The sequence below is a fragment of the Amblyomma maculatum genome, unplaced genomic scaffold (assembly GCF_055883805.1).
Source record: "Amblyomma maculatum isolate TAMU_Amacu unplaced genomic scaffold, ASM5588380v1 scaffold_15, whole genome shotgun sequence".
Lineage (NCBI taxonomy): Eukaryota > Metazoa > Arthropoda > Arachnida > Ixodida > Ixodidae > Amblyomma > Amblyomma maculatum.
The window spans coordinates 10,689,581-10,750,528 of record NW_028146740.1 but is presented as its reverse complement, the minus strand read 5'-3'; the positions used below and the strand labels follow the sequence as shown (position 1 = coordinate 10,750,528).

General features: G+C 49.2%; 1 protein-coding gene, 1 long non-coding RNA gene and 1 pseudogene across 2 annotated transcripts; 1 reads left to right on the top strand and 2 right to left on the bottom strand.

The window, feature by feature from the left end:
• Positions 1 to 274: 274 nt before the first annotated feature.
• LOC146172030 (uncharacterized) lies at positions 275 to 3,310 on the top strand. Its single transcript, XR_014702706.1, has 6 exons — positions 275 to 354; positions 1,842 to 1,989; positions 2,061 to 2,265; positions 2,784 to 2,917; positions 3,111 to 3,175; positions 3,243 to 3,310. It is a non-coding gene; the product is annotated as an uncharacterized LOC146172030 (long non-coding RNA).
• Positions 3,311 to 3,734: 424 nt separating this feature from the next.
• Positions 3,735 to 6,710, bottom strand: LOC146172029 (uncharacterized). The gene is made up of 4 exons (XM_084586216.1): positions 6,426 to 6,710; positions 6,154 to 6,333; positions 5,735 to 5,879; positions 3,735 to 4,964 (listed from the first exon to the last, which is right to left on the bottom strand). Exons 1-4 carry the CDS (start codon positions 6,617 to 6,619, stop codon positions 3,897 to 3,899), a joined length of 1,587 nt encoding a protein of 528 aa, XP_084442342.1. The 5' UTR covers positions 6,620 to 6,710; the 3' UTR covers positions 3,735 to 3,896.
• Positions 6,711 to 52,731: 46,021 nt separating this feature from the next.
• LOC146172028 (uncharacterized) lies at positions 52,732 to 54,276 on the bottom strand (annotated as a pseudogene).
• Positions 54,277 to 60,948: the final 6,672 nt, after the last annotated feature.

The window sequence follows — 60,948 nt, the reverse complement described above, 5'->3', positions numbered from 1 at the left end:
TATCTCCTTACCGCTGCGGGCAAGGAGATATCGTTCTCAATTGGAATTTTAGCATGTTCTTTAGCGCAGAACTATGGTTGCTGTGCGGCCATTATATATATATATATATATATATACATATATATATCGCGCCAGCCACCTTTAAAGGGAGCCCTTTTCCCGCGGCTACCGATGCGCCGCCGCTTAACCCCTTCCCTCTCCCTGCTCATTCCGGAAAAACCGGTCCCGCGCGGGGGCTATAAAGAGGCAGACGCTGTCGCCTCGCTCTCTCTTCACTCCCGAGACGACCCGTGGATCGCTGCCTGCCCGCCCAGACGACGACCCCGATGACCTTCCGCACCGCCATGGACGGATGTGAGATTAAAGATGTTTATTACACGGCCCACTGTGCGTTTGTCTTGCGCATCCCTCGGGCAGAGGAATCGCCCACAACTGGCACCCAGCTGGGGCTGAATTAGCACCCATGTGGAAGATTTCTTTGCCGACGTGGGAGCGCACGGCAAGGCTCACGACGGGTCGGTTCTTTGTGTGATAGGCGTGGCGCCATTTTGAATTTAGGGTTAGCGTGTGTGTATATGAGGCGGAGTGTAGTATAGCGGTGTTTGTGCAGTGTTTTAATTTTGTTTTGGGTTATGTGTATGTTTTTTAGTGTCGGGCGGTCTCTGTTTTAATTTTTTTTTACATATGTTGCACATAGCCGTGAGAGTTGTCGCCGCGATTAGCCTTTGTGACTAGCCTTCTGATGCGGGCTAGGCGGCAGTCGTGCGCGTGCAGTTGTTCTGCGGCTCCCGGCCGGCCTTAGTTGTTGAGTGCAATGCCTTCGAGAAAAGACGTGCCAGATAGGGCCGCCGCTTCAGACGCCAGTGCGTCCGGAAGTGAGGTAAGGGACGCGGTATAGTCTGCGGAGGTTACCGATGCGGCCGCCCTCATGAGGCAGTGAACGAAATATTGTCTGTGTTCACCCGTCAGCTCGGTTCGGTGGCTAGCGCCAACCAAGCCGCAGCTGCGGCGACAGCCTCGCGTCCGCGGATAAATGTAGAGGTCCCCTCCTTTTCCGGCTACACGGACGTGAAGTCAGTCCACCAGGTCTTACAAGAACTCGAGGATTTTCAGACGGTACTGGGTTCCCCAGACGACCAGGTGCTAGCGCAGGTAATTCCCGTAGCACTTGTTGAGAGCGCGGCACGATGGCGACGCTGCCAGCCGGCCTTCCAGTCGATGGCAGACTTCACAGATCGCTTCCGCGCCGAGTTCTTGCCGCCCGATTACGAGCGCCGGATGCTTGAGGAGCTAGCGTTGCGCACACAGCACCCAGAGGAGAGCCTCCTGGAGTATGTAAGCGCAATGCAGGAGCTCTACAAGAGGGCAGATCCCACGGAAACCGATCTTGAACAGGTCGCGCGCGTGATCAGGCAATGCTATCCGCGCATCAAGCCGTATTTGCGGGGACGTGGTTTTGCAAACCTCGAGGCCCTAGCACAGGAAGCGAAGGTAGTGCAGGCGGATTTACTCGCTGAATTGCGCTACCAGCCACCCCCCAGGCCAGCCGAATCGCTAGAGCCGCGATGCGCCTGGGCCGGAGGCCAAGACTCCGCGCTCCGCACGCCAGAGGCGTAGACGTAATGACGGTATAGGCCTCGTGCGCTGGTATGGGGGCGCCACTGATTTGGAACAACTAGCGCCACCTCCAGGCTGCGCCGGGCACTTTCCCGTCGTTGCTGTCTGCCCGCGCTACTGGCCGGCTGCTGTGGCGGCCGTTTCGACATGGCTGCAGGGAGCCAACCGCGAGTGTTGTTTTGCGGATTCCGGCCAATTGAAAACATTGAAGAATATTTTAAAAGATGCAGCGTCAAGCGCGGCAACAACCTCTACGCCGGGAACCATGTTTACGGCGTGAGAGAAGAAGTTTCATGTGCGGGAGGGCCGTCCGACGTCGCCGGAAGATGCATTGCGCAAATGAAGTGCGTTGATTACGACGTGCGGTTGACGGTAAGCACAGTTCACGAGACGTTTTATTTATTCGTTGCATGAGCGTGAAAACGTGTGCTGTGCACTTGCAGTTGTCTGCGCAGCCAAGACATATTGTTGATGCCAGCTGCACGTGCAAGGCGGGATGCCGAGGATGGTGCAAGCACGCAGCGGCGCTCGCCGTGTTCGTGAACAACTCCATGCATACATCTTGTACAGACCTACCGTGCGCGTGGCTCAAGCCTTCTTCGCGGCCAACCCTGGATACCAAAAAACAGATTAAGGATCTTTTCCCAGGTAAGAAAAATAAATGCTGTATGAGGAGATCCATCGAATAACATATTGGAATCGTCCACCCAGGTCGCCCCATGCCTGTACCAGTGCTTAAGGCACTGTCCGCGTCTGACGTTCATGTCCAATTTCCGGACGTTAGGTGCGCCTTCACAGATGTGCTGCAGTGCATTGAGGGCGATGCAGTCGAAGAATGTGGGGCCGTGTCGTCCGGTGCAGTTGAAGAGGTAGCCGGTATCGCAGCTTCTGAGCTCATGAGAGCAATTATGGAAAACGGGCGCGCCACGTATGGCATGATGGAAATCACCAGTACATTGCCTCTCAGAATTACAAAGTGTGACATGTCTGCGCTGGCGGACAGCGAGAAAATGTTTTATGAGAAGTTCGTGCAAAAAAGCATAAATGAAATTATCGAAATCGAACTGACAACTAGGGGCCAAGGAAAAGTAAAAAGGTTTGTTATTTGCTTTCATGCGTTGCTGAACTTTCTTCCTGGCACTAACTTGTTCTTGATACTACATCAGGTGGCATCAGGAGAGGATTCTTCGGATTACAAGCTCCATTGCTCACAGAATAAAGACAAGAGAGGCAGAGTTCGAGGCTCTTGCACATGCATTGGTTACGCCGAGGGCCTTTGCAACTGCTGCCACCACCTACGGTAAGCAGCAGCACACTCCGTACAAGTAGAACATGCAAGTATAAATAGGCAGTCTCGTTGTGACTTTGTTCGTAAAAAAGGCTAATTGTATATATTGCGTTATCTAGTGCACACTTTAAAGGTGCCCTTAAAGTAAAATCTAAATTTTATGAATCTTACCGAAAAGTACTAGTCAATTTTTCTCATTTTGCAGGTAAGAATACAGAAGACGTGGCAAGAAAGGAGCTCTCTACGCTCCTGCGAGTTCCAGTTCATGAGGTAATTCCATATGTGTTCAAGAAGACTGACACGTTTCCTAATTCCTTCCATTTGTTTCTTTCTGCAGGTCGGACTGGTTATACACCCGGAACAACCCTGGTTGTGCTGCAGCCCGGATGGCATCTTTGTAGCCAGCAATACAACTCGTGTTGTTGAAATCAAATGCCCCTTTTCTCTCAGGAACTCAAAGCTTATTGATGCAGAGCAAGAAGTTAGCTATGTTAAATACATCCACTATGTCAATGGAAAGTTGACTCTAAAAAAAAGTCACCCATATTTCACACAGGTGATGATTATATTGTATGTTTTAAATATTGATGAAGCGCTTTTTTTTGTGTACTCAGAAAAGCAAAGTGTTAGCATAACTGTCAAGAAGGATGAAAAATTTCTCTCCGAGTACATACCTAAGCTTCAAGCATACTATTTCAAGTATTATTTAAAACAGCTGACAAACTTGTCACGACCAAATGTTCAGGCGTAATATCCAGTCCACATAATTTTATGTTGTTTGTCTGTGAAGTGTTGGGTTCTTGCAGCACGGGCACAATTAAAAACAGGGTTGATAATGAAAGTAAGATTTATTGCAGTGAATTCGTCTATGTACACTTCATGACATTGGACAACATTGTTTCCTGGGCTCACTGAGAGGTTCTGGAAATGTTCAGCTGAACACATGGTTGGGCTCATTTTCCATCCACACTATGACTGGCTTAAGATCTCGTCACTCATCTGCATTGTCAGTATTTTGGCCGCTAAAGATTGGTGGCTGTAGGTTGGCCAGAATACAACACATCCGCATAATATTGCTCATGTGGGGAATCAGTTCAGTAGGTACCCTTGTATTGAGGATATTGAACGTTTTCACACGCTGGATTACCCTTTCGACATGTATGCGCACCTGGGCTACATTGTATGTTTCCTGAAGTTCCTCATATGTAAATTGTACATTTCCTTTTGAAAAAGGGGGCAATACAACAATGCCTTTCTGACCTGCAGCGGGTGCTCTAATGCCTGGAAAGCCCTTGTCCGCTAGCACTATGTCGCCCGGCTCAATCCTGTCAAGGAACCCTGACTCAAGTGTGATGTGAGTGTCCGATGCGCGACCACCATAGGCCTCGGAGACAAATGTCACTACACCATTTGGCAAAATTCCTAGTAAAAACTTCAAAGTGTAGCCACCCTTATAGTGTGAAAACAGTGCCCGCCTTTGCTCAACAGTAGGTGGCTCTTCAGTTCTTATTTCTGTGCAATCTATGATGTAACGGCAGCGAGGATAGTGGATCTTGAAACATGCTGGCATTGTTTCTTGCACGGTGGCAAGTGACGGTTCTGGGATCCATTCCTTCATTGCAGCTAACAAGTTGCTCAAGACAAAATAAAATATACGGCTTACTGCCGTCCGGTGAAGCCCAAAAAGAACACCAAGGCTAGCAAAGGAGATGCCAAGTTTCAGTTTCATAAGAAAAATTACAAGTTTCTGTGGAACTGGAACATCGATTCGCCTTGCTACTATGGGTGAAAGAACAAACATCAGTAAGGCAAATACATTGGTGCTAACGCCACACAGTTCTTTAAACGCATCTGCTCTCTCCCTCAGCGAGTCATATCCAAGGAATACACAGCTTCTCTCCTCTATTCCAGTGCTTGTGGATGTTGTGGCTGGCACTGCCTGCACAGCTATATCTGTTGTGCTTGTGTGTGACACTTGCGTTGAGGCTGAGCCATGTGATGTCACTGAGAGGAACATGTTGCACTGGCCTTCAGGTAGAACCGTGTTTGTTTGAGTCGCCTGAAAAATATAACACGTGCACAATCAATCTTTATTAACCAATACTAATAACTCCATTGTCCAGCTATAGCAAGAAATTAACAGCATTGGTTAGAACAGAGTATGAGCGCTGTTGGGGACACACTTGCATAACACTGAGCACATAAAGATACACACGAAAGCGAAGGTAACAATACTAAGAAAACTGCCATGGTTGTGCACAGCTGCACTAGCTAGGGTGCCCTGGTGCTGGCTCTCTATATTTTCTTTCTTTTACAAAGTTAAACTCTCCTTCAGATTCAAACCACTAAATATACCAGCACAAAAATTTGTTTTAAAACAGCAAACAAAAACCAAAGAACATATTCAAATTGCTTCAGCAGACATGCAGTGATAAGGAAAAAGCAATAATGAAAACTAAACCAGTTGGTGAACGATTTTATTGTCCCATTGGGTGGCGTTTGGCCAACAGTTTAGAATCCGTAAATGCATACTGTATAATCACGCCGCCGCGCATAAAAATAACAGCCTACATATAGCATGGGTTAACATTTGAGATACTGATTCCGAGGACGCGGGTTCAGTCGCAGCCGCCGCGGCCGCGTTTGGATGGACGCGAAACGCAATTAAGGCGCCCGTGTACTGTACGATGTCAGTGCACGTCGAAGAACCACACATGGTCGAAATTACAGGAGCCCTCCACTACGGCGTCCCTCATAGCCTGAGTCGCTTTGGGACGTTAAATTTTATAAACCATACATCTGAGGGGATTCAATAAATGAGGTCCTTACCACGGATACAAACGTAACGCTTTCTTCTGACCCTTCCAATTGTTCCTCATCGGGACCGTGGGCCAGACTGCGACACGAGGTGCCGGTTACGGAGTCTGAATCCGTTGACACCTGTGCCGCACCCGCTGATCCGCGTCGTTGAAACCTAAGAAAAAATGTTAAAGAATGCAGATGGCTGTTCAGCAAAACATAAAACTGCGACACTTCGTATGGGCTCGTCCAGATCGCGAGGACGATTGAGCGCAAAGACTAGGAAATGCACGGCATAACACCGACAGGACCTCGCGAGGACGACCCAAAACTCGTCCCGTGCATTTTGTCCCCCTCCCTGTTGCTGCCGTGTCAGCACACATAATTCTGCATTCTTACAAAGCACTGTATATTAAAGCCTACGCATCATCGGCTGGATTAAAACTTACCGCTGGTATCTCTGGAGCTTCGTTTCGGGCCCAGCGCCATCGTCTCTCCCATAGCAAGCAGGGAATATTGTTGGAATGTAGGCAGGGTGGTGTGCCGCAGAACTTCTCTCGTTGCCCACGAAGTGGGCGCTACATATGCGTGTTTGGCCCTTCACTGGTTGCCACAGTCCGCCGTCCGCACTAATAAATAGAAATAAATGCTGTATTATTCCAATTGTAACCTTGGAGACAGCCAAAATCGACTCTAGAAGACGAAATGGCCACTTGTTTACCTTGCACGTCGTACTGCTCTGATCCACCGCTCCCGTCGCTCCTTCTCGTAGGGCTTCCATGGAAATCCATAGAACTTGATTTTCGGGACCTTGCCTGCAACGTTTCTGTAGCTATTGTGACAACCGTACACGCAGCAATAAACGGTGCCGCCTTTTTTCGTCGGCGGCTTGTCGCTGTCCGAGCGAGACGCCATGCTGACTGCAGTGAGACGGGCCGCTCCGAGACGACGCGAAAGTTACGCCGCGTATTACAGGTGGCGCCACTTGTCCGGCTCAAAGCTGCAGCGCACGGAGCCTATAGGGCAGGAAAGGCCAGCGGAAGGCTCCGCTATTCCTCGCGCTCTTGACCCGTACGCGTTCGAGCTGCGGCATCGAGCTGGGCTCGTCAGTGATGTCCGCATAGGCGTGGAGAGAGGGGAAAGACGTCCCCAACCGTTTCGTTAACGCGGTATCCCCCGACCGCGCGGCAGGGGAACGATCGGCTTTGCTGGAATTTCAACCAGCCGGGCCACGTGGCACGCGAGTGTAAAGTAAGGCGTATGCAGGGAAACGCGGGCCGCCGGCGGCGATAATTGGTACCGTTGTCAGATGGGAGGAGGTTTGGCTCCAGAAGGCGCCGCACCTCAAGGTCTCACATAACCTATCTGCCCGTCATCATTCATACATCATCCCCGGTACCTACCCCTCCTCCCGGATGTCCGGGGGGAGGAGGATTTTGATTCGGGATGACGGCCGTACCCTGGCAAGGGGGCAGTCGTGTGGTGACACGCACACAGCAGTCACCGAACACTATGCCAACTGCGTTTAAGGTCCCCGCTGTGACAGCAGGCCGAACACAGGGAGACCGGACCTTCCTTAGACCTCGGATGTCCTGAAGGACGACTGTAACTTTAAAGGGCTTCATATTGACACTGTTATGGTACGCCCAGAAACCTCGCAAATAATCGGTGGCCTGCTCCACGTGTCTGTGAATCCTTGCTCGCTGAGGTGACGCTGCTCACGGCTTAGGTGAAACCAGACCTCCCTGCGGACTCGTGCGAGCACCTCGTGAAGGCCTGGAACACTGCGCGAAAATGCAGCGGCGCACCTGGCACACCAGACTTGGCAAACACCAGCCTGTCGCCCTCAGCGGGAGAACTTCGTGGTATAGCCACGGCGGAAAAGGGGAAATGTACTCCCACGCCGCGGCACCGGGCGACCGCACCGGCGGCGCAGAGGCTTTTGTCCCCCTCGCCTGTAGAGCGCAAGGAATGTTGTCGCGCTCGAGCCCTTTTATGCTAGTGTGGTTAGCTGGTCAAATCTACTCTACACTCGTTGACACGGGCTCAACGCTGTCACTGGTCGGTGACGACGTGTTCGAGGCCTGCCGTAGATGTAACATCCGTGTCAAGCCAGCCGAAACCCCTTTGAGCTTGGCAGCCGGCACGGCAAAAGCGGAGGGAGCGGTGCATCTGGTCGTGCGCTTTGACGGCAGAAAGCGGAGGCATCGCTTCGTCTATCTGTCCGGCTTAGCCATACCAGTTATTCTGGTAAGAGATTTTCTTTCGAGCGAAGGCATTGTGCTTGACATGGGGGAGAACGACTATCGCTACAGCTCCTTCACCCCCCTCATTGCTTTTGTCAGCGCACCCAAACAGGACTGCATAGACCAGCGGACGAGCGTCCACGCTTGTGTGGTAGACGGCTCCCCCGCGATGCTGAATGGTAGCCCATTAGACGCAATTATCGCGTCCTTCTCAGGATCCGGTAGTCAGCACCGAAGGCTTGTGGAAACGTTACTCCCGTTTTGGGATTGCTTCACAGAAAAACCGGGCAGAACCGATGTGCTTCAGCACGATATTGAAACGGGTGATGCGCGCGCTTTCAGGTGTAACCCGCGGCCGTTAAGCGCACATAAGAGACAGCTTCTCAACAGCGCCCTTGACGAGATGATTGATACTGGCGCGGTGAGACCCTCCCAAAGTCCCTGGGCGTCCCCAGTGGTTCTAGCGCCAAAGAAAGATGGTTCGGTCAGGCTGTGTGTTGATTATTGAAAGCTCAACTCACTGACGCCTACGGTTGCGTACCCTTTCCAGTCGATCGAGGATGTACGCGTTAGGGAACGCAAGGTTCTTCACAGTCCTGGATGCAAGCAGAGGGTACCTGCAGATTGAGGTGGCGGAAGGTGACATTCAGAAAACCGCATTCACCTGTCACCGCCGGCTCTTCGAATATACTCGACTCCCGTTTGGTTTGTCTAATGCACCGAGCACGTTCATGCGATTGATGGACATCGTGCTGGGCGATGCAGGGTTCAACTACGCGATGGCGTACCTCAACGACGTCGTGATATTCTCACAGTCGTTCGAAGAGCATCTCATTCACTTGAATTCCGTTCTTGAAAGAATGAGACGTGCGGATATAACGATCAACCCAAAGAAAGTGCAGTTGGCATCAAAGAGAGTGAACCTCTTGGTATTTGTGATTGATGATGGCACTTTGAGACCGAACGATGACAAACTGAAGGCAATTCTGAACTACCCCCGCCCGACGGATGTGAAAAGCTTGCAGAGGTTTTTGGGAATGGTTGCTTTCTACAGACAATTCATCCCCAGTTGTTCGGAGCTCGCTAGGCCATTGAACCAGCTGTTGCGTAAAGGCTCGAAGTGGGTCTGGGGCAAGGAACAGAACAACGCTTTTGTTGCCTTGGCTCGCGCGATAGCAAACACCGCTAGTTTGCGCCTCCCCGACCTGAACAAGCAGTTTGTCTTGCAGACAGATGCTAGTGATGCCGGCGTAGGAGCTGTTTTGTTGCAGGAACACGAGGGCAAGCCGCACGCTCACATCGGCGGAGCGGAATTACTCCGTGACCGAAAAGGAATGCCTGGCGATAATGTTCGCATTGTCAAAGTTCGACATGTACCTAGACGGAGCTGTTTTCACCGTGCAGACAAATCACCAGGCACTTTCGTGGTTAAAGAGGCTGAAAAACGCCGCAGGCAGACTCGCGAGATGGGCGCCGACGTTGCAACATTAGGGAGATTTAGAATAGGGGGACTTAAGGCTTGGGGCCCCCAAGGAAATAGCGCGCGGCAGCGCAACGTGCTAGCCGAGCGGCGAGTTTTAGAATAGGGGTTTTCCCGACGCAGCGGAGCCGGGCTTGCGTTCGTCGATTGCAGCGCCACGACGGTAGCCAAAGAAAAGCATTTTAATATATAAAAGCCAACAACGCTATCTTATTCGTCAAAAAGTACTATTACTGTGCAAACACTATCTTAAGAATACCGGCTATATAAACCGTTTTCGTCAGACAAGACGAAATCGGCCAATTGTCAATCCAGGCCGAGACCGGGAAACCTAATTTGAACCTTCCGCGCTTGCCGCAGTCTGGTCCCCATGGCAACCAGAGGAGGTGAACTCGCTAAGCCTAGCAGCTCGGTAAATCCGGAAGCAATCTGAAAATATAGTGCGTTTTATCGCTAAAATTTGGTTGTGCGGGCATCATGAGACATAGCATTAGCTTCTTTGGCATTTCGTTTTCCGTGAACCGCTTGGCCGAACGCCGCCATGTTGCCGTAACCCAAGCGACCCGACGGAGGCTTGGGGCGAACGCTATTTCCGAAAAATAGGGGCCGCCCCTAGCGTTAACCCAAGACCCCAAGCGCACCTTACGTTCTGCGCATGCGCATTTCGACGCCCCAAGCTCCTTGTGGGCCCCAAAGCTTGGGGCCCCCTATTCTAAAACTCTCTATTACGCGTACGCCATTGAGTACCGCCGCGGGAGCATGAATAAGGTGGCCGATGCTTTATCGCGCGCCTTGTGGAAAGCTAGCGGAAGCGCAGCAGAGGCACCGACCAGCATTGCTGAAAGCGGCTTCGCCGCTAGTGGAGAGGAGGAGAGGGCGGATGCGACTGTCGCGCCCTGCGTAGTTAAAGAGAGAAAGGAGGCGGACTGAGGCTCTGCGCTGTGCTGCGAGAGAGAAGGCGCAGCAGCTGGTCGCGGCAACTACTCGCCTACCAAAAAGCGAGGCAGAGAGAAATCTGTCTTGGGGAGTAGCGGTCAGTAGGGAAGAGCTAATTGAGGACCAGAAAGCAGACGGTCTATGCCAGCGGGTGCTGACAGAGCTTGCGAGTAGTGCAGCTTGCACCGGGAACGCTGAGGGCAAGTACGACGCGTATCTGCTGGGTGATGATGGCTTACCGCTCCGCTACATCCCCCAACTTGACGAGGAAGAGGCGATTGCATCCCCTTTCCGAGTCGTGGTCCCGAGGAAGTTGCGGAAACGATTCCTCCAGTACGACCACGACTCAGCGCTGGCAGGCAGTGGCAGCGGCAGTAAGACTTACGACAAGTTATGCCGTGTCGCGACCTAGCCAGGTATGAGAAAGGATATGCTGGGTTACGCCCGTACATGTCCTGTATGCCAGGTAGCCAAGCATCGGGCGGGGAAACCCGCTGGCATGATGAAGCCGGTATAGTTAGCAACTATCCGTGGCAAGTGATTGCGTGCGATATCATAGGACCCCTGTCTCGCTCCGCGCGCGGAAACCAATATATCCTGGTAATAACGGACCACTATTCCAAGTGGGTTGAGGTATTGCCCCTTAGGAAGCTTGAGTGAGAACGAATTTGGGAGAAACTGTTGGAGACATTCACTCGTTTCGATTTCCCTTCCGACCTGATTACAGACAATGCTTCGTATTTCACAAGCAAAGTCTTTGTTGATTCCTGTCGGGCGCTTCAAATCCGCCATAGGAAAACGAGTCCCTACCACGCTCAGAGCAACATAACCGAGAGAGTGAATCGGAATGTTAAGAGTATGCTGGTCGCGACGACCGAGCAGCACAGAGATTGGGACGCACGGCTTTCCGAACTGGCGTTCGCCACTAGAACAACCGTGAACAGGTCGGTGGGTATGACACCTGCCTACTTGAATTTTTTGGAAAGAGATCGCTTTTCCGCTAGAGAATGCCCTACTTGACGCGCTGGGGTTCGCGCCCCCTCCGCTTACGTAGTACGCGGCAAAACTCCGCGAGCGCCTTGAGGCAGCGCAGCGCGCGTCTCGTGAAAACCTCGATATCGCGCGCATGGAGCAAGCGGATCAGTGCAAAAAAGGTCGTCGTCACGTCGTTTTCAACACGGGCGACTTGATACTGAAAAGAACGCACCCGCTTAGTAACGCAGCGCGTGGTTTCGCCGCATCGCTACCACACACGTGGGTTGGACCGTTCGAAGTTACGGCACGGACATTGCCACTCACCTGCCAGCTGCGGTTATTTACGAGCGGTGAAACCGCCGGTGCAGTGCACGTCGCAGACTTGAAAGCGTACCACCTTCGTAATGACGATAACTGCGAAGCGGTGGAAGCTGAAGGCGATGTAGCGATCTCCCCCGCAGTAAGGCGTACAGGTAGGAACCCGGTTCGCAACCGACGCTATAACCTAAGACCAAGATAGTGCACTGCTTTGTCTGACGTCTTTGCTTCTTTCAGAATGCAGCAGCCAGAGGAATACCGTCGCTGGTGCGGGAAACCGCACCCAGCGCATGGTTCAAGGAGGGGCCACTTAAACAGCCCCCCCCCCCCCCCCCCCCAGTTTGTAGTGGTTTGTGGCCCATCATCGTGACCAGTGCTGCCATCCTGGCCGTCTTCAACGAGTCTGGATTCAGAGCCCGCTGCCTAGGCTTGGAGTACGGGCCTCAGGGAGCCAGGTGTGCCCGGGGCGGAAACGCCTTCTGCAAAGGGGTCCCCGTGCATCCAGCACGGCGCTACGTGCAAACGGGTCGACAGCAATGCGGAGTAGCAGCTCAGGGCCGCTGCCAGGCGTATCCGTGGCCGAGCCCAGCTGCGCTGTGACTCCGAGGATGGGGCCACTGCCGGAGAGGAACCAGTCGGAACAATCCCGCCAGAGCCAGGCTAAAAGCCTCCATATTGCACGCCGACCTGGGCTCGGACATGACCTGGCTGTTGCCGGAACCCGGGTGGACGCTGGGGGGGGGGGGGGGGAGATGTGGGGACCGCTCCAGCCACCTTTAAAGGGAGCCCTTTTCCCGCGGCTACCGATGCGCCGCCGCCTAACCCCTTCCCTCTCCCTGCTCATTCCGGAAAAACCGGTCCCGCGCTGGGGCTATAAAGAGGCAGACGCTGTCGCCTCGCTCTCTCTTGACTCCCGAGACGACCCGCGGATCGCTGCCTGCCCGCCCAGACGACGACCGCGATGACCTTCCGCACCGCCATGGACGGACCCCTTCGGTTGTGAGATTAAAGATTTTTAATTCACGGCCCGCTGTGCGTTTGTCTTGCGTACCCCTCGCGCAGAGGAATCGCCCACAATATATATATATATATATATATCATAAAGAGTTGATGACAACTGATTATTAAGCATAAAATGAATCATCATCATCATCATCAGCAGCAGCAGCAGCAGCCTGACTATACCTACTGCCGGGCGAAGGCCTCTTCCACATTTCTCCACTTAACCCAGTTCTGTGCTAGCTGCATCCGCTTGACCCCCGCGAACTTGTGAATGAATCACCAAGAGTTTAAAACATAACTTTGAATTTATTTTGACGTTTCGACCGGGGTCTTTTTCTTTTCATTCATTTTACACACACACAGACACACACATATATATATGTGTGTGTGTGTGTGTATTCCTGTTCTTGCATATATGGCTCACCTTCATTCAGAATAGGCTATGAATTGCTGGAAGTCGAGTATGCGAAGTCCTCACGGTAAAGTTTTTTATTTGATCTTTCTGGGGAGAGTTGTATACCATTCTCGCCAAAAATTCCACTCAACCTGCCCCCCCTCCCCCCCCCCCCCCCCCCGCTCAGTCCACCACACACACTGATTTCCTCGGGCCACATGGTGCCGTTCTTGCCACTGTGAATAGCCAATAAGAATGGAGGTTGTCAGCTTTTATCCTCTTGGTGCACCAGTAGAACAGCACAGAGACATCGGAAAGCGGGAGGCGTCCACCGAAGTCGCAAAGAAGACAAGGCGATATAAGAAACCAGACAGATCTCAGTGCGACAGCGAACAGTGGCCATATAAAACTAGAACATCATGGGTGTAGCACCCATTGGTTGCTACTGCATGAGAGATAGTTAAACATTATGGCTTGAGTACACCCTACGGCTGTTACTTATTTCCAGGGTACGCGTTGCAGCGGTGTTCTCTTCGAACTCGCCAGAAGTGCCTCTGCCGACAGCATGATTTCGCTCAAACCGGTTAGATGCAAAACGCAGCTAAGCTCGGAAGAGTCACCAACCGGCAGTTTTCTGGTGATATTCCTTGTCCTCTAGCCATAAAGAAGGCGGCGGAATATGAACGAAGGCGAACTTGTGTGAGTGCGCAAAATTTCAGTTCAACTCGTTGTCGTGAACAAGGGCGAGCGAGCTAGAGAGCGAGTGAGTGAGTTGGTAAGTATGCAAGTCTGAGATCGAGCGACTGGAAGGAATAAGTGTGGCCATATTAGATAATGAATAACTGAGAGTGGGTAATGAGTGAGTAAGCGGGTGTAACTGAGTGGTGCAGGTCAAGGAGGAAGTTACCTTAATATGCACACACACACACACACACACACACACACACACACACACACACACACACACACACACACACACACACACACACACACACACACACACACACACACACACACACACACACACACACACACACACACACACACACACACACACACACACATACACACACACACACACACACACACACACACACACACACACACACACACACACACACACACACACACACACACACACACACACACACACACACACACACACACACACACACACACACACACACACACACACACACACACACACACACACACACACACACACACACACACACACACATATAGAGCGAAGTGTACGCTTCATTTAAATAAACATTTTATTGGACTCGACGTTTCGACCAGAAGCTGGCCTTCATCAGGACTGCGAATGCAAGCGATGCGGGTAGGTTTTATATGTGAAGAGTGGAAAAAGAAACAGGTGGCCTAGAGGCATACAATGGCATTGTAATGATGGCTGGGGTAAAAAGCAGGTGCAGGCGCGGAGTGAAAGGAAGTGCGCAGGTGGGGAGTGCGAGTAAAAAAAAAAGAAGAAAAAGGCAATAAGATTCAAACGAATCTGCTCACGCTCAGAAGATTTTGAGGAAAATTCCAACCGCATGCGCGAGCTTCTGAAACACCAGCACTATCCGCCAACTATTATTGATAATGCCATCCGAAAAGCAGGATTAATTGATCGCAATGAAACATTTGGGGAAAGCCGGCCAGCAGCACAAAATGAACATCGCTCAAATTTGATCTTAACTTTCGCAAACAACCTTCCGGACATCAACAAAATACTAAAAAAACACTTAACATCATCGAACAAAGTGATCGCCTCTCCAAAATTTTTTCTGTGGTTCCGCGGGTTACATACAGACGACCAAAAATTTACAAAATTATATAGTACATTCTACTGTCGATAAAGCAGATTTTGTGGGTTGTATGCCGTGCGGAAAGAATAGATGCCAAGTTTGCAAACACATGCAAACAACGACCACGGCAAAGAGCACGCACTGATTTTAAACACTCCATCCGCGGAAATTTGAATTGTGACTCCAGGAACGTGGTATATATGCTCGAGTGTGACGAGTGTCAAATGCAATACATAGGGCATACCGAGAACCCCTTCAGAATTCGTTTCAACAACCATCGCGCGCACACCAAATCTCTCCCCCACCTTCCCCTGTCCAAACACCTGCAACAGAAAAGTGACGAATTCGACAAACTTAAAATTTTTCCTGCTCCAGAGCGGCTTTCATAGCAACCGCGAACGGGAACAACGAGAATCGTACTTTATATTTAAATTTAATGCCCTGCAGGCCGGTATAAATGAGAGCCCTGGTATTCTTTCTCCACTTCAATGTTCAGTTACCCCCTGAATTCCTGCCGCAAACTCACACAAACTGCCAAGTCAAGCTTACTGCCAGTAGACCAAAGGAATGCGAGTCTCCCCCACCATACACACAATGAAGGTCACACAATTCCTGCTTTCGTCGCCTGTGGTCATACCTATTACTGTACTATTACTGTGCTTCCTTCCATGTGCCCTCTCTTTTTTCTTCTTTTTTTTTACTCGCACTCCCTACCTGCGCACTTCCTTTCACTCCCCGCCTGCACCTGCTTTTTACCCCAGCCATCACTACAATGCCATTGTATGCCTCTAGGCCACCTGTTTCATTTTCCACTCTTCGCATATAAAACCTACCCGCATCGCTTGCATTCGCACTCCTGATGAAGGCCAGCTTCTGGTCGAAACGTCGAGTCCAATAAAATGTTTCTTTAAATGAAGCGTACACTTCGCTCTATAATTTTTTAAGCGGCCAAGTACGTTAAATGTTCTCGCATCCTATATATATATATATATTGTTACGCCCTTAGCGTCGCGACGGATACGTTCTAGTCGGTTCAGTACGCTAGGGAACGACACAAGTGCCACAAGACAAAGGTCGAACGGGTGAGCACACTTCTTCCTCTTCCTTCTTTCTTCCTGCGTGCTCTGTTTGAGAACAAGTCCGTAACACTTCCCCCGTCGCAGGCGAAGCCCTACGGGCGAGTCAATCGTCAGCACGAGGATGACAGGGTTTCAGACGCGCGACGTGGGCAAGCTCAGTTCGTGAAGAACGTCGGCCACTTTTGGTAAGGCGCGCAATCCGATAGGTGAGGTCACTAATTGCCTTGAGGATAACATAGGGACCGATATAGTGCGCGAGCAGTTTCTGACTTAAGCCACGCTTCCTTAGTGGACGCCAAAGCCAGACCATATCTCCAGGGAGGTAGGTGAGGTGGCGATGGTGGTCGTCGTAGCGGGATTTCGAGCGCTTTTGTGAGGCGAGAGTTCTCAGGCGGGCTATCCGGCGGGCTTCTTCAGCCCGGCACAGGATCTCAGCAATCTCAGGTTCGTCATCTGTGGAGAACGGGAGGATGGTGTCGAGGATGTGTCGAGGAGACCGGGCATAGAGGAGAAAGAATGGACTGTAACTTGTTTCCTGTTGGGCGGTGTTGTATGCGTATGTTATAAATGGTAGCACAGTGTCCCAGCCCTTACGGAAATCCCATATCTGCTTCAGATATGGAACATATGCTGCCAGATACAAATATATAAGGCAGCAAATAAGTCCTTATCTGGGCCAGATAAGGTCATATATGTGCAAAATGTTGCCCTTATATGGCTCAGATGTGGCCATATCATGCAACATATAATCCATATCTGAACGGCTAACGGGACCTTATATGGCTTGATCAGGGGCATATATGGTATCCTCGCGACCTCATGTGGCCTGATAAAGGGCATATATGGCATCGTCATGACCTTATATAGACAGACCAGGGCCATATGCCTGGCATCAACAGGACTTTATATAACCTCATCGGGGCCTTAATTACGTAGGTGCCATAGTTATTGTATATTAGCAATATATGGCCTTCGTCTACCTTCTGCAAATATCCAATATTGGCGTCAAGTGGTCGAGCTTCAATTTTTCTACACTCAGCATGGCCTGCGTGTTAATTGTATCCAATTTAGAAAATAGCTACGACTCATATTTTAAATATTCTGCAGATTTCGCTGCACTATAATTATTACACCATGTGTTCGTTAATCCAGGAGGGCACTGGGTTATAGCTACATGCTCCTCTTTCCGCCTACTAACTCGCATTTTCATTTAAAATGCGGCCGCAGTCCGGCGCACAAAAGCATGGTCGGTTAAGTTTAGCGATTCAAAATATCAAGAAAATGATGGCAGTTCAGTATACGGCCCCCTCCGCGCTGTCAGACGGTGACTCACCCTCAGAGACAGCTGGCGGTTGCTTCGTCGAGGGCCGCAGTGGCTAGACAGTGACTCCTCCTCTCCCGCGTTCCCCTTTTCCCTCTCAGACAGCGGCGGCCCCTGCGTCGCTGGCTCGCATTTCATCTCTCCTCCTCGCTGCCACGCTCTATACCGCGTAGGCCTCGCGCTCTCCGTTTTGTGTGTGCTTGCTTCTTTCCCCTCCCCCTTTCGCTTCTTTCCCCTCCCCCTTTAAACTCCGCGCGCCTACGCACTTGGCATCTCGTTCCTTTTCGGTGGCAGACATCGGAGTTCGGTGCGGCTGGCGGGCGTGCTGCATGTTGTGTATGCTGGTGTGTGTGCGCGTTCCAGCGCCTGCTCGCTATTAGCTGTGTGCATGTAACAAAAATGCGACAGCAAACCTACAAGAGCTTCAGTCTGACCGTCGGCACTGAGGAAATTACTGTGTCCCACTGCGGGTGGAAGCTGCCTCCCCAGCCTTGGCAGCGAACCTGATGGTCGATTGAGCTTTTCGCGGATTCTGCGCTGGGTCGCCCGGCCAAATCTTCACCATTGTGTCGGATCGCACCCTCATCGTGCCGCCTCATCTTCACGCCTGATCACCAAAACCGTGAGCGTGAGACTTCTTGTCGGGAACTAGCACTTGCCAGCCTCAGGATATTGTTCACTTTATTATTTTGATGGAAAATTAATTTTCCAATCAGTAAATTGGATGGTAATTGCCAGTATGTGATACTTTTCCGTACATTTCGTTGCTAATTTGTCTTTCGCTCTAGCAATTTGGACAAATTTCAGTGAGTGGATAGGGTCTTTCGTTGTTTATTATTATTATTATTATTATGATTTGCACTACCTAAGTACCTTCATGCTTGATTTGGTTTAGGGGCAGAGTTGTCGCTGTCATGACAAGTGCCATCGGACATGCTTTTTTTTGTTTTCTCTCCTAATTTGAAAAGCAACCACGAGTTAGGCGCGTTCGCTCATTTTGCACTGCAGTATGCTTGAGGTAACACCAGTACTTCCTGGCAGCCTATATGTACTTTGCTAAGGTTTAGGTATTATCAGCAGTCCCAGCAGTGTGTGGTTTATCGCCTTACGGTTTAGCGCTACCTTTTCCGGGTGTCGACAAACCTTTAAATTTCATTTTAATAGTCTAGTTCGATTAATACCCGTTTCTTTTATTTAGCTTCGCAAGTAAACCAGCTCAAACTAAAAGCATTTACTGGTTAAAGCTCTGTGTGTAAACGAGCAGAATAAAAATGTAATATCTAATTTAATAGTTTAATGTATTTCACTTTAGCTTCTCGTGTAGATATTATTCTGTTCAGATATCTCATTAGTTTGTTATAGTATCGCGCGTAAATGAGTAGAATCTCAATATTTACAATGGATGAGCATGTCTTTGACCCTCGGTATACACACGTAATTCAGGACCGTCTTTGAGCGATTCCATATAGACAGGGAAAAAAGAAAACCTGTGGTTTCAAAGCTATTTTCCTGTAAGGTTTGAAATAAAAGGGGAAATTCAGGTTTCCCTTGGCAAACTTGATTGAGCGTGCGTTTAGCTGGAATACTGAAATTGTTTTGTGTGTGTTGTAATAAAGTGTTATGTTGATATGCAGATATATAGATCTATAGTTCAAAACCTACCTGCCATGCGGGCTAGATCTTTAAATCAGGAATTGGGTAGATCAGGCATATACAACCAGATATGCCTTATCTGGTACTCGAAATCAGGAATTGGGCAGATATGCCTTATCTGGCCCAGATCTGTCCTAATATACCATATCTGCCAAATTCCTGATATACCTGATCTGGATTTTTTTTATAAGTCCAGATATGGCATTTCCGTAAGGGAGTCCTTGTGGTCGGCGGCGACGTACATTGAAAGCATGTTGGTGAATGTCTTGTTGGTTCGCTCGCTCAACCCATTTGTTTGCGGATGATACGGGGTAGAATGTCGGAAATGCGTTTGGCACAAACGAAGGAGTTCTTCGACAACATCAGCGGTGAACTGACGCCCTCGGTCGCTGATCAACACTCGGGGAGGCCCATGGCACAGTATAAAAAAGTGCAGCAGGAAGAGGGAGACTTGGTGTGCAGTAGCCGATGGAAGGGCTGCCGTCTCACAGTAACGAGTGTGGTAATCAGTGCAGATGACGATCCAGCGGTTGCAAGAATGAGACTTGGGAAAGGGTCCCAAGAGGCCTACGCCGACTTTCTCAAAAGGGGATCTTGGAGGCGTCACCGGATGAAGAAGACCAGGAAGAGTGCCGGCGGGGCGTTTGTGACTCGCACATTGAGCACAGCTAGCCACATACTTCTCAGTGGTTTCACGCATCCGGGGCCAGTAGAAACGTTCTTGGATGCGATAGAGTATCCGCGCAGATCCCAGGTGTCCCGAAGTGGGGTCGTCGTGCATAACGCGCAAAACAGAGGAGCGTAGGCTGACGGGCACCACCAGAAGGTAGCGGAGACCAGTGGCAGAATAGTCCTTTTTGTACAAAAGACCACTCCATATACAATAGGGAGTGGAAGCTGTAGGGTCCCTTGCAGCGTTAAAGAATGGTTGGAGATTCTCATCTTTCCTCTGCTCAGTGCGGAACGTACGGGTATCGGGGAATGGAGGTAAAACAGCAGCGATGTAATGATCAAAATTTTCGACGTCACATTCTGTTGTGGGAAGCGGTAAACGTGAGAGACAGTCCGCGTCAGCGTGCCGGCGTCCACTCTTGTAGAAAACTGTATAATCAAACTCTTGTAAACGAATTGCCCACCGTGCAAGACGGCCAGATGGGTCACGGAGGTTTATCAGCCAGCACAGGGAATGATGATCAGTGACCACTGTGAAGGGTCGCCCGTATCCGCTGAACGGCGAAAACTACCGCGAGGCATTCTTGCTCAGTGATTGTGTAATTGCGTTCAGGTTTGCTTAAGGAACGACTGGCGTAAGCAATAATGTGTTCCTTGTCGCCGTAACGCTGAATCAGCACAGCACCAATGCCAACACCACTGGCGTCCGTGTGCAGTTCCGGTGGAGCAGAAGGGTTGAAATGCCGGAGAATCGGATGCGACGTCAGTAAAAACTTGAGCTGGCAAAAAGAAGAGTCACACTCTGATGTCCACTCGAAGGGAGCGTCTTTGTGGAGAAGGCACGTAAGCGGGTTAGCAATGTCAGCAAAACGGGGAATGAAGCAGCGGAAATATGAGCACAGTCCTAGGAAACTTCGGAGTTCCTTCACGTTCTGAGGTGTTGGAAACGATGCAACGGCCGCGGTCTTTTGAGGGTCAGGTCGGACGCCTTCACGATCGACGAGGTGTCCTAGTACCAAAATCTCACGCTCACCGAAGCGACACTTCTTCGAATTAAGTACTAGACCTGCGTTTTTGAAGCAGTCAAGCACGAGAGCGAGGCGTTCGTTGTGCTCTTCGAATGTCCGGCCAAACATGACGACATCATCGAGGTAGCACATATATATTTGCCATTTTAGTCCCCGTAGAATAGCGTCCATAAATCTCTCGAAAGTTGCAGGAGCATTGCAGAGCCCGAAAGGCATTACATTAAATTCAAACAGGCCATCGGGTGTGATAAATGCCGTTTTTTCCTTGTCGTCAGGGTGCATAGGGATCTGCCAATATCCCGATCGCAGATCGACGGATCAAAAATATGATGCCGAGAATAGACAATCTATGGCGTCATCGATCCGCGGAAGGGGATACACATCCTTCTTTGTTGCAGCATTCAGACGGCGATAGTCGACGCAAAAGCGCCATCTACCACCTTTCTTCTTAACCAGAATTACAGGGGCGGCCCAGGGACTGCATGACTCTTGAATAACACCATTTTCCAGCATATCCCGAACCTGCTCACTGATGACCTGGCGTTCTGTTGGTGACACTCTGTACGGCTTCTGTCGAATTGGGTGTGGGTAGCCTGTGTCAATGCGATGTCGGGTACGTGTCACGGGAATGCACCGTGAGCCGCTAGGCTCGTAAAATCAAATATGGAAGAATACTTGACCAGTAAGGCCTCCAAAGCGTCACGCTGGTCCCTGGTTAGAGAGCGGCTGATCATCCGATGTAGTTGCGAGTCAGGGGCTGGAGCGGCAGCACTTTCGCCAGGTGCATCAGTAACCAGAGCCACCGACGGGGCGTCGTCATGGCTACAGGTCGCAATCTTCATATTCACAGGCAAAACTACTGGTTGCGAAGAACAATTAATGGCCCACAGCTGTGAGCAGCCCTTGACCACCGACAGCAGGCAATGAGGAACCAGAATGTATTTCTTTGCACAGTTAAAATGAAGCGGTGCCACTGTAGCGTCGAAGGTGTCGGAAGCACGGCTGGGGCACAAAACTAGGACGCACACCATAGACAAGGCTGGCACATTGGTATCCTCTGTTACACAGAACACATCCTCACGGACGTGCGGCTTCTCTAAGAGTCCAGAAGGAAGGGAACCATCAACGCAGAGTTCCCCAGAGCGGCAGTCGACTTTAGCGCCACACATTCTCAAAAAGTCAATACCTAGAATTATGTCATGCGTGCATCGCGAAAGCACTGCAAACTCCGCTGCGAATACCGTTCCACCCAAGGACACCGAAGCACTACACATTCCCAGGGGACACAACACCTCCCCACCCGCGCCATGAAAATTCACATTTCTGTCCCAAACAAACATAACTTTGCGTCCTAACCGCTTCTTAAACGATAAACTCATTATTGAAATGGTTGCCCCGGTATCCACTAAATCCATTGTCGACACACCATCCACAAGCACATAGACCGTGTTCTTTAACATAACAACAGATGGAGGAATTTCTTCAGGCAGCGCACAGTCTCCAGCGGCCTGACCTCCAGCGGCCGCGCTGACTAGTTTTCCGGCAAAGGCGATGCCGACCGCCGTCGTGGCCGTGGTGACGGAAAGCGGCGCGCAGAAGAGGCAGGTGGTGGTGAGACACTTCGTTCGGAAGCAGGAGAGTGGTTGCGCGGTCCATTGGTCTGGGGATATTCATACGAAGATGGGGTTTCAGCATCATGCCGTGGGGGTGAAGTGGTTACGGCGCACAACTCGGCTACTGTGCCCAAGGATGCGGAAACGAATTTCAGCTGCGGCGGCCGCTTTTCGATGCAGGCGAAAAGCTATAGGCTTTCGTGTGCTGCGCGACATCAGTGCATTGCTGGAGACCTCCACTACGGCGCCTAGCTTTGGAATGTTAAGATGTTATATATATATATATTGTAACATATGAAATGGTTTTAATACAGGCGAACGTCGAACGTAGTATATATATATTGTTACGGACGACAATGAAGAAGCAGCGGGCAGTGGCGCGGGCAGGAGCGCTCGCGCTAGGCCCGCGAACATTCATTAAACGTCATCTACCATCGTCATCGGTCATGTTCTGTCTCCTGTCTTCATCGGCTTGCCGCTTCGTAACATTTGGTTGGAGGTGCGGCGTACGACATCCCCATCCTCGCCTTGGAGCATCGAGGCCATCTTCAAGCCGGGACCATCACCGAGGGCCCAGGGACATTGCCGAGCAGCTTCGCCCCAGCCCTTCAAGCCCAGACCTGAACAACTACCACCGCCCAGCCCCCAGCCCGGACCTGAAGACAAGGAGAACAGACCAATCAGAACCAAGATGAAAGACCCGAATGACCCGAAGGAACCGATGGACACGAACACGCAACCCCCGCCCAAGCTGCCCGACGTGACCTCGAGCCATCGGTCCCATGGACTCTGGTGACGGATGGTTGACAGCTCCAAGGGAGGCGGATCACCCACGCATCAGACATCTCACCGGCAAGCCATTCTATTCTTCCTTCTTCCTCTTCTTCTTCAAGCATCCAGACACGCCCATCATCATGCCATAAAATCATTAACATCGCTAAACTTCCTCGTCCACGATCGGGACGATCGCTCGGTGGCCCCGGGTCATGTTACGGACGACAAGGAAGAAGAAGCGGGCAGTGGCGCGGGCAGAAGCGCTGGCGCTAGGCCCGCGAACATTCATTAAACGTCATCTACCATCGTCATCGGTCATGTTCTGTCTCCTGTCTTCATCGGCTTGCCGCTTCGTAACAATATATATATATATATATATATTGTAACGGATGAAATGGTTTCAATACAGGTGAGCGTCGAATGAGGGACGGACGCACATGGCTCAGAAACCCGGTTCAGTTTGCGCGCGCCTTGCTTCCTCTGCTTCTTCTTCTTTTGCTTCTGCTGCTTCTCAGTAAGCCGCTACGCGGCGTAACAATTCCCCCCGGGCAAACGATTCTCGTCCTCGAGAAAATTAGGCAATCGAAGATGACAGCGCTTCAGGCGAGCCACGTGAGCAACTTGTGTCTTGCGGGATCGGCGGTTATCCGTAGTGACTTTATCGATGACGTAATTCACGTCATTGAGTCGGTCCAACACGATGAAGAGGCCATCGTACTAGCAGAGAAACTTCTCATATAATCCTCGCCTGCGAATAGGCGTCCAAAGCCAGACGTAGTCTCCAGGGAAGTAAGCAACTGAACGATGATGCAGATCGTATAGTGTTCTTTCGAGCGGCTTTGAGAAGCCAGTGTGCGTAAGCGGGCTATACGACGGGCTTCTTCAGCACGGCATAGTAGGGAGGTTTAGAATAGGGGAACCCAAGCCTTGGGGCCCCCACGAAAATAGCGTACCATGGCGCAACGTTCGAGCCGACCGGCGAGTTTTAGAATAGGGGTCTTCCCGACGCAGCGGAGTGCGGCTTGCGTTTGTCGATTGCAGCGCCCAGACGGTAAACCATGAAAAGCATATAAATATATAAAAGCCAACAACGCTATTTTATTTAACAGAAACGGCTGTCATTGTACAAAGCTATCTTAAAAATACCAGTTATATAAACTGTTTTCTTCAGACAAGACGAAATCGGCCAATCTTAACCAATCCAGGCTGAGCCGGGAAACCTCACTTGAACCTTCCGCGCTTTCCGACGTCTGTTCCCCATGGCCGAACGAGGGGAACTTGCTAGGCCTAGCAGCTCGGTGAATCCGGAAGCAATCATAAAATATGGGGCGTTTTATCACTTAAATTTGGTGGTGCGGGCATCATGAGACATAGCACAAGCTTCTTTGGCCTTTCGTTTGCCGTGAACATGTGACACCATGGAGTGGTAACTAACGAACATGTGCCGAGGCGAGCGGCCGCCGCTTGGCCGGACGCCGCCATTTTCCTCGACCCTATCCGGCGATAGGGTCCACGCTATTTCGCCGAGATTGGGTGACCGTCGTCCGCTGACCCAAAAACCCAAAGCCCGACTGGGTTCTGCGCATGCGCACTAGCACCCCGCTATTACCCTATCCCCCTAACCGATAGGGTCCCCCTATTCTAAAGCTCCCAACAGACGCATCTTCTTTGGGGGAAAATGGGAAGATGGTGTCTAGGAAAACATGGGGAGTTCTTGCATAGAGTAAATAGAAAGGAGAATAGCCAATAACTTCATGATTTGCAGTGTTATAAGCGTACGTCACATACGGTAGTACTGCATCCCAATTGCGATGGTCAGACGGGACGTACATGGACAGCATGGTTGTCAAGGTGCGGTTGGTGCGCTCGGTGAGACCGTTGGTCTGCGGATAATACGGTGTCGAGTGTCGGTAGTGTGAATCACAAAGTCGGAGCATTTCTTCCACGACATCAGCAGTGAATTGCCGACCACGATCACTTATAACAACACGGGGTGCGCCATGGCGAAGAATAACGGAATGCAAAAGAAACGACGAAACATCAGCAGGCTTTGCGGTAGCGAGAGCAGCGGTCTCCGCATATCTGGTAAGATAGTCAACGCAGACGATAACCCAGCGGCAGCTCGCTAGTCTTTGAAAAAGGACCGAGCTGGTCAATTCCAATATTTTCAAAAGGTGAGGTAGGTGGCTTGACGGGTTGTAAAGGTCCGGTCAGCGTGGTGGTGCGTGCCTTAAGTCGTTGGCATTGTTCACATGTCGCAACGTATTACTTGGTTGTCTTATAAATTTGTGGCCAATAAAAATACTGGCGAATTCGGTGCAGGGTACGACAGAAGCCTAGATGTCCAGATGTAATGCCATCGTGCATGGCATGCAAAACTTGGGCACGGAGACTTTTTGGGACGACCAAAAGGAGGTCAGTACCGCCAACTGAGTAGTTCTTCTCGAACAAAATACCGTCTTCGATAGTAAACTGCGTTGACTCTGCTCTTTCTTGTATAACAGGCTGTAATGACTGGTCGTTGCGTTGTTCTGGCCTAAAGGTCGCCATACTAGGAAACGTCGACGCGATCGAGGCTAAACACCCGTCGAAACCGTCTTCATCGTTAACGAAAGTCGGCAATGGGTGCCGTGACAAGCATTCTGCCTCACTGTGATGTCGTACACTCTTGTACGTGACACCAAAGTTGTATTCTTGTAGGCGTAATGCCCAGCGCACCAGACAACCAGATGGATCGCGAAGTCCGATGAGCCAGCATTTACGAATGGTGGTCAGTAACAATGGTGAAGTAGCGTCCATATAGGTATGGTCGGAACTTGTGCACAGCGAACACAACTGCGAGGCACTCCAATTCGGTAGCTGTGTAATTCCGTTCACATTTTGTCAACGTGCGGATGGCATACGCAACAACATGCTCAGCCCCACTATGCAGCTGCACAAGCACCGCTCCATGACCAACGCTACTGGCGTCAGTGTGAACCTCCGTGGCAGCAGAAGGGTCGAACTGGCGCAGCATGGTGCTGAAGTTAGAGAAGACTTGAGCAGATTGAAAGAGGATTCGCACTCTGGGGTCCACACTAATTGCGAATCCTTGTGCAGTAGAGAAGCAAGGGGGTGGGCAAGTTGCGCAAAACCAGCAATGAAGCGACGAAAATAAGAACAGAGGCCAAGAAAGCTCCGAAGACTTTTCAGGATGCGTGGAGTTTCGAAGTCGCGTACTGCAGTAACCTTCTGCGGATCCGGCCTCCTCGTTGTCGAGGAACCCAAGAACTAAAGTTTGTCGCTCTCCAAAATGCCACTTCTTCGAATTCAAAATGAGGCCCGCTTTGCCAATGCATTCAAGAACATTATGGAGCCTCTCATTATGCTCTTGAAAGGTCTTTCCAAAAATGATAACACCATCATCCATATTTCCCATTTTAGGCCACGAAGGATAGTGTCGATAAATCGCTCGAACGTCGCGGGAGCGGTGCATAATCCAAAGGGCATTGCATTAAATTCGTATAAACCATCTGGTGTTACAAAAGCAGTGTTCTCAGGCTGGATGATGCAGAGGAATTTGCCAATAGCCAGATCGCAAATCAACAGAGGAGAAATATGACGCCGAATGCAGACAATCGACAGCGTCATCAATGCGAGGTAACGTGTATACGTCTTTCTTTTTTACCGCATTCAAACGACGGTAGTCTACACAAAATCGCCAAGAATTGTCTTTTTTTTCGCACTAGGATCACAGTTGCGGCCCACGGACTGGAAGATTCTCGGATGATTCCTTTCTGCAGCATTTCGCCCGCCTGTTCTTGAATTATCTTGCGCTCTGCCGGGGAGACTGCGTAATGTTTTTGGTGAATAGGGGGAGCGTTTCCTGTGTTACTTTTTTGTTGTAGTCGAGAAGGTGGGAAATGGCTACCCGATCCGTTTGAGGCAAAGTCGAACACTTGGGAATGAGTTGTCAAAATGTTTTGCAGAATTCGACCACTAGATGGGAGCGATTTGTTGACCATGCCCTCAAACTCAGCACAATATTCAGACTTGTCTTTCGCGGCTCCTCTGCAATCGGAAATAATTCCAACGGTATGAGTCACATAATTCTCAAATCTCGCGAGTGTCAAACCAGAAGGTAGACGAACAGGCTCTTCTGACACGTTCACAGCCCAGAGGTATGCGGTAGTTCACTTAAGGAACCCTTGGAGGCCGAGATCGGGCGACAGAAGCGCGACGAGGAGCACCACGAGGCACTTCATCTGGATGGGATGGACGCTGCTGGAAATAAGGGTGCGATGTTGTTTGCAGGGTCCCCTCCACGCCGTTGTTGTAAGATGGTTGGCCGTTATTTTGTGCAGCCCATGGCGTGCGTTGTTCCCATGATGATACGGACCTCGATGTCGGGTTGTAGGGTACATCGACATTTATACGTTGCTGCTGAATATCCATTTCGTCGCGTATAACCCTCCTGATCATAGAAGCGATGTCTTCAGCCTCCGGCATGTCGATACCGACAACAGTTGTCACATTAGAAAGGCGGCCAAATTTGGGCGCTATCCGACTTGCCTTTAACGCCTCAAATGCCCGGCACTGCTTGACATCTGCTACTGTGGCAAGGGTGTCCCGCGAAATAAGGAAGTTGTACACATCCTCAGCAATCCCCTTGAGAAGGTGCCCTACCTTGTCTTCTTCTGACATCTGCCGGTTTACAATGCGACAAAGTTTCAATATTTCCTCTATGTAACGGTGCATGTCTCACTGGGCAGCTGAGCTCTCTGGGAAAGGTGATGCTCAGCGCGTTCCTTCTTTTCAAGGGTATTCCCAAAGGACTTCGTAATGGCTTCAGCGAATCGCTCCCAGGTCGTCAGAGTTTCTTCGTGGTTGGGAAACCACGTCAGAGCCGTGCCAGCGAGGAAGAAAACAACACTGTACAGACGTGCGATCGAGTTCCAGTGGTTGTACTTGCTGCATCTTTCGTAATGTCGGAGCCATTCCTCAACGTCATCTTCGGGTTCACCTTGGAATGTACGCGGCTCTCGCTGGTGGGGAAAGGTCGTCGTCTCTTCAGGTCGCTGTTCATGAGTCTGCGTCGTGCGGGTGGTAGCCATTGAAAGGTACTGTTGAGATAAAGGTGGCAAACCTGCTACACGACGGCTGCGACGAGGTACTGACTGATCCAGAACGTTTTTACCCAGCGCCTAGCACCAAATGTAACGGATGAAATGGTTTTAATACAGGCGAACGTCATATGAAGGACGGATGCACACGGCTCAGAAACCCGCATCAGTCTGCGCGCGCCTCGATTCCTCAGCTTCTTCTTCTGCTACTTCTCAGTAAGCCGCTACCCGGCGTAACAATATATGGTCACGCTTCTTCCTCCGCTATAATGTCACGCTAATGACGACGATGAAGGATTGTGATGGTGTGACAGAAGAGGAGGAAGAAGCGTTGGTTTCTGGGCGCTAGTAGGCTTCATCTTGTTCCGCTACATCAGCACTGTAAATAAACACCCTTTCTTATTCCATCGTAACAAATTGGTGGAAGGTGCTCCGTACGATCCCTACCTACAGCGCTGCAAGATCAACTGGAGCTTCTGCGTAGTCGCCGCATCGCTGGACTGCCACCGCTCACAACCATCATGGACCACACCGACTCAAATCATGCAAGCCGCGACGCTGCAAGCCAGGCTGGCGGCATGCCTGCCCACTTCAGCCCTATTCCGTCCGAGCCTTACCGGGAACCATGACCTTTTGCCGAAGAAGAAGGTGAGGACGATGAGAAGTGTCGACGAGTTAGACGGTACAACCGGTGGGACCCTCTTACCATGCTAAAAAACGTCGTTTTCTTTCTCACTCACACGGCTATGACCTGGTGTGAGAATAACGAGGACAACTTGACGACTGGGGAACGGTTCGCCACCGAGTTAAACCTGCGTTTTGGCGACTCTGTTCCCAGCAAAAAGCGGGCTGAGCAGACCCTTGCTCAAAGAGCTCAATTGCCCGATGAAACTTGTACAACTTACACAGAAGAGATCCTCAAGTTATGCAAATGTGTCAATTCCAACATGTCCGAGGAAGACAGAGTCGGTCACGTTTTGAAGGGTATCGCGACGGACGTGTACAACTTCTTAATCGCCAAAGACAACCTTGACATTGTCTCCGATGTCATTAGACACATCCGCGCGTTTCAAGCTTTTAAAACACGTCGTATTGCGCCGACATTTGGGCGGCTGTCCAACGGGCATACCGTGGCCAGTCTTGATGACCATGCCCAACTAGATCTTCCGTCAACTATCCGGCAAATCGTGCGCGAAGAACTTCTACGGATCAACACGCTTCCCCTGCATGAATATGCTGAGGTTTCTGTCCAGAGGGCCTCTAGACGGCCGGCTTCACCACCACAAGCGATTCAAGTGCAGCCTTTCTCCCAAGCTCCTGAAATTGCAGCTTTTATTGACTACCCGCCAATGCATTTTGCCAACCCGACTGCGTCGATGCTTGAAGCCCCAAGGTATGTCGTCACCTCAAGTGCACCTAGATCTTCTATTGGATCTACAAGGATTTCTGTGCAGTGTGAGCATTCAGCCAGACCTACGATGCGCCCTGCTGTGCCTGGCTCTTATCCACAACAGCATTTTATACCTTCCCCACCGATATGCTACCGCTGCGGCGTCGAAGATCACATCGCCAGGTACTGCCGCAGTAGGTTCCCGCCACGCTATAACCGCCCGGTACCCAACAATAGGCAATACAGCCCGGTTTTCCAGCAATCCAATACTCCCCGTGGGTACTTCGGCAACATCCAGAACGGGAATCTCCGCGACCATTCCCCAGCATCTGAGCGAAGTGTTACTCCTCCACCCGCCTTCCGTGCGCGTCGTTCTCCATCACCGCGGCGGCGCTCCTTGTCGCCCCATCAGGAAAACTAACCAGCGCGACCGATGGGGGTAAGGCCGCTGGAAATGTGCTGTGTGCCAACATCCCTCCAAATGCAATGCTCAAAAACAAATTTCGTGTGTTCATTGATGGTGTGTGTACATTAGCTTTGGTAGATACGGGTGCGACTGTGTCTGGTGAGTAATCAGTTTAGGCGCTTATTAGGACGCATAGTGATGTTTGAATATGACCGTGCTTCAACGTTTTGTGGTGTGAGTGGAGAGGCGTTGCGGCCACTGGGTGTGTGTAGTGCGCAAGTGTCTGTGGGTGGTGCAATTTTTCAAGCCGAATTCGTAGTCTTACCTTAGTCTACGCATGACATCATTTTAGGAATGGACTTCTTGAAGTTTTGTGGCGCTACCGTGGACTGCCGAAGTCATGAGGTTCATTTTGACGGCTCGCATCTGCCGACAGTTTTTTAAAGCGGCCGTAATGAAGAAACAGTTTTTAGTATTACCGAAGACACAGTAGTTCCACCATTGTCTGCCATATTCGTCCCCGTGTCCGTTCCACTTCTTGAGCAGGTTTCATTTCAGGCCGTGGTGCACCCAGTTCACTCAGCATGCCTGAATAAAAATGTTATTATTCCTCATTGTATTATCTCCGTGCATCACGGTAGTGCCTCGTTATGGACAATCAATCCATCGTCCGAGCCCGCAGTTTTACCAATGGGATTGAAGCTTGCCTCCTGTGGATCCGATGCGCCCCACGTCGTTGCTTTGGTCACAGATGCTACGAGTGCCACCGTACCTCTGCCCACTGATGAAACTTCGATCTTCCGCATAATCAGCGGTGATCTCAGCTCACCTCAACGCCGTACTCTTGTTGTTATTCTTCTACCTTCTTCATGTATGTTTGACTTTTCTCAAACAGATGGACCAACCTCTCGCTCTGCACATCGGACTCATCATAGCATCGACACTGGTTCGGCTCGTCCCATTCATCAAAAGCCATATCGCGTGTCCCCATCTGAGCGCAAAGTCACTCATGAGCAAGGGGAGGACATGCTACGGAAGAAGGTGACACAGGAATCCTCTAGCCCTTGGGCTGCCCCTGTTATTCTTGTACGCAAGAAAGACGGTTCGTGGCGATTCTGCGTCGATTATCGGCGTCTAAATTCTGTTACGAAAAAGGACGTCTATCCTCTTCCTCGCATAGACGATGCCCTCGACTGCCTCTCTAGTGCGTCCTATTTTTCTTGTCTTGATCTCAGATCTGGCTACTGGCAAATTCCAATGGACCCTGCGGATAAGAAAAAAACGGCCTTCGTAACGCCAGATGGCCTTTATGAGTTTAATGTTATGCCATTCGGGCTGTGTAATGCGCCAGCCACATTTGAACGCTTTATGGACACAGTTTTGCGCGGCTTAAAATGGGACATTTGTCTTTGCTATCTGGAAGATGTCGTCATATTTGGGAAATCCTTCCAAGAACGCAATGACCGTCTAGTACGTGTCTTGAATTGTCTGCACAACGCCGCCCTAATTCTGAACTCCAAAAAGTGCCGCTTTGGAGAGCGCCAAGCGCTGGTGCTAGGACACCTTGTCAATGGTGATGGTGTAATGCCGGATCCCCAGAAAACTGCCGCTGTTGAGTCTTTTAAACACCCGCAGACAGTGAAGGAGTTGCGCAGTTTTCTGGGGTTGTGTTCGTATTTTAGACGCTTTATATATCGCTTTGCTGACGTTGCTCACCCATTGACGTGCCTTCTCCACAAAAACTCTACTTTTGACTGGACACCAGACAGCGACGCGTCATTCCGTCAACTGAAGTTTCTTTTAATATCGAAACCCTTCCTACGTCACTTCGATCCTACTGCAATGACAGAAGTATACACGGACGCTAGTGGAATCGGTCTCGGTGCAGTCCTTGTCCAACGGCACGATGAACGGGAGCATGTTATTGCGTACGCAAGTCGTACCCTAAGCAAGCCGGAGCGAAACTACACAGTCACCGAACTGGAATGCCTGGCTGTAGTTTTCGCTGTGCAGCGTTTCCGTTCATATTTGTACGGACGTTCGTTTACTATCGTAACTGACCATCATTCACTCTGTTGGCTGCGGAACCTTCGAGACCCATGTGGTCGCCTCGCACGCTGGGCCCTCCGGTTACAGGAATATGACTTTGTCGTGGTGTACAAAAGCGGGAGGCGTCATGCAGACGCAGATTGTCTTTCTAGGATGCCAATGGCCACGACTGGACCTGAAAGCGACGATTTCGACAATTATATATTGACCCTCGAGACAGCGTTCTCCGACAAGAATGTTTTCAAAACGGAACAGCGAAATGATAGCAGTCTGCAGCCTCTCTTTGCCCAAGCCAGCTTACCTACAAGCCGTTTTTGTGTGCATGACGGCCTCCTATGGAAAAAGAGTTATTCCCCTGTCGGCCAGCGATACCTATTCGTAGTTCACAAGACGTTGTGCACGGACGTATTGCGTGTTATGTATGATGATCCAACTTCTGGGCATTTGGGATCGGTTCGAACACTCCACCGTGCTCAAGAAAGATTTTACTGGCCCAGAATGCGCTCGACGATTGAACAATACGTTACCAGTTGCAAGCAATGTCAACGCCACAAACATGCAACTGCAACTCCGTCTCGCTTCATGCACCCTGTGAAGACCTCGAAAGCTCCGTTTGATCAAGTAGGCATTGACGTCGTAGGTCCGTTTCCGAAGTCCGTGGATGGAAATCGCTGGATTGTAATCTGCGTGGACTATCTCACACGTTACTGTGAAACCGCCGCTTTTCCATCTGCTACGGCGCATCAGGTGTCGCTTTTCTCGTGGCACTCAGTCATCTTACGACACGGGCCGCCACGAATTGTCATCACTGATCGGGGCCGACAATTCACTGCTGATGTTATTGAAGAGCTCATGCGTTTATGCGCAGTAACGTTCCGACACTCGACGCCATACCATCCCCAGACAAATGGCTTGACTGAGCGCGTGAACAGAACGCTTATCAACATGCTATCCATGTATGTGGACGCAGGGCATAAGAACTGGGACACCTTCATCACATATGCGTTTAATACCGCCACGCATGAGACGACTGGGTACAGTTCATTTTTCCTGCGTATTCCAGACCGCCACGCTACTCCCAGGATACTATCCTGCCCTTCACAAGCCGTGAAGACCCCTGCCTGGCTGAGACCCTCTGTCTCGCCGAAGAAGCTCGGAGAATCGCCCGATTACGGTCTGGTGCTTCACAAGAACGTTCTAAAGTGCGATACGATGCCAGTCACCTGCGGGTCACGTACTCTGTAGGTGATTTAGTCTGGCTATGGCGTCCAATTCGGCACCGTGGCCTACATCAAAAACTCTTGGCCCACTATCACGGCCCATATGTGGTTGTCAAACGCATTAGTGATTTAACTTATGCAATAGCCCGCCTGACAGCATCGGGTCGCCGGTCTGCCAAAACCGAACTATGTCATGTCGCCCGCTCGAAGCCGTGTCAGCCTCGCACGACTCACAAACACGCCCAGAGGGCTTCGTCTGAGTAGGGGGGAAATGTCACGCTAATGACGACGATAAAGGATTGTGATGGTGTGACAGAAGAGGAGGAAGAAGCGTTGGTTTATGGGCGCTAGTAGGCTTCATCTTGTTTCACTACATCAGCACTGCAAATAAACTCCCCTTCTTATTTCATCATAACAATATATATAATATTCGAGAACGGTTACAACTTTTGCATTGACACTTTTTCTCTCAAGACAGTAATGAGAAAATAGCTAATTAGTCTTTACTAATGAATCAAGTGTAGTTACAGATAAAAATACTGGAGGCAAATCATATTCTTCAAAACCTTGGTCCAAGTTAGCTGGGACACGTGTATGCGTGTGTGTGTGTGTGTGTGTGTGTGTGTGTCACCTTATATCCGTGATTGCCGGCAGCCTTATCATTGTGATTGCAGCGCATGTACTTGTCTTGCGCTCATTGTTTCTGTCCGGTATCACGAAAGGCGCCTTATCACTTTCTTTGTAGCGCGGGATGCGCCGAGATTAGTCGCAACGATCACAGGCAGGCACAGCTGGGGCCCGATCCTCGATATTCGCCTTTTCGGCCATGTTGTGACGTACCCGTGACGTGAAAATTAAGGCGGTGCTAAAAGGCGTGTACACAGAAATTGATGACGAAATTTAAAAAACAAGGAGAAAAGTTACAAAAAATAACGCCGTCGTCTGCTACTTGGCGCCGATTACAAAAATGCCAACGCTGCGATGCCGAGAAGCTGAAGGGTCGGTGCGAACAGTGTTTACGCTGCATACACGCGTCGCGCGGCAGGGCAAGGCTGAGGAGATAGTGAGATATTTACGTATACGTTGCGGCTGTACTGTACTATTATAGTTACGGTAGTTGCGACCACAGTGCATCATAGTACACACGCTGTCGGACGTCCAGCAGCAGCTAGGCTGAGCGAACGGCGGTACTCGACGCAAACCCCACAAACAGCCGGTCGTCAAGTGTGAGCGATGCCTTACTTGAGATGCCCGCATGTGGCTAGCTGTGCGTATTTCATTTATGAACTTAGTCGCGCAGAGAAATCGGCGAGTATCAGGATTAAAGAATTTGTTTACGAATACTGAGAATTGGAAGCGCCCAACAGATTTTCGGGCTGCAGTTGCCTCTAGAGAAGAGACGCACCTGTCCGACGACAACGCTGGCCTTCTCAGGGTATCACTGTCGTTGGAAACTGCCTGCGGCAGCCCACCGTTTCCATCATGTTAGCAAGTCTGCTACGGGTATACGTGTCGGCTTCAGTGGCGTAGCGTGCGGATATCGGCCCGGCCGGTGGAGGCTCGGCGTAGTGAAAACACGCATAGTGGAGAGCTCGATTAGGCCATATATGTGGCGATCTTAGCATGCGCTGACATCGGACCACCTTTAGCGTGTTAATTCCATCGAAATGCGATCGTCGTAGCTTGGCTACGCACATATTGCGGGTCAGAGAGCCGAGCGCCTATAATCATTACTGAGCCATCGCGGCGGGGACGTTTTCACGCAGCCGCAAAAATAAGCAGATAAGATTTTCTGGCAGCAATGAAAATGCAATAAAAAGTGTATCCAGATGCCCACTGGCAGCAACAGGTTAGCTTTCACGCTTATAGCATTTAATGTGCCCTGAATTAGACATAGCACGCTGTATGCACATTTCACCGCATGCAGAGTGTCACTGTGTTGTGGCAGATGCCTCGTTAAAAAAAAAACTGTTGGTATTATTCTGCTTGGTTTCTGAGCATGTTGCATAAAAACATTTTATAAAAGTAGCAACACAGCTCGTCTGATGCAGGTGCACATCACACCACAATGTCACAAGAGAAACAAAATTTGTCAGGTACAGCCTAGTTCCTTTGCTACTGTTTACCAGTTTTGCACTTGCAATAGCATCCGGCACTTTCTTTCAGTGCAGCAAGGTTCCTCAGAGGAGAGAAGGGTGATGAGGTCGGCTAGAGAAATGCCTTCACATATACTATTTGACGATCAGGAAGTGAAGGAACAGACATGAAGAGTGAATATGATATATGATGCCTAATTACAATGAGCTAGATGCAGTATGGAAGCCATTTTCTTGAAGCAATTGTCATTGAATGTAGCATTCATGCACACATTAACCAGTGCACATGCTATATACACAAAGCCCGAACCTGTCTCTGAGGGAAGCAAGGGAGCCAAAGGGGAAAACAAGCGTGACTTTAAGGACACCGTAAGTAAAAAGTAACAGCAACAAAAAAGAAAAACAGAAGCATGCACAGGAACAATATTCGACAAAAAGAGGCATGAATTGCAAGGCTGATGTGGCCTGCAGCACATCAGGGTGGTGTTCTGGATTTTTTGGCAAAGGTTCATTAATGCCAGGTGATAATACTGTATGATTTGTATTGGCTTTGCCATCCCGTGTGCGCTCTTCCAGCAATGCATAATGTCCAACGTGCAACTGTCTAACATCCACTCTCTACACTCTGACTCAAAAACATGCTCAAATGAACCTCACCTGAATACGGGAATAAATATGGGAATAAAGCATGAAATTTACTTTTTTGACATTCTGATTGCATATCATTGGAAAACTAAACGTGATTTAAATGAGCGTACGATTTGCAGCTAGTGTGTCTTGTATGCATGGTTTTTCCAACAGGTTGCAGTATAGCTTCTGTCCTTTATTTAGGTAAAACATGCACACTTTAAGAGACCTGCTACTCACGTAACACATTCCCTGTAGCTTTAAACAGCTCGTCGTTGACTAACAATTGGTGTATCATTTGCTTTCGGTACTTTTTGGCATTTTTTTTTACATGCACCTGACATGAAGCCTTGCTTATAAGAAAACTGAAAATTACAATATACAAAACAATACAAAATTTATTTACAGCACTGCACACTCTACAATACACAGCCTAAAATGAAAGGCTGTCACACATTCAAGTAATTACAGTATTGTTGTACTTGTACAGCTCATCACCATATCTGAAAGGTGGCACGGCCTTGGAGACCAAAGAAGAGAAACTAGTTATACAAACCAAGGGAACACAAGATAGCGTCAAAAACCCATTCTCCAAGTGTTCGGCCCAAGATAGCACCAGCAAAGCAAGCACCCACTGTTTTACCAATGAGTACCCAACACCACTGAGGATTGGTCCCCAGATGCTCAAACCACTAGGCTGCAACTACAGTCAAGGGATGCTATGCGTTCCGCAGTATTACCAGTATCAAAGATTATGGAACTCAACGTCATTTAAATGGTAGTCAACACAAGTATTCCCTGATTCTGTTATGGACAGGGCAAAGGTAGTTATAGTGTGTGTAAGAATGATTTTATCTGTGCATAAATGCCTGCCACACCTAGAATGTTACCTTTATGCAGTCTACCAAAAAGCAGAAATGTTTGTCTCAGGAAGACAAGCATTAAGCATTATTTCAGCAAGTCACTCAATGTGACGGCTATCAGGCAAACCAGCACAGCACTTGAAAACTTCATGCTCTAAAAACAATTGTAGGGACACGCGAGCTCAGCATTTACCGCTATGACACAACAGCTTTTATGGCTCCTGTCTGCAGACTCTCATTCGTGTGAATCGACTTTGCTACTGCTAACACCTAGTATTTATGATACATATCAGTAGCGTATACCTGTAAGTTATCCAATTATGTGAAAGACCACTTGTCTATATACCTATAAAGCCCACTCTCACCAAGCTGTACGGATGCGGTTCCATGGCCTAAGGGTTGCCTGTCTTATTACCCAAAGATCCTGCAAGGTTTATCACCTCACACATTCATCTCAAAGGTGAAGCCAGAGACATCACATTGAGTACTCGGCCATGTCACCTGTCTGAAATGTGCCTAAGATTTTCCACTCACAACGTCGCGTTTTGTGCAGAAAAGAGACTTTAACGTTGCTGCATCAAAAAAGAAAAAAAAAAGCAAGAAGCCAATAGCTGAACATCTACGCTACATTAGGCTCTGCTGGCTCGCAAGACATTTGACCACAGTGCCAACAGCCAAGTTATAGATGCAGCTGTGGCAGAGGCTGTACCACAGAAACAACAGATGAATGTGGTCAAGATAAAATGAAATCGCTTTGCTCACAAATTCTTCAATACATCATGAAAAAGAATGGCTCACTTATGGATAGTATGACGTCTACTGTGTTCAATAGGATTGTACCTTCAGGAAGTTATCTTTTGAATGCAATCTTAAGAATATATTGTGGTGTTCAATTTAGGCTGTACACATAGCAGACGTGCAGAATATGGAACACATTCTGAGGGTTAAATGCAGAGAGGATTGCTGAAGCTGATATAATAGGAAAGTATAGGGATACTAGATAACGTAGAAAACACATGTGACAATAGGATAGGTGTAAGTGAAACTAGTGCAGCTGTCACTTATGAGAGCAAAAAGTTATACAACTCAGTACTAGCACAATGGTACAAAATGTTGAAAAGTGATGATGAAACACAAGTTTCCTTGAAAGTGCTTCTACATGAATGAAATGAAAGTGATTGGCATAAAATTTATGCCCCTTCCTTAAAATTCTCAATTTAAAGCTCACAAAGAACAATGAAGATAAGGCTACAAAAGCAACTAACAGAAAAAAAATAATGAAGCAGTTATACACAGCTGCAATCATTCGATAAAAATCTCGAGTGATGAAGCCATGTTCCAGTGGCTTAGAGCATGAATATGTGAGCTTTACCAACCCTCTTTTAACATATGTGAGTGCCGGAGGGCATGTGGCAGCAGCAAGAATGTGTCAAGAAGCAACTGGCCCAGATAGCAGCCACATAATAGGGGTATGGAAGGTCTACACACTACGCTATCATGGAGGGAGATATTTTATGGAACAAGATATGGAGCAATGCACAAAAGGAGCAAAGAATTTTGTAGAGCTGCAGTCAAAAATTTATGAAGGACAATCTTATCAAAAAGTTTGTATTTGATTCCTGCGCTTGTGCATCATTATTGTGACTATGGGTTATATAGTGAAACATGAAATGTCAAGCAATTTATCTCGTACACAAATGAATCCATTCTTTCCCCTGCGAAGCCACCTTCAAGAACTTTTGCCAGTGGGTGCACATGCACATCAATATCACCTAGTTACAAAACAGAGAAGTCAATAGTTGCCTTTGTGAAAAAACTGAAGAATACAAAAATGTTCATTGATAGCCGAGCCACACAAATGATGCAGAGGTTAAACAGGTTATCTGGGATCTTGATTAACATCACTACAAAGCATCAGTAATTGCAGTGCAAAATGAAACTGGCAAATTTTGCAAAAGTGGAATCTAAAATTGCCAAAATGGGTTGACAAGTTGGCGGGGGCCTCATTTTCCGTGCATACAACAATGAAAGACAATGACCACCAAATAGATGCACAAATTATCCTTGGGAAAACTAGTTGATTGCTGTTCATCTATATTCAGCATATGAAGGAAGCAATAGAAAACAAGCATAAAGGCAACCAAATTCAAAGAAGCACAGCTCGCTTCACTCTGCAGTTTGTGGAAAAACACAGTGGGCACCTCACGTTTCACCCTAGTAGCACACAAGATAGGTGTAACGAAATGGACTCTGCTATGGTAAACGACTGCAGACACATCCACCAGGGTGCACGTATGTCAAATATTCTCACTGAAGTAGTACATCGCAGACTGCCTGCTTGCCACAAACACCAAAGTGAATTGTGAACTGTTGGTGCCCGCACGTCCTACTCAGAATGGCACTTCTGGAGGTAGAAGGAGAACGTTTTTGTACCTTCCTGTGTTTTATTGACATGAAGCACTTAATAATATGCACACTGAGTTTAAGCAGAACACAAAAAAGCAAAGTATACAACAAAGAATGACAGCTCTCAGCAAGGGCCACAGCACTTGTAGAAGAATACACTCAGTATGTCTACAGATGGTAGACAAAAAATTATAGCACCAAGGAAAGGTTTGGTTTGGTTTGTGGGGTTTAACGTCCCAAAGCGACTCAGGCTATGAGAGACGCCGTAGTGGAGGGCTCCGGAAATTTCGACCACCTGGGGTTCTAACATCGCACTAACGTCGCACAGCACACGGGCGCCTTGCTTTTCGCCTCCACTGAAAAGCGGCCGCCGAGGCCGGGATTCGATCCCGCGTCTTTGGGAACAATAGTCGAGCGCCGTAACCACTGGGCCACCCCAAAGCTGAACTTGGTTCTTGCACATGCTATCAACAAAATGTACACCAAAGAGATGGTTATATCTCAAAACCACAGAAAAAATTAAGACTTGGACAGCTTTTCAGCAGTATGCTATCGAACATGAAGCAGTAAGAATGTGCACATTGATCACTTGTGGCATATATCAAAATCATGACAGCGAGTGAAAATCTCAGGTGCAGGTGATCAAGTTGTTCCTGTTTGAGTTAATATAAATGTTGCACGTCCTCTTCCTTGTACTTGTTGATGTTCCTGCAGCGATTACCATTTGCAGGTGGCGTCAATGTCATGTGATCTGCCCACACTACAAGCTGTAACGATCTTCAAAAAGAGCTGTCCATCTGCATAGCACTTCACATCTGATGTGGCCGTCCAGGGACAAGGCGTGGCCTCCCAGATTATACAAGCCTAGCAGAGAGGTTAATGATGTTGAATATGGCCCCAGGACTTCTCGCCCACATGATGACTCGGATCGGAAGTGCTGCAACGGCTGCACAAGGTCCACACGATCACCTGCAAATGTTTAGTGCCTAAATTATATGCAAATAAAATATCAAACACGCATGGCACAGGAACATTCAAAATCATCAAAGCTGCAAGCTATGCTGCGGTAAAGTGTAATCTATGAATGCAAGAAATGGTCAGCGCAAAACCTAAACCTAAGTGAACCATTCGGAAATTGTATTGTGACGGCTAATCTTCAGTCATTTCCCGCCTACGTACAACTTGAATGCGACTGACGCTGTATGAACAGTCACCTTTACAGGTTTTCCTATTGCACTTACCTCTGTGATGCTCGACGTGCTGCACCATTTCCAGCAGATTGACTGCGTTGCCTTGCTGGTCGACACCCACCGAGAAGCCCGACACATTCCGGGAGCTCGTCGCTCGGCCGAACGAATACATTTCGATCCAACATCAGAGGCGTTCACCACTGGCGATCACACCCGAAACACCAGTAGCTCAACAGTTCAACACTCCGAGCGCCGGGCAATTCTCGCCTCGGAGCTTGCAAAGCCGCCACACTACACTCCTCGTCAGATGACTGATCTGACTGTACTGACGAGCTATCTTTCAAGACAATTTGACAGCATTGCTGTACTGCAGCAAATCCATAGACCTTGGCAAATCCTCGATCACTACTTGCAGACGACGAACGGCACGAAGACCACTCATAAGCGTACAAGTTCTTTCTTTCCTCCATGTAAGCTATAGTGAACTAGAATATATATTCTAGTTCACTATAATGTAAGCGTACCTCCCTCCATGCCTCCCTCCATGGCCGCCGCCATTGCTGGGTTATCATAACCGCGCAGACCAATGATTTCTAACCATGGGAAGAAAGGGTTTGAAATAAGAAAGCAGTTAGCGCCGTCACGCGGCCGCACGCTTCTGCCCCCATTAGAGATTGTCTCAAGCGTCCTTTATTTCATAGGCGCTCATAATTTGCCTTTCTATTGCGTTTAAAAAGCCATGCAAGGTGTATATAAAGTTATCCTTTTACTTTTAATAACAAGCTAAGAAACTACGGTAGGCTAACGGCTGCATAAATCAGCTTGCCTGTCGCCATCTCATTAGCATAATTCGGGCACCTCGCCACTCGGCGAAATTATGGCGGCCAAACGTCAGCATTTTCGGTAATGGCGGCACATCAGTTACGTCATGACGCGTCAATTTGACGTAATCTAAATATGCTTGCGTATCACGTGTTTCACGTGACATAGCTCCAGCCAATCAAATTTGAGCATCCGCTCCTTCCCAGTATGCCATTATTTTCATCACATTGGTTAATCGAGCGTAAGTGTTCTCCAAACCACCATCAGTAACTTTGCTTCCACTCCAAAATCATTCGTATTTGTCATCCAGGCTACAAGGATAGCTCCGGTTGAAATCAATTTTCACGTCTACGTCATTTTGACGTAACCGCTAAAAGTGCTTGTCTCAGCTGATGGTTTCGCGCCACAAGTTTGAAGCACGTGACTCTTTTCAGAGCCAATCAGAAAGACAATATGGCGCCGCCAGGGGAAGGCGAATATCGAGGATCGGGCCCCTGTTTCCGTATTATTCTGGACTTATCCAGGATCTATTGGCTTGTTCATCTAGATGGTTTTGCACCTATTTTGAATTGAGCCCTGCTCAATGCAAGCAGCATTCATAATTCACAACGGAAGAGCGGGATTGCTGTGATGCTGCCTATCGGACTATTCAGTGGTCTATTGTGATGGTGCTCGACTGGCGGGAGTACCTCGTGGCTGAGTTGAACCAGAATGTCCTGTGCTGACTTGTGAGGTCGGAATCCGAACATCGTGTCTGTAAAGGTATTACGGGCCTCTGGATATTCAGAGAGGCGACCTCGAGCCGTGACCTCCATGAGCTTGGCCACACATGATGCTAAGGAGATAGGTCGGAGGTGATCGGTATTGATGGGCTTAACAAGCGCTGTTTTCCATTCTAGGGGGAAGTGTGTTTCTTCTTTCCAGATTGCACTGACATATTCTAGCAGGGCCTCCAACGCCGGGTCAGGAAGGTTGGCCAAAAGCTTGACCGTAACATTGTCGCTGTCCGGGGCGGTACCCCGTCTCATTTTAGCAAGAGCTGCCCGCAGGTTACGGAGCCGGAACGGCACCTTACTAGCGCTAGTTGCGCATGTGAGCGAGACCCGCAAAGCCTCCGATTCCTACCTGCCGCTATCGCCTACTGCTGATAGCCCGACTTCAATGCCTGCCTGCTGCCCGTGGAAAAGACAGGCAGCTGTCAGAACACCCTATGACCGGCGGCTTCCACCGCCCCCGGCGCAATCCATTCACCTCGACTCTCCGTCCCCCCCCCCCCCCCCCACCTTCATCAACCGGATCGCCACCACCACCATCAGCATGCCCCGATATAAAGACGAACACACTCGTCGCATCCTTCAGTGGGCTCGGCAGCGCGCACAGAATGACACCTGCTCATATGCCTCCCGTGCTTCTTGTGCAGGTAACAATGTTTCCTTACTTGCTCCTAAGACAGGTTACCGCAGCTTGTTAGCGCTGCCGAGCCCACGATGGTTTAGCTATCGCCTATGACTGTACCCATATTCTTCTATGTCTTCTTAACGTGTCTGGTGACATTGAAGAAAACCCTGTACCTAACACCCGTTCCGCGTCCACAGAACCGTCGCCAGAAATACTGACTGCCTTAGAAGAAATCAGAACTGGTCACACCACCCTTATTGGCGAGATGAAAGCTATAAATACAAAATTTGCTCAGTATGACATAAACTTTGCTGAAATAAACAAACGTATGGCTACAATTGAAGAAAACTGCGCCTCTTTAGTCGCTATCAAGGCAGAAGTTGGTATTCTGAGGACGCTTGTTGACGACCATGGGAAACAGATAGCCGTCCTAACAGCCAGATTGGATAGTGCTGAGGAACAGTCTCGCCGTTCCAACCTTATATTTTTCAACGTTGAAGATAGCGCCCGGGAGTCGTGGGATGACTCTGAAAAGAATGTTATTAAGCTTTGCTAAGAAAATCTCGGCGTTTCTATCCAACCTGTCGATATTGAGCGCGCACATAGGCTCGGACGCTACCAGGCAAACAAAGATAGGCCAATAATAGTAAAGTTTTCTCATTTCAAAACAAAAGAAACATGTCGAATGCCAAAAAACTTCACAGAAAAATAAGAAACAGCATGGACTCATTTAAACTTCAGTGTGATTGGAAACTTGTTGAAACATGGTGCACTAATTGGTTAATGAAGCTAAACGTAAACAAAACCACTCTAGTCTCATTTCATCGTCGTGCATCATATCACACCGTAAACTATACTTTATGCGGTGACAAAATATTGCATGCAACTACATATAAATACCTGGGCATTTCATTTACTCAAGATCTTACCTGGACATTTCATATAAATAACCTCACTAACGAAGCTAACCGTGTTCTAGGTTACCTGAGGCGAACACTACGACTTGCTCCCACTCACGCAAAACTGTCCGCTTATTTAACCTTAGTCCGCCCCAAACTAGAATATGCTTGCTCGATCTGGGACCCACACCAATCTAACCTTACAAAAACACTCGAATCCGTCCAAAACAGAGCGGTAAGATTTGCCTTTTCAGACTATTCATATCACTCAAGTGTTTCATCACTAAAAGACAAAGCTAACCTTGCAAACTTAGAATCCTGCTGTAAAACCACCAGGCTCTGTCTTTTCCACAAATTTTATCACTCACCCCTGCGCATCGCCACTCAGCCCGGATCAACCATCAACAAGCCGTCCAACCCCCTCATGAATCTACGTCGTCTCATCTCAAATCATTTTTTTTCTACCAGCAAAAGATTGGAACTGTTTGCCTGCCGAAGCTGTGACTCATCTCGACAACGCGCGCTTCAAATCATTCATTGAAAATATAACTTGATGTAAGCCCACCCTCTCGTGGGCCTTTGAGGTACTAATAAATAAATAAATAAATAAATAAATAAATAAATAAATAAATAAATAAATAAATAAATAAATAAATATCCGGATTACCTTTGCCTGCATAGAGATATTCCTGTCCACGGGGATCTTCGACTTGACACAGATACTGATCCTGTAGAGTCTTTGCAAGTTGATCCGTATTGCCCTTGAAATTATGAAATTCTCGTTGCAAATTTTTCTGTGTTTCTATGCGGGCCTGAGTGGGATGTATGAGGCTGCGGAATAGCCTCCAAGTATTGCGACTAGAGATTTATCTAGCACCAGAGTTACTGCGATCCACCCAGTTAGAGTCGACGAAATGGGCAGCATACTGAGCCGACCTTTGGGTGAGATCGTGAATCCTCAAGCAGAGTTTCCTCTTATGTTTCTGATGTTCTCAAACAGTTTTCAATGATCTAAGGCGGGACCTTGCCGGTGAAACAGCTGCCCTACGGCGACTTTGCAAGCCTGGTTAGCTGCCAGAAAGCACTCTTGGCGCTGTAAAGCACGGCGACAACCAAGACATGAAATAGGTGGAAGGGTCAGGAACGGCGACACCGAGACGCGACTTGGAATGGTCACCACAAACGAAAGCCGGAAAGAAACGCGTGTGTTGTATCGGCGTGTGCCGCCGACGAATGAGAAGCGGCTGCGCCGGCTGCGACACAAGCATGTCAACTTTGCTTTAGTCAACGATACGCATGTTTTTATACAAAGGCGACACTGGTGCCACTGGCGGCGATGATCGTCAAATAAAGACCGAAACCAAATATACAACATATTCCCTTTGTTAGAAAATCAAAAGTGCATGTATTAGTAAGTAGTAAGTTAGTGCATATATAAAAACTCAGTTTATTTACAGTCTATTTACAAAACAAAAGCAAAACCATTTTAGTGTTTGTCCTTTGGACTCCCAATTCCATATGCGTATAACACTTGCGAGGGATCTCACCGGCGTTTTGTCACAGGAGTAAAACCCTACACTTGGTAGCCGTAGCAATCTGGACGTCGCCTACTTCTTGGTGGCTGTACCCTGCGTTGCAGCTCTGTTGTTGTAGAACCACCGTCGACTGGGATCCGCTCGGGCTCACTGTCTGTTGCCGGTGCCATGGTCGAGTGTTTTGCAGAATCAGCTAAGTCCTGGCGGTCGCTTCACTTGTTGTCGGGGACCTGCCTTCAGTAGCTGTAGAGTTCCTTTCCCCCCACTTGTAAATGGCAGCAGAGGCTCGTGACATGTGATAATTTCGACGCATTCCACGTTTTGCCGTCATCCAGGATGAACGTCCATTCTTGGTGGTGACTATTCTTGGGCAGCTTCATTCCAGATAATTTTTAAAGGAAATTGGGGTTTTCTTGATTCGGACTTGGTCGCCCACATCCACATTGGTTTCTCTTGGGGCCCTCCGAGCAATCGTGCATCTTTTACTGTACTGTTTCTTTTGCTTCACTCGTTTGCGGGGGTAGCAACTAGGGTCTCAAAAGATTGTGGCCCGACCACATCCAGGCCAGTTCTTGGCAACCGTCCGTGCAGGAGAAGGGCATTTTCAGCTGCGGCGTGTAACGGTAGACGCCCAGGTAATTTGTTACCGCCTGGCGCAAGGGACGCTGCTCTAGTGTGGCTGCTTGAACGAAGCTAATAAAATTCGAGAACACATTGGCGATTACAGTGATGAAAGGCAAAAGCCTGAATGCTGCATTCTGCTACGCGACTATTGCGCATGTAGCGATGAATGCTGCTACGAGCAAAGCGAACGACTGCTGTCACATTCTGCGAGTGCATTTATTCAGTGAATTCTGCTTGGCAGCGACGAGATCCCGCGCTCCTTGTATCTTCGCTGTAGTTCTTTGTTTACTGTTGTGTGGTTGATTTTACCGGGTGCGCGGCATTAATTAGTAATCAATTAAATAATTACGCAGACTTCACTAATTAACAATGATCAATAACGAATAATTATAGCCAATTAGTAGTTAATAACTAAGTAGTAACTAATTAGATCTTAGTAATTAGTAATTGATTAATCAGTCATTAATCACTAATTGATCATTGATTGGTATATGGTCATAAAGGCACGCATTCGCGCATACTGTGGTGGAGTTCTGTGATTGGTCGAGACCTCCATGACGGCATCCCGTCTCCACCAATCAGAGCCACCACAAAAGCGTGACACTTGCTGACGACAACCATGAGGCAATAAAGGCTTTCGCCTTAAAAACTGTGTTAAAGCGTTCTACTTGGCCGTTTGCTTGCCGGTAGTACACGGACGAATTTCTCAAGCGGATACCTCGATCCTTCAGAAAACATTCGAACTCCCGAGAAGAAAACTGTGGCCTGTTGTCGCAAACAATTTCTTCCGGGTAGCCTCCGCGCGCGGACACCGATACCAAGAAGTTTGTTACTCTGCGGGTTGTGGTTCCGCTGCAGAAGTGTACTTCAGTTCGCTTTGAATAGTAATCGACCAGCGTGATTGCATATCTGCAATTGTGCGGCGCTCTCTCAAATGGGCCAACAATATCCATTCCCAGCTTCAGCGCTGGTTGTTCTAGCAACGGGAGTGGTTTCAGTTGCGTAGCCGTCACCTTGGTGGCATATGCTGCACCTCTGGATTGCTAGTTCGACTTGCCTGTCCATGCCTGGCCACCAAAGGTTTTCTCGCAGTCGTGCTTTCGTTCGCACCACTCAGGGATGAGCTTCGTGGGCAGCGACAATCACCTGGGACGTAAGTGATGCAGGATACGTTCGCCACGCAAGATCAAATTGTCCACCACTGAAAGTTCATCGCGTACTCTGAAGAGTGGTTGAAGCTCCTCCGGTAAGGATTTGTGTACCGGTTACAATGATGGCATATAGGCCTCGCTTTGTTGCAGCACGCTATCTTTCGACTGGGCCTGCTCAACCTGTTCTCTCGTAATGCAAGGAGAGATTTGGAGAACCAATACCATTTCGTCTCGCAAAGTTGCTTCTTTCTGCGCAGGTGACGCGGAGAGACTTGAAAGTGCATCCGCTAGTTTGTTTTTCGACCCCTTACGATGCTTGACCATGTAGTTTTACCGTAAGAGGCGCTCTGCCCACTGTGCTATCCGTAAGGGGTGCCTTCCTGGCCATTGAGTTGAAAGCAATGCGACCAAGGCTTGGTGGTCATTCTGCAGCGTGAAATGGCGTCCCCACAGGTAAACAGCCCAGCACTCGCAAGCCCACAACACATGCGAGCGCTTCGCGTTCTCCTAACGAACATTTCCTCTCTGCTGGCGAAAGCACTCGTGATTCGAAGGCGACAGTGTGCAGGTCATGTCCGTCCACTTGTTGCAGAACCGCTCCCAGCACGCAGTCAGAAGCGTCAGTGGAAATGACAAAAGGAAGGGATGCATCGAACATTCAAAGAACAGTACTGGACGCAAGTGCCGCTTTGACCTTTGTAAAACTGGCATCAACCTCGCTAGACCAAACGAATAAGTGCCCCTTTCTGAGAAGAACGTGCATTTCTTCGACAATGTGTGCAAAGTTGGGAATGAACCTTGCGTAGTATTCAACCAGTCCCAGAAACGATCGCAGTACGGCTGCGTCAGTGGATGCCGGGGTATCCTGGATGGAAAAAAGCTTTTTCTCTGGGTGAAACAATACTCCTTGCTATTGCCCTGTGGCCCAGAAATGAAAGTCCCCGAGTATCGAAGACATTTCCTGTCAAGTTAAAAACCGCCTCTTCTATGCACCTCAGTACTGCGGCAAGGTTCGCTGTGTGCTCCTGTCTGCCCTTTACGAATACAAAAGCAACACCAATGCAGAAAAGGAAGCCGCTACATCCCATTAAATTTCTGACATCATTCTCTGCAACGCAGAGGGCGCGGAAGCCAGTCCGAAACACACTCGCTTAAAACGGAAGAGGCCATCGCGTGTTATAAATGCAGTCAAATAGCGGCTCTCAGGTGAAATACGACCTGGTGATGAGCAGATGCGAGGTCAAGTTTCGAAAGATGTGGGGCCCCCACTAGACCATGCAACAGCCCTTATGTGTGAGAAAGAGGAAAGCTCTCTGCAACAACCTCCCTCTTTCTTTTTAACCACCATAATGAGGGACACCCATTCCGATGCCTCCGCGCGCTCTATCACGTCCATCTTTTCCAACTGACGAAGTTCTTAAGATACCACTGGTCGCAATGAGAGCGGAAGGCGCCTAAGTTTTGATGCAGCTGGCTGTACTGTGGATCGTGTTTTGACACGGTGAACAAAACCTTTCGCGAGGCCGAGCCCTGCTTCGAATATAGTTTCAAACTCTTGAACTAATTCGGATGGAAGGTTTGTGAGCTGATTGGCGCCAGTATGGTCAGAGATCTCCTTTCGAGCATTGTAGTTAGCGTTGTTTCAAAACACTGCAACGATGAGCCATCAATCAGCAGACCTAGCGCTTTGATGGCATCAATACCTAAAAGTGAGGTACCCTGCTCCACGACATAAAAAAGAGGGCATGCTGCGCAGTCCTTGTATGTGACTTCTGCAAGAAAACAACAACCATGGACTGGAATTGGCTGCTTTCAATAGTCTACTAGCCCAACTTTAGGAGTAGAAAGCACCTGTCCTTGGAAATGCTGCCTAAACAGGTCGTACCATATAATGGAAACCGATGACCCCAAATCCACGAGGAAAGTCATCTCGGATCGATCAATTGCCACGGTAAAATAGGTTGCCGCGCGAGCGGACATCGTCACGGCTAGAACGTTCGAAACTTCATCGTATAGTGATCTAAGAACCCAACATGCCGGCTGCTTTCCGCCTTTCTGGATATGTTCTGCTATGATCTCGAGAAGCAGACGAAACAAGCGAAGTGCTGGTGTGTGTACGCCAAGACATTGTACACGTCCGCCATGCTCTACAACCCCACAACACGAATCACTACATCTGTTTGACATTAGCCCTTGAAGGACGAGTATGTTCTGTAATTGGCGCTTATATTCCGCCGAGGGATGGCTTGGATAAGTCATATCTATTTTCAACAGTGTTGTGCAGCTCCTCATATTATTGTGGGTGACTTTAATGCTCACCATCCTCAGTGGGGTAGTGCCATAATGAGCAATCGAGGAAGAGACCTGGCAGACTTTATGCATATGCAAGATCTCGTCAATATAAACGACGGCTCACCGACGTTTCTACGCGGAACCTACAGCAGCTGCTTGGATGTGGCGTTTGTTTCCAGAAGCCTCCATCCCTCTGTTTCTTGGTGTAGTGATGTGGAGATGCATGGGAGCGATCACATACCAACTTACGCATGCATCAAGTGGTTCGCCCCTGCCACTTCACCTCGTGTGCAATACACAGACTGGCCTGCCTTTAGGGCATCGGTGGAGACTTCCAGCGTCGACCTCCAGTCACCATCTCAAATAGAGGGCCTCATTACTTCCTCTCTTAGTGGGAACGCTCGATATGTTTGTGTGCCGGCGTCGGTGTCCAGCATCGACGTGGAATTCGAGCGGCTTCGCGCGGTCCTTCGGCGGGCTGAAAGGGAGTACAGGAGAACGAAATCCCCGCAAGATCTCGCACTTTCTTGCAAAGCTAAACGACAAGTTTTACGCCACCTGGAGAGGTTAGGACGACAACGTTGGAGGCAGTTCTGCTCACCACTGGATCCCCGTAAGCCCCTGTCGCGTATCTGGCATGTTGCGAGAAGCTTGCGCACACCTCCGCAAGAAAGGCACCATTTTCGTGCCCTGGCCCTTTATCAACGCCACAATGAAATTGATGCAGCTGAAGTTTTTTGTAAAATGGTTGTGGGCACAAACCAGCCACAGTTACCAATTTCAGAGGTTTTTGCGCCACCTTCGCCGAATGATCAATACGACTTGCCCTTTTCAATAGCTGAATTAGACGCCGCTCTTGCTTCTTGGCGGCATTCATCTGCACCTGTTCCTGACGGCATTACTTATTCAACATTATAAAATCTAGGCAAATATGGTATAACTGCACTACTTAAATATTTCAATAATATATGGGCTTCTAGTACTGTTCCTGAACACTGGAAGATTAGCCGCCTTGTTGCTCTTTTGAAGCCTGGAAGCCTCTCGAACTTACCTCATACCGGCCAATTGCCCTGGCAAGCTGTGTTGGAAAAGTAATGGAGAGAATGGTGCTGGCAAGACTTGAGTGGTTTTTAGAGAGTAATGATCTTTATCCAAATATGATGACTGGAGTTCACCGCGGACACTCTTCCATCGACAGCATCATCGACCTTGTGGCGACAGTAGAACACGAAAAGCGTCACCGTCGACTAGTAGCTGCTGTCTTTTTAGATATAAAGGGGGCTTACGACAACGTCCTCCATGATGCTATTCTTGATGGACTTGACGACGTGGGAGTTGGTGGCCGGCTGTACTTGTGGATTGTGAGCTATCTCAGTGGCCGGTCTGTTTACATGACTACGCCTGAAGGAGATACTACAAGCTATCAGGTCGCTCGTGGAGTTCCACAGGGAGGAATCCTCAGCCCAACTTTATTTAACGTTGCGCTAATTGGCCTGGTGAGTGAACGGCCAACTAAAATTCGCATCAGTGCATATGCTGACGACATCTGCATCTGGGCTTCTGGTTCAACGCGCCCACAACTACGTGCGAGATTGCAACGAGCTGTGTCATCGACATCGATACACCTACGGCGTCAAAGTTTACTTTTAGCGGCAGAAAAGTGCGCAGCGATCGCTTTTACGGGGAAATGTGTCAGCCGCTACCCGATTACTCTTCATGGAGTCGTAATACCGTACGTATCCAGGCACAGATTCTTGGGAGTAATTATTGACCACCGACTATCTTGGTCGAAACATATTACTATGGTGAAGAAAAGGCTAATTAGTTTTTGCCCTGTACTTCGTTTCATATCTGGCATGAAATGGGGACCAACTGAGCGCTCCTTAATACGGCTTTACGAGACTGTTTGTTGGCTACATCCGGTACAGTCTCCCAGTACTCCCTAGTATGAGCATTTCCTGCTTGCGGACGTTAGAGAGTGTGCAAGCGCAGGCACTGAAAATATGCCTTGGACTGCCCAGATGCACCTCTAACAAAAGCACAACTGTAGAGGCACATGCTCGCCCGATATCCATATACTTGTCAGACACCGTTTTCACCCACTCAGCAAGATTCTGGATATGCGGCCGGACTGCAGTTTTACAAGTGCACTCCCCTGCCATCAGTCGCAAGTACCGACAAGATATGCCCTCCCATATCGTCCCGCCCAACCACCATGAACAATGGATAAACCTCTGGTGCACCTTCGTGTTTCCGGAATACTAAAGAAATCAATGGTGCCACTTAGTGGGCTCAAACAACTTACTCTGGCGCACATCTGGTCAGAATATCCTAATTATATTCACGTATAGACCGATGGATCTGTGTCAGCACAGGCATCCGCTGCAGCTGTGGTCATACTAGCTCAGAAAACGACTCTACATTTCCTTTTGGGACATACTTCAACATCAACCGCTGCTGAACTTGTAGCCATTCGGAAATCTATTCGCTACACATGTGGGCAACCACTTCAAAAATGGTGCATATATTCACAGACTCAAAGACTGCATTGCAAATTTTGGATAACTTCTCACGCCACACTGCCTACGAGTCCCTGGCACTAAACATTATGGAGCTCCTCACATCTGCCCAGCTCCAAAGTCACAAGATAATATTTCAATGGATCCCTGCCCACTGCGGGCTCCATGGGAATGAACAGTCCGATGTTGAAGCGAAAAGCGCTCTCAGCAATGGCCTCCAAACAGCTGTGCCTTTTTCAAGAGCGGATACGACATACCTTCTTACGAATTACATGAAGAACGCTACAGCAGCTTACTGGGCCCAGCCAGAAGCCCGACACATTCGTCTAAAAAGACTGAATCGAGCATTGAAATTTTATGTTCCGCGTGATATTCCGCGTCATCAGGCATGCTTACTACATAGACTTCGTTTAAACGCTGCTTTAACGCGCAAGTACTTGTATTTAATTGGACAGGTGGACTCGCCGGAATGTTCAACTTGTGGCATCCCAGAGACTGTGGACCATATATTATTGGTGTGCCCAGTGTATGCGGGCGAAAGAAGTGTGCTAGCCGCTTTCTTCAAGCTTTTGGACAAGATGCCTTTGTCGGAGGAACTGCTGCTGGGCGCCTGGCAGGACAAGGGGAAGGGTGTACAGGCAGTGCGTGCTCTTTGCCGTTTTTTGTGCGCCAGGGGGCTTGATTCGCGCTTGTGAGGCAAGCTACTGTGTCTGTATATATATTTCAGATGCCTTCTCCCACATCGTCACCCATCATGATCTTCTTTCTTCTCCCCTTCCCCTTCCCCAGTGCAGAGTAGCAGGCCAGATTTCAATTATTCCGGCCAACCTCTCTGCTTTTACTTTCAATAAATCCATCTATCTATATTCCTCGGATGAATTTTCGCTTTCTATCACACGAAGTGGAGCGCTGTCTTGTTTGTTGCAAACAGAGCGAAAGTGACCAATGATACCGCAACGTTGGCAACGCTTGTTTTTGGCTGGAGAGCGAAATGAGGCGGCATTATGATGTGACTGGTAGCTACGGTAGCGCTTCGAGCTGCTTTCGGAACATGATGTCCGTGGTGACATGTTTTAATGGGTGTTCACGCATTCAACATCTGCAGAGGCGAATTCTTGCGGGTCGTTGGTTGCCTGTTAGAACTGTGCTGCCATGAGTAGAGCTCTAAGGAACGGGAGAGACGACCCATCCAGAAGGAACCGCCCCCGCAAGCTCTGAGATGATACACCCGCAACGAATTGGTCACGCAGAGAATCTTCCAGGGAAGGAAAGGAGCACGTAGCAGAAAGCTCGCGCAATGCGGTAATGTACTCATTGATAGTTTCATCAGCTTGCTGTACACGCCTACCGAAACGGTGTCGCTCGGCCACACCATTGCTTGCTGTCGTAAAATGAGTGTGCAGAGCTGCAACTGCGATGTCGTACGACGACGGTTCATTTCATCTTGGTTCTCCCTTTGAGCCTCGGGTACCTGAAGAAACATGGCTAAAAAAAGGGCCACATGAGGGGCTTTTGCCGAGCGAGGCGGACTTACTGTTGTCCGATGGCAGAACGATTCACTGTCCCATCGGCGGGACTATTTTGGCCGCCACCCCTTTCCCAAGCATTTCACTCCAGAAGAGCCGAACATCAGGCCGGGGGTATGCTTGTACCCTTTGAAAACCGGTGAGTACCCGGCGGCACCAGTGATCGAACCCAGTATCTCCCGAACACGAGGCAGATTTTCTACCACAAGGCCACCGCTTCTTTCCCCTGGCCTGGTGCTCGGCTCTTCTGGGGTGAAATGCTTAGGAAAAGGGTCATAGGTCCCGAACAGTTGCGCTGATGGGTAAGTGATCCGTTCCGCCATCGGACAACAATAAACCCGCCTCGAGCGACAAAAGCTCATTATGTGGCCCTTCTTTACATCATGAGGGGCATCATCTCATCAACATCATTTGATCTTCAACATCTCATCATCAATCTCAACTTAATCTTGAACCACATTTGCAGGCTGACGTGTTCGAAACTGATTGTTCCCCGGAGGGCGCAGCGGGGAAACTGGGCGCCAGGCCGGGGGTCTGCTTTTACCCATTTTTACCGGTGGGTGTACGGCGGTGGGCTTCGAACTCACCACCTCCCGCAGCCGGGACGGGCGCTCTAACCACTAGGCCGCGACTGCGGTGAGACCGTCGGAAATCCTGAGTTGCCGAGGACTGCAGCGATTCTCTGAGAAGGGAACTTCGTCAGTGACAGTGAAACTTTACGTCTTTCGACATCCTGGCATAGAGCGTTTCGCACTCGAAACTTCAAGGCTTTTTCTGAGTTTTCGCGTGTACAAGACACGACTCGATTTCAGTTTTGAACCCCGTGACACACGGTAACTCGAATCATCTTTGCAGGTTGAAGTGTTCGAAATTATTTTACCCCAGAAGGAGCGCAGCGGGGTTTGCGGAGCCTCTTACAAGCGCACACCCCTGCGATGTCGTACGACGATGGTTTGGGCCCTGGAAATGCCATTGCTGTCTCCTGATGCCTTACGCCGTTTGCTCACCGTGCGTAGTGTTGTGCGAAGATGGAAGCAGCAGGGTGTAAAATATGCGCTGACCTTCTACGCCGGGACTGTGAAGTAGTAGGGCCTTGCGACGATCCGGTGCGCAGTCGGAGGAACCCGAAGCAAGCAGGAAATTCTCGAAGATGCGGAGTCATTGCGGCTATGCAACAGCAGGGCGGCCAGGCGCGGGCAGGAACGGAGGCGTTGGAGCGAGCCCTGAAATCTCCTGGCGCAGGAAAACCGAAGGCGAAAATCACGCCTCCTGAAACCGATTAACCCTCGTCGCCAATGGTGTATCGGCGTGCAGTGCCGCAGATGAACGAGAAGCGGCCGCGCCGGCCGAGCAACCAATATATCTACTTTTCTTTAGTCAAGGATACGCATGTTTTTATATAAAGGCGACACTGGTCCCAATATAGCGGCGGTGATCGTCAAATCAAAGCCAAAACCAAATATACAACAGCGGGGTTGTTCGGCCGGCCAGCGACAGTGGTCAACGACGTGCCATCGGGAACAAAAAGGTTCAAGTGGCTCCCAGTGGCTCCCGCCTGGATCGGTACACGCTCAAGGCGGCCGCGCGGGCACCTCTTTGAGAAGTCGAATGGAGTGACTGATGGTTTCGTCTCTGGCTACGCTTCTCCAATTCCTCTTGCTGACGCAGTGTGTCCCAGACCATGAGCCGCCGGCAGACACCGACCTCCTTTGTGCAACCATCTACACCGCCACAATGGTTGTCTCCTCACTACAAAGTCTACACTCTTTCGAGGGGGCATGTCGGCGGGTGTGAAAGTGTGTTCATGTAAATGACATTGAAGTGATAAGGAGACTCCCTCCACGACGAGCCCGCCCTTCATCTGGGGAACTTGGGAACACAAACCCTATAAAACCGTATGTGTGTTCGGGCATCGTCGGTTTTTCTCTACTCCTTCTAAAGTGTACATAAACAAAGTCTTTGTCTTTCAACTCTTAACTCCTTCGCTCAGCGGCACTTCTTCCTGGGTGGAGCGGGCATCGATGCGACCGAGGATCCGTCCAGAGGCAGCCGAGTCCCACCTCTAACAGCGTCTAGGAACGAGAACACTGTTGAGCCATTCAGGCTTGCAAAGAGCTCCTTTGGAATTGGTATAAGGTAATGTTGCCTGTTCAGCGTTGCACTGATGTTCGTGAATCAAGGCACAAACAAACAGTTCGGTCTTTTCTGTTATTTCGACAACAGGATTGACCTATTGCCTATGCTCTGACTCGCGTGTGGCTACACCATACTTGTTCAGGCGCGTCAGCTGTGCCTTGAAGTTGTCTTCAAGTGCGTTTGTACCCTGCGAAGGGTCGTCACTGCTCCTGCAGTCACGATGTACATAACTGATGATAGTTGCAAAAAGGTGCTCGCAACCGAAGGAAGAGGTCCGGTGCTGGTGGCAGCCGGCGATTGCGGCGGCCAATGTAAAGGGCAGGGCTACGAGGACAATTTCGCGCGCTTACTGGCTTATGTTCCCCAGTAAAGGACAAGTGGTAACGCCGGGTGAAAATATCAAGCATTAAATGGGGCTAGTTGGTGGTTCATACTGGTATATGGATGCGCTTAAACGAATACAAAAAAGACGACACAACGCAACGAGCGCAATGCTTTGCAATGCGTTAGTTGCTTTGTGTCGTCCTGTGTGTCGCTCTTTGTGTAGTTTAACAGCACCCAGGGCGAAGATATTAGACTACGCTAGATCGGGCGCGAAAAGCCCATTTTCGCGCCACGCGCGCGTCGACGACGTCGCGAGGCTAAGTTCTCGAGTTATCCAAGGTTTTTTCACTTCTTGGAAGATCTTAAGAGAAATTTTCATCTCTGTGAGAAGTGTTCGATAATAAGGAGCGGTCAGTTTTGCGCAGCAGTGGTGGATAGCCTGCTGAGACATCACAAAATCATGGACACGCGCAGAGCTCCCAAATGCCATCGAAAGATACCTCCTCTTGGTTGTCCTTTGCTCGCACCCTTGAGCAGACAGGCACCAGGAGGCCTTTCTTCTCGGAAGGAATACTCCCCTCCATTTCCTCAGCAGCCCCAGAACGGGCCCCTGTCAATCGGATTACGATCCCTGAAAGCGCGATTTTTCTGGATGAAATCTTTTGGACCACAGTGACTTATGCCGACTTTATTTATCAACTCCGTCACTTGACAGATCAATTAATGTGGAAAATACTCAGTTGAATAGTTTTTGTGCCGCGGTCTCCAGCTGGCTTACGCCTGTTAAGAAGCAAGGGACACTGAAGCGGAGAGAAAGTCGGAGCCTATTCAGGGGTGGTTGTCCCTTTATATCGCACGCTCGGTAAGCTTAATTGCGGTCAAATACAAATATGTGATCTGAATATGATACCACGAATAATTGCTCTGTCGAAGCTGCATCAAGTTCGCAGGTGCCAGCTGACAAGCGCATTTCAGCGCTACAATTGCAATCACCTACAATGACACCTATTAAAGAAGAACCTAAATGAGATCTCATAGGCGCAGCTCATGCAATCCTGCATTTTTCAATGTCACGGAGTAGCACAACTGGCCCCCGTCGCATGCTGCTTTCGACTGACCACCCAAAATCAACACACGCTTAAGGATACGAATACAAGTGCCTCTATTCCACTCCCCCCTTGGGAAAAGATTCAGAGGCACGTCCTCATTTTTGTCTACGGAGAATCCAGAAATAGCGTGCGTCAATTAGAAACCGTATTAGCAATCTCTAAGGTGTCAACGCCATACTTCGAAGGTGCCTTTATGCAACATGCGAAAATGGCACGTGCTGTTGCGCATGCGCAGCGATTTGAGCAAGATCTCTTACGTATAGATGAAAATTTCCGGAAATTTGGATGGTTTGCAGCGAAAACATTTTCAAAATTTTTATAACAAGCTGCAAATGACGGGGAAAAAAAATGAAGCACATAATTACAACTGCGTGGGTATATTGTCTTAAAATCACAAACGTAATAATGACTTTAGCTTTATCTGATCATAATGACTTCATAAACAAGCTTAAGCCCTCAACCTGATATGCGCAAATTCTACATGATGCTTCATTGGCATGTGCTTCGAACCATGGTCAAGTGGCGTTCGCTTCTAATGGGCGGTGTATTTCCCTGTGTTTATTTTGAGAAAATTCGCGTTTATGGTTTTTAATTATATTGCCGCAATGTTATCTTACTGGCGCCGCCATGCGGCGAGGGAGACCGGCACGCGCTCATCGTCTTCGCTCTCGCTGCTCGCCCGCCAGTTGGTTCCGTGCCTTCATTTGCCGGTGCGTAGGTGAAAGTAAATCAGCCTACTCAGTTTTACTGGCTTCTGTGACTATATATATATATATATATATATATATATATATATATATATATATATATATATATATATATATCAGTGAAAAATTGCTTCATACTGTTTCCAAGTTTATTTGTAGTCGACGTTTCGGCAGGAGCCCTGCCTTTATCAAGACTGAGGGTACATGATCCTTGTTCGTCTTCTTATAGGGTTGGCAAGAGGTGATACAAACAGAATATGGACACATATAGGTGAATCAGCTGGACACGCACAACACACACATACACACACACTTCCGGAGAGCAGGCTAGGCCCAAAGGGTCATCAACCCAAGACACCGGCCGCCGGGAGTTATCTGTATACAATACACGATACAGGCAACCGCGGAACAACCTTGAAAAAAAAAAAGAAGAAAACAGGTGGGGAAACGTGTTTGCTGCAGATGGTAAGAAAATTATTTTTCTTGTTCTCACTGGGAGCGCCCAGCGTGATGAAAGAACCAGGTGGACATTGCTGGTTAGAAGAACCTGACAGCGGCAAGTAAAGTTCGAGCAACTGGCGACGAGAGATGAACCTCAAAGAAAGAATAAGAAGAAAAAAAAATAAATAAATATGTGGGACAGTAGAATGGTGAAATACTTTGAGGTTTTCGCTAAAAGATGTGAGGCCACTGCAGCTACAGGCCACACAGCGAGCGCTGCACCACATCGACCGCCTTCACAGCGCACCAGACGGCGGCGAACTCCTGCAGCGCCTTCGGAATTTCCAACGCTCTAGAATGGGTGCGGCGCTGCAGGAGTATGACCAGCTGACGCGTTCCACGCCCCCTACGGCCTCTGCTCCCCCTGGCCCCTCACGACGGAGGTACAGCGCGAGATCATCGGCATCGCGGGAAAACGCAGCACACCACTCTGTGCGGTGCAACAGCTAGCCAGAGCCGTCATACACGAGCAACTAAGCGACCACCTGCTTGTTTTCACTGACGGCTCCGTGGCGAGAGAAAGCTGCTCGCTCGCCGCAGCGGCCACCATCCCTGCCCTGCAGTTGCACCGCCAGCAAAAAGTGACACACCTGGGCTCTTCGACCACGGCGGAACTACTGGGCCTGGACCTATTGCTCACCATTGCTCCGCCACCTCCCAGGTGTGCACTGCTGTGTGGCTCCCGAGCCGCCCTCAGCCGCCTGCAGACTCCCGGCCGGGGCACACCGCTGCTGTGCGCGATACGCGAGCGCCTCGAGCACCTCGCAGAGCGAAAGTGCAGCATTCGCGCGCAGTGGGTGCCCGGCCACTGCGGCATACACGGCAATGAGCAAGCCGATAAACTCGCCACCGCCGCACATCAACTCCCTCCCAGCGACGAACTTCTCGCTTTGGAGGACGTGCGCGCGGTAATCTATGACCACCTCCGTCAGCAACACCCGGACCCACGCATCGCGCGAGGAGAGCGCATCCCTGCTGTCGGCGCGCTCTCATTGTCGCGCCTACAGTGTGCAATGCTCATCCGAGTGCGCGTCGGCTGCGTGTGGCCCGGGGTAAGACGGGTGCGCCACGGACTATCGTCGAGCCACGTGATTGCGGTGCAGTGGAGACATTGGAGCACATGCTGCTTCGCTGTGCCACGTCGCGAGATGCTCGCGGCTTATAGGGCGCTCGGAATCATCCCGGACAGCATCGAGACGCTCCTGTGGCCGCGATGCAGTGCGCGCACCCGTGACAGGGCAATGGTGAGCCTCTGTGCGTTCATCGAGCGGGCGGGCTTGAAGCCTCGCTTGCTCTTCGCCAGGTAGTGTGTGCGTGACCTGAACGCTCCGTGTGTGCTACCTTGGACGTATGCTGCCGGGCGCCCCACCCCGGCAGCTGGTGCATTGTGTCGCGCGCGCGATCTGTCTGCGACAGGACGCTACGTGCGCGCGACTATGTATATACATCAATGGTATTACATATATATGTTTATATATTTTGTAAACAATTGCAGGGGCCGCTCGCGCGCAAGCATTTGTGGACAGTGCTCGGACACTTGCGCGCGAGCGATGCGAACTCGCTGACCGTCTTTACTTTGTAAATAATGTACAAAGATCCCCCTCTCCTTTCTTCCTATCGCTCCCCTCTCTACTTCCCCTCGCTATCCTCTCCCTATCCCCTTTTTCTTCCCGCCGGCCGCAGCTCAAGTGCTTCAGTTTTTTTAGATAGCAGCTGCCGCGGCCGGCAATACTCTTTTCCTTCTTTTTGATTATTTAAAAAAAAATATATATATATATAAATCAACCACTACCACCACCACCAAGCATGAAGAAGGTTTTTACGAGAAGTGGGATGTGGAGGGTATCAAAGAAGCGGGGGAAAAAAAAAGGGAAGAGGGGGAAGGAAAAAAAAAACGAGGAAAAACTGTAAAGGGATAATGATTGATATATGTGCATAGCATTAAACTTGCAGGGCTCGTAAGGACGACATTGCCCCAATGTTTTCATTTATCCCAGTATTAATTGTCCTAAACTTATAAATATAGTATGACTCACGCTGCTCCCGCTCCCGTGTATTATTGAATCCTCCTGAAGAACTGTTAGTTTGACTGAGTCGAATGAGTGCTGTTTCTGGTTGATATGTTTTGAAAAAGGAAGGTTGGCCAGAGAGCGGACATGAGCTCGGTGATTATTAAACCACATTCGTAGAGGGGTAGCTGTCTGGCCAATATACTGCATGCGGCATACACCGCATTCTAGGAGATATATAACGTTTGAGGCATCGCAATCAAAGTTACCATCTATTCTCCACTTAAAATCTGACGCTGTGCTTGTTGCGCAGCTTGATGTCTGCATGTGCCTGCACACCTGCCATCTACTCTTTCCGCAAGGCCGGCACCCCAACCGCGGGTTATTACCTATTTTTAAGTGGACTAGGATGTTGCGGATGTTTTTCGGTCGTCGGTAGACAACCTGGGGAGGAGTCGTGAAAATATTGGAGAGACATTCGCTCTGTTCTAGAATGTTGAAATGTTTCTTTAGGATTTTGTTCACGTTGGGGGGGGGGGGGGGGGGGGGGTTACTCGTGTAGGTGAGTACCAGGCTTGTTCGACGGTCAATGTTTTCCTTTCGTGGACGTCCCTCCAGCATTACCTCTCGGTTGAGTTCATATGCCTTTTTTATGGCGTCGTCAACAATATTTGGCGGGTACCGTTGTTTAGTCAGGACTTCCCGCATACGTTTTGCGTTTCGTGAGAAGTCCTGATCTTGGGAACAAATTCTTTTGAATCGATGAGCCTGAGAATATGGAATGCTTGTTTTTGAGTAATGAGGATGACAGCTTTGAAAATGTAAGTATTGTTGTCGGTCCGTGGGTTTTCTGTATACGCTTGTGGTGAGCGAACCTTCATGAACCGCAATTTCAACGTATACAGCGCAGTAGCTGAGGCGAGAATTAAATAATGAATGATAAACTGCGAGCATTGCTCTTGAAGGCAAGACGTGACGATGGCGATATAGCAATCCAATTATCTGCGAGAGTTTGTTTACAATAAAATAGATGTGATCATC

Coding starts and splice junctions, on each gene's coding strand:
- LOC146172029 (XM_084586216.1), bottom strand. CDS start 6,619: ATGGCGTCTCGCTCGGACAGCGACAAGCCGCCGACGAAAAAAGGCGGC. Junction 6,334..6,425: donor AGAGCAGTACGACGTGCAAG/GTAAACAAGTGG, acceptor TCTATTTATTAG/TGCGGACGGCGGACTGTGGC. Junction 4,965..5,734: donor GCGTTACGTTTGTATCCGTG/GTAAGGACCTCA, acceptor TATATTTTTCAG/GCGACTCAAACAAACACGGT.